The sequence below is a fragment of the Nelumbo lutea genome, chromosome 2 (assembly GCF_056320005.1).
Source record: "Nelumbo lutea isolate HS-2025 chromosome 2, American lotus-T2T, whole genome shotgun sequence".
In the NCBI taxonomy this organism is placed as follows: Eukaryota; Viridiplantae; Streptophyta; class Magnoliopsida; order Proteales; family Nelumbonaceae; genus Nelumbo; species Nelumbo lutea.
The window spans coordinates 26,435,663-26,507,751 of NC_142685.1; the positions used below are offsets into that span (position 1 = coordinate 26,435,663).

The 72,089-nt window shown below is 37.5% G+C and overlaps 3 protein-coding genes and 1 long non-coding RNA gene across 7 annotated transcripts; 2 read left to right on the top strand and 2 right to left on the bottom strand.

Annotated features, from left to right (window-relative positions):
• Positions 1-9,814: 9,814 nt before the first annotated feature.
• On the bottom strand, positions 9,815-15,193 carry LOC148869368 (uncharacterized). Of its 2 annotated transcripts, XR_016106960.1 has the most exons (5): positions 15,001-15,193; positions 13,976-14,058; positions 11,774-11,830; positions 10,416-10,478; positions 9,815-10,168 (listed from the first exon to the last, which is right to left on the bottom strand). It is a non-coding gene; the product is annotated as an uncharacterized LOC148869368 (long non-coding RNA). The 2 variants fall into 2 exon arrangements; XR_016106961.1 differs by lacking the exon at positions 11,774-11,830 and having other exon boundaries at positions 15,001-15,178.
• A 4,451-nt stretch (positions 15,194-19,644) lies between these two features.
• On the top strand, positions 19,645-31,097 carry LOC148869369 (RNA polymerase II transcription mediator). Of its 2 annotated transcripts, XM_088972468.1 has the most exons (9): positions 19,645-19,888; positions 19,990-20,179; positions 23,754-23,867; positions 24,313-24,398; positions 28,010-28,406; positions 28,489-28,959; positions 29,067-29,387; positions 30,063-30,258; positions 30,624-31,097. In XM_088972468.1, exons 1-9 carry the CDS (start codon positions 19,800-19,802, stop codon positions 30,641-30,643), a joined length of 1,884 nt encoding a protein of 627 aa, XP_088828594.1. In that variant the 5' UTR covers positions 19,645-19,799; the 3' UTR covers positions 30,644-31,097. The 2 variants fall into 2 exon arrangements, with proteins under 2 accessions (XP_088828594.1, XP_088828592.1); XM_088972466.1 differs by lacking the exon at positions 30,624-31,097 and having other exon boundaries at positions 30,063-30,530.
• Positions 31,098-37,101: 6,004 nt separating this feature from the next.
• On the top strand, positions 37,102-40,835 carry LOC148869370 (testis- and ovary-specific PAZ domain protein). Its single transcript, XM_088967858.1, has 4 exons — positions 37,102-38,307; positions 39,750-39,914; positions 40,109-40,160; positions 40,264-40,835. The coding sequence occupies exons 1-4, from the start codon at positions 38,051-38,053 to the stop codon at positions 40,351-40,353; spliced, it is 564 nt and encodes a 187-aa protein (XP_088823984.1). The 5' UTR covers positions 37,102-38,050; the 3' UTR covers positions 40,354-40,835.
• A 12,082-nt stretch (positions 40,836-52,917) lies between these two features.
• On the bottom strand, positions 52,918-60,334 carry LOC148869371 (putative ethanolamine kinase). Of its 2 annotated transcripts, XM_088967533.1 has the most exons (11): positions 59,650-60,334; positions 59,217-59,308; positions 58,656-58,759; positions 58,098-58,203; positions 57,383-57,505; positions 56,597-56,688; positions 55,246-55,330; positions 54,843-54,948; positions 54,686-54,752; positions 53,351-53,443; positions 52,918-53,264 (listed from the first exon to the last, which is right to left on the bottom strand). In XM_088967533.1, exons 1-11 carry the CDS (start codon positions 59,781-59,783, stop codon positions 53,136-53,138), a joined length of 1,131 nt encoding a protein of 376 aa, XP_088823659.1. In that variant the 5' UTR covers positions 59,784-60,334; the 3' UTR covers positions 52,918-53,135. The 2 variants fall into 2 exon arrangements, with proteins under 2 accessions (XP_088823659.1, XP_088823660.1); XM_088967534.1 differs by lacking the exon at positions 56,597-56,688 and having other exon boundaries at positions 57,447-57,505; positions 59,650-60,170.
• Positions 60,335-72,089: the final 11,755 nt, after the last annotated feature.

Below are 72,089 nucleotides of genomic sequence, written 5' to 3' on the forward strand. Positions count from 1 at the left end.
CCATCTAAGGCAGCAATAATCATATAAACTTATAAATTGGTCTACCTCCTTTTTTTTCGTCAAAAGAATTGTATTTCTACCTTACTTCCAAACAAATAGAAATCCAAGGGGGTAGCACTTATAGCGTGGGCCCTGGTGTATGCTATCTATGTGGTGAAACTCTTTAATTACTTAGGTTGTTAAGGAACCATCAAATAACTGGGACCTGAAAAGTTCGGTTACCGGTTCAACCATTCAATGTGGTCCAAAACTGACAACATTATTTTGAACCATAAACCATCATCCGTGCCATGGCACCAATAAGAAGTGATCTCCAAATTGAAAGGCCTAAAATGAGTTCGGATCTGCTGATCACAATACATTGTTAGTCAAGTTTCACCCAGTCATACCTTGGGAACATCTCTTGTACTTTACATCATTGATTTTCTTAATTTACGATTGGATGAATGTGACCAAAAATGTGTTATGGTTAGCAGATCCAAATTAGCCTAAAATAGATGGAGGAGGCCATAGAAAAAGGTATAGATAAAAATAATAAGATATATAGTTTAACAATGAAATCCATATACCTAACTCCACAGGGTTGAAAGGAATATTAATTAGACACCTATATTATATAAAATAGATACTTGCCTCTTGAATTTCATAAAAATCATAAAACTTAAATCTAAATACCATATATGATATATCATTACTGCTTATGCACGTACTCTTACACTAATATGGTAGAAGTGTAGTATAGAAGAATACTACCATTAGGAGTGTAGTGACTAGGGAATACTATCTTCAGACATAATGTCACCTCATGTGGATCCGATACAGACTGCAGCAATCAACACTGATGTATGAATTATATTTTGCAAGTCTCCACCCATGGCCCAACTTGGTTCAATTTGATGTGCATGTATGATAAAGATTTCCCCAACACCCCCTTAATATACTTCCCATTTAAGTCCCTACAAAATAATAAATAAATAAATAAAACACGACAAACTACAGGCTATTTCTGCTGATCCACTTTGAGTTCGGTTTTTAAGCTTGCACGCGCGACCACTATTCCTAATTGTGATTGGATACATCTAGGCTTTCCGGGTTTTCCTGAGTTTAATTTCTCTCTCTCACACACATCGGTGGCCTGGTACAGAAGTCTTCTTACAATGGATCCAGGCATTCAGAATCCGAAAACATCCAAAGTTGAATCCGTGGGCCTTGGACCATAGTTGATAATTGAATGTGGACTCGAAGATTGAGTGCTGTCCACTTCCAATGTGACATGCCAATTACCAAATCATTTTTTCACGTTTTTAAGGAAAAAAACTACCCACCGGCCCACCGCCTCTCCGGCCTCCTGGTCGTCAACAAGCATGAAACAAGAAAAGTTGAGTTCATTTTTTCCTCTTATTTGAAATTTGTATCCAATAAGAACAAGAAGTTGATAGCTATGCGCAGTGCAAATTAACTGAGTGTTAAATTTATTTACTTTGCTTCAAATTTGAATTTACCTTTATTTAACAATATGGTTGGTTTTGTTTCTGAAAACAAAAACAAAAAGCATGTTCTTATTACCAAAAGAATATGCATCCCCAACTTACATGAAAGAGAACCACTTTTTTTTTCTTTCTTTTTTAGGCCAAGGGAATGGAGAAAGAACTGAATGTAGGAGGAATGTGATACAAATTTTGTATTAGTTTTTGAGAAGCAATTTTTGAACTGTTATTAAGTGCAAATGAGACAAAAATTACAAATTTGTATTTAATAGGAGTAAAAATCATAATTACAAGTAAATAAAGGCAAAACTGGACTAAGTGCAAAATTTATTTCTGATTTAGATTTGCGCCACAAACAAAAACAGCCCAAAGGACAAATAGACCAGTAGAAAATTTAAATCATAGTCACTTGGCTCAACTCAACTGACAAAGCCTGTTCGGATTGAGGATTTGTTAAATTTTGAACAGGCCCAACTCTTGATGCTATATAAAATTTTCATTTATTTTAGTGCTTAAAAGTTCTTCAAATTGAGCATCCAAAGTTTCACTCCTAATCCTTTGTTAAATTAGGAAATCTAAAATCAACTTTTACTATTTTAAGCCATGTCATTGTTGGTTTGTCCCTGCAGGTTTTGGAATGGTCAAGATGCAACATATAAAAAGATCTGTTGGTCTATTTGGCTCACTGGAATAGGACTCTCCAACAGCCATTTGATTGAGCAGAATGCAATTCCGATTTTTATTCCTGGTGGAATGGCATTCTCCCATTTAAGGGAATGGCCATTTGGACCTCTCACCTTGGGAATGAAAAAAAAAAAAAAAAAAAAGCTTAACCCTCCCCCCCCCCCCACCCCAGTTATTTCTCTTTACCCGATGCCAATTCTTTTATAAACCAAAATATGGGGGAGTAGGCAGTTCCAACTTCCAAGGGATTTCAATTCCAATTCTAATTTAGATTTTGACCATATACCAAACAGACCTTAAATGAGATTTTGGACTTCGAATACTCAAGATGACTTTCCCATAATTTTTATGCGTCGTGATGCAAATGAAATGTTTGAATATCTAAATTCTGTAAGACCTAAAAATAGCTCATTTTACAAATTAACCTCTCAAAAGGAGATGGAACAATATGATATATATAAGAATTTAAGTGAAATATCAAGATTACCAATGTATACACCTCTGTCCTTAGCTATCCAAATGAAAATGTTGAAAAGAAAATATTTTTGAGGTTTGGGTAGGAAGATGAAACAATGGCATTTGTGTCAAAACGGAACTTATATAGAGTTAATTAAAAAAAAAAAAAAAAAAGGAAAAGTCTATGATGCTGAAAGAAATGGTACTGAAAGAGCTTTGATCAATCAAAACTCGGTCATGAACTTTGATAAATACCATTTCATTGATTAACACATTTTATGATACCAGTTGATTGATCACATTTTTTTCAGATATGATGTTTAGGTCGAACCCTTAAAAAAAAAGTTATGCAAAAAGGCTCTTAGTACACTTAGAAAGGATTGACCATCTAAGCCACTAAGAGGCAGTTTTGTAATTAAGCAGAGAGTCTTCTCAGAAGTTGCATCAAACAAATTGAGAACTCAAACTAGTCGTTTTCTCAGACTTCATAGATTTATTAAATGCAAACAAAATGCCACCTAAGACGCCTAGTATGTTGTACTACTTAGACAACACCAAGTCACCAACCTTGACAAACTACCACCATTGACATCATCTAAGATAATAACTAATTTAACATCTTTTTCAAACTGAATCAGTGAAAGAATCCTAAGGGGGCCGTGGGGGAGGGCAATTTGGTTTTTTCTAGCCATCTAATGATCTAATAGAAGTAGTGCAAATTGGGCAGGATGGATCGGGCCTTACCCAAGCTGAACCCTAAGACCTAAATTTCAGGCCTTGGCCCAACCCAAGGTCAAAGCTTGAATTGGCCAGCCTATTTCAAACCTAGGTCAAATTAGCACAATTCAGGCAGGGTTCAAGCTTGGGTTGTTTAGGAAGGTTGGTTGGGTTTCAGGGTTTATTGCTTATGTTTTTGCACTTCTACCTTTTATTTGGATTTTGAAACTCAATTAAAAGCAGAATAAAATAAAAATAAATCTAAAATGTGGATTGATTAGTTATAAGTCTTTTTAGTATCATGTCTTTCCAACATTATAGTCAAACCCAAACCACTTTTGCTAAAATGCTAAAAAATTAGGTCCATATCCAATTCATCCCTGCCAACACCACAGATAGCCAGGACAAGAAAGGTGCCAACAAGCAGGTTGGTAAGGTTTCTTGCTAGTCGTAGTGGAGATTTTGAACCGAATCCCACTTGCTTCTGAGTTGGGGGGTTATGGTTAGGGGATGGGCTACCCCCTGTTGTGTAGCCCTTCAAAAAGAAATAAAAAAGAAAAAAGATAGATGGGACCAATATTGGGTAATAGCATTTTAATATATGTATGTATATATGTGTATTTCATGCATGTTCATACATGAATATAAATAATTTTAAGCAAGTGTTTTTAGTATAATCTATTAGAAATATAAGCCTTCTCCCCCCCCCCCCCCCCAAATGACTCTAAAACTCCAAACCTCATTCTTAGAGTGTTAAATATGTAAACAATTTCAAGAAACAAGCATGAATCATTATTTTCTTTTTTTTTTAATACTTTTCAAATTTTGAAACAAAAAATGGCAAAAATAGGTAAGTTTTTTCAATTTTTATAATATCTGGTGATTTTTTTCTTGAATGTTTTCTCAATTTTTTTTGTACCCTTCCTACTGATTTAGCTTCTATTTGTTTTGGTGATTTTGTGGGGTGTGCTACCCCCCATCTTATGTAGCACCTTTTGTTTTGATCAAAAAATTCACTTTTTTTTTTTGTGTTATGAGTAGATCTACGAAAATTTCATGAAGATATTTGGGGAAAATATAAATTAATAAAAATTTTGAAAATGTAATTTTGTCTCTACCTATAAAGACTTAATATGTTTTAGATCTATGGGTTTATCTATCATATCTATAGAGCAATTGAAGTTTCTTCTTTATTTTTTTATTTTTTTATTTTTTGTATTTTTAGAATTAAAAATAATTAATAATTAATTATATTTTATAATTTGATCACAATGGTTGAATATATTACAATTCTATTGATGATCTATCATTTCCACAGAGCAATTAAAATTTCTTCTTTAATAATTATTTTTTTATTTTAAATTACAAATAAATAATAATTAATTATATTTTATCATTTGATCACAATGATTGAATTTATTATAATTCTATGAATGATCTGTCACATCCACAAAGCAATTGAAATTTATTCTTTAATAAATATTTTTTGAATATATTGTGTAATGTTTATTTATATTTTCTATAATTTTTTAAAATAAAAATAGATAATTATTAATTATATTTTCACTTAGAAGTTATGCCAATGCATGTTGTATGGTTGGGAAAGAGAGTTGGATTTTTTCCCATCCCATGAAACTTAAGAATTATAATTTATAAATAATAGTTAAGCATAGGTGTTTTTAATAAAATTATAATTAACTATAATGTATTTCTTCATAAAACCATTAAAATATATTAATTTAATGTATCATTGAGGTCTTATATTTAGTGTTATTGATGTATTTTTATTATTTATTAAAGTATTTATAGCGTTTCCATGCATATCTTAATCTTTCTCTGAAACGTATCTCAATCTCTTAAAATTGCCCCTCGAATACATTTGGTGTTTCTAATACTTTGAACCTTGCTTTCAAATTTTGACTAAAATAACATCAAATGCTTTATTGTTCAAATAAAGATACAAGCTCTTTGTGTTCATTGCTAGGGTGCAACTTGGATGGGACCAATCCAAGTTGGGACCGACCCAACATGTAATTTTACACTTGTTAGGCTTAAGTGAATAAATAATAAAAGGCTTTAATTGATTTGTCTTTTAAGGCTGAGCTTGGAAAGAGTAGAAATATAGAAACGTAAAATACAAATACATACAAAATAATATAACATACAAGGTTTTGTACTCTACATGTTTGTATTTGTACTCTTTCTAAACTGAACCTTAGGAGCATGTATTGCTAGGATCCACTTAGGAGCTATTCTCTATCTTAAGGCTTACTGCAATGGCTACACATTGATTAATTTAGCTGAAGCTTGGTGGCATGGGAAGGTGCAGCCCCCATGGTGCAGCCCCCATGGAACCTGGACAATATCATCAAAGAGTGCATTAATGCAACGACATAGATCAATGCAAGCATCCCATTCAAACATGTGTATCGCGAAGCAAATCAAGCTACAGACCGGCTTGCTAGGAATGCTCAATCTATCACTCCAATTAATGCTAATTGTATCCCGTATGATCTTAATGTAATTTGTTCTTCTAATTCTTGGGGAAGAGTTAACCCCCCGTCTTTGTAACTTATCTTTTGCCTATCAAAAAAAAAAGATAAATTAATTAAATGGTAAATTGCTGAAACCTCCCTTGAATTTTCTAATTGTTGCTAAAACCTCACCCTAAAGTTTGGTAACTGCAGCCACCTCCCTTTAACTTTTTGGCATAGTTGCAAACAGACTCCCTTTGTTAGAATTAATTAACAAGAGGCAAGAACAACATCCAAAATACCCATGAAATTATTATTGAAGCTGGTTTCTTCAAAAAAAAAAAAGCAATAACAATAAGAAGAAAGAGAGAATTTAAAGTTGCACCTTTATTTTTGAGCAATTGATATGAAGGGAAAATTTGGAAAATAAATCAATTTCAAAGAAGAGATTGGGAGGGTTTGGAACAGTGATTGACATGAAGAGATTTTGAAAAATAAACATTTTGGTGAAAAGTAATTGCATAGGTATATTAGACATTTTTAGTGTCTTTTTAGAGGATTTTAATAAAAAAAGGTCTACTTGTAACTATGTCACAAGGTTCAGGGTAGGTGATTATAATTATTAAATTTTAGGAGAGGTTTCAGCAATTTACCCTTAAATAATAAAACTTTCAAGAGTATAGACATGATTTACCAAACTTCAACTTCAGCCATTAAAGCTCCATTCATTTTTACTTATCTAGATAAGTATGTTTACTTGAGCAAGTGTTTCTTAGGTAAATTTTGTCTAGAAGTTGAGGATACAATGTTCTTGTGTGATACAAATTACCCGAGTAAAGAAAGAGGCGAAGCCACGGAAGGGAGAGTGTTATTGGCGTCCGAATAAAATGCTTATCCATCTTGTAGGAGGGTATTAATTACCATCATAACGGATACTCTCCGGTATCTTTAATTACGATGGGACCCAATATACTATAAGAAGAATGACTGACTGCCGCTAAAAGTCCTAAAAGTGCCGCTAAAAAGCTTTATCGACAGTCAGCAAAGTGCAGCTAAAGCAAGTGTCGCTAAAGGTTCTAGCGGCAGTTTTAGCGACTGCTGGTAAAATACAATAAACTGCCGCTATAAATGATTATTAGCAGAAATCGTGACTGCCGCTAAACGATAAGACCGACTGCCGCTATAAGTTTATAGTGGAACTCTCCCGAGATTGCCGTGCGGTATAAACGGGTCAAGTTGACCCATATACCCAAAATAACATAAAATACTAGAATATAGAGAAATTAATCAGAAAAATTGCAGAAAATTCACAAAAATGCAGAAAATTGCAAAAAAAAAAAGCAGAAAATAATAGAAAATTACAAAAAATTGAAGAAAATAGCAAAAAATTTTCAGAAAATAGCAAAGCATAGCAGAAATATGTAGAAAACTCGCAAAAATTGTAGAAAATGCGGGAAAATAGCAGAAATTTGTAGAAAAACAGCAGAAAATTATAGAAAATATCAGGAAATAACAGAAAATTGCAGAAAATATAAAAAAAAAAATCAGAAATTTCAGAAAAAAACAGAAAATTCCACAAATAGCATAAAATTGCAAAATTTACTGAAAATGCAGAAAATGCAAAAAAATATCAGAAAATTGTAGAAATTTGCAAAAAAATATAGCAGAAATTTCAGAAAATACTAGTAAATTGCAAAAATGCAGAAAATACAAGAAATTGCAGAAGAATACCAGAAAATTACAAAAAAAACCAAAAAAGTAATAAAAATACAGAAAAATGCAAAAAATACCGAAATTTTGCAGAAAAATACCAGAAAATTGTATACCAAACTGTTGTTACACATTATATTCTAGGGTTCTATTCGCAATATACTTTGTTCTGATAAATGGACTTCGCTGATTTCTTAGCTCAACATAGAAACATTAACCTCAAAAACTAATTTACAAAAACAAAAATGAACATCAATTTCAATTTCAGCTAGCAGAAACATATATTTAATGCTGTGCTTAATTTGATACAAATAAGAAAAACATATATTTAACCAAAAAAGTTCTTCACTGACTAAGATATGCCTAAACACGGCATTTAGTTATTTGGCTTCTAGTCTTCTCCTAAAGTTCAGCCTGTCACTTCAAACTCTTGTTGGTATCAGTCGGAATTTTGGTAGGCAAATAGTATCAAGCAGTTCAGGAATACCAGAAAAGAAACTTCAAATTTTTCTAAGTTGGAAGATACAAGTGGATCAGGAAGAACAACACCCGGATGCTTTGAACTGTTTAAATCCATTTACCAAGAAAGAAAAATGCACCCATCTAGTCACTAAACAGTCTTCAATGTTGAAGTACTACACTAGCTCTTTTCAAACAATATACTTTAAATGAGATTGAAAGGGGAAAGCCTGTTTCACAAACGAAGATATTCCAATGTTGGTCCCCTTGCAGACAATATACTTTTGTTCCACTCCTTGCAGAAATAGAAAATTTTCGCTATAAAAGGCCATTATTCAATGTTGGTCCCAGTGTTCTCATGTTTGTCAGAGATAAATTTCACTGTATTTCCGAAAAAAACTATGAACTATGATTGTAAGGTTATATATTAAGTGCTGTTGTACAAACCAGTAAGAAAACTATTGTCTAATGGGTAAAGCACTTCAGAGAAAATCTAGAATGCTGAAAGTGCCTTTTCTAAATGTTAAACCGTTTTTCTTCTCACAATATCAAAAAAAAAAACCCTTTTTCTTCTCACTTGATAACACTCAATTGAACTTCTCCTCGATAATGGTTAAAATAATGCATATTTAGGTAGCCCCTACAAATGGATTTCAACGCCCATGGCAAGACCATATTCTTTTTGTACTTGTAAGTTAGGTCCAAGGAAACCACATGCAGAAATATAGTGTGGTCAGGATCAAACAGTTCTGCTCTGCATTGGTGTACATATTGGCAATACATCCATCTACTTATTTTATCAACAATGATGTTTTTATTGTGAAGTAGGTGAGGGTGTATGTTTTGGTTGTACTTGTCCATGAAGCTGATCTTCTTAATTTTGACTAAAATATGGAGTATTTTGACTAAAACGAAGATATTCTTATTTTCAGGGGAAAGGACTAAAATGGAAAAGGGGGAGAAAAAGATTTCCTATTTGCATACACATTTCACATGTCTTGTTTTTCTAGAGCATAGAAGACAATGATATAGCCTTTGTCTTAGCTTTTTTTAAGCTTCACTAGTGAAAGCATATGAGTTCACATGTCTTGCTTCAATGGCGGAATTAACATGCTTCAATGTCAAGACTAGCAAAGCTTTAAAGAACTGCGAAAAAACTGATGGCGGAACTAACAGAGATTTACCTATCCAAAATCTCTTGTTGCTTCAATGGCAGAACTAACAGAGACTTGCGCTCCCCTTAGAACTGCGAAAAAATTGATGGCGGAACTAACAGAGATTTACCTATCCAAGATCTCTTGGTTGCTTCAATAGCGGATCTAACAGAGACTTGCGCTCCCCTTAGAACTGCGAAAATTTTGGATGGCGAGTGGCTTGAAACCCTAACAACTTTTGACCTTGCACTTGATCTGATGACTGGAACAAAGAAAACCTTAAATGGATCTTTGATGTTGGAAGTGCGTTCAACTGAGAACTGAGAAAAACCTAAGATGTTTGTTCGACAGCCGACTCTGCAACTCCTCTCTTGACCCTCTCCCCTTACCCTCTCCTCTTACTCTCTCTCTCTCTCTCGACCCTCTGCTCTTATTCTCTCTCAACCCTCTCTCGACCCTCTCCTTTGACCCAAGTGATCCTAACCCTTTTGACCCAATGGGTACCCTCGGCCCAACCCACCATAACCCTCCTTTCCTTGACCCTAATGGGTCATTTGACCCATATAACCCACTACTGAAATGGGTGAGTATGAGTGGGTTTTGAAGTGGGTGGGTTGGGTGGGTAAGAAGGGTCAGAGTCAAGATTGCCGCCCCTAGCTACAAATGTCAATTATTAAATAAACTTGTAATTTTATTCATCCAAATTAAAATTCAATACAAAATAACTTGTTTCCTTTCTTGACAACCATTGGAACTTTAATCATACAAGAAAGGAAAAAAAAAAAGAAAAATTATTCTGAGAGTCCATGTGCATAGTACACTACAGCCTTTAAACTCTCTTTCTCTTCTTGTCTTCTCATGTACACAGTAGTAAGTAGACAAAATCCTTGAGCTCTGGATAATTTCCTCTGAAATATTGAACCCGGGTCTCCTGTAAAATAACCCGTCTAGATTCTAAATCCTTATGGTCCTTCACCTTATCAGCAAACAACTGAAACACATCCTCTTTGGCACCTTACTTCTGCAACTAGAATATTATGAACAAATTAGTAAACTGTATTAACAAAGCAACCAAAATACTGCATTCAAAGAATTATTCTCAGTTCAGTCAGCCAAAACACATTTTTATTAAATACTCTCAACTCATATATAACAATCCTGAGAAAAGGTTATTCTCAGTCTAGCATTTTAGAACTTCCCCCGTATTTGAATCAAAAAAGAAACCCAACTTCCCCATATGCAGTAACCAACATTTTCTTTTACATTTTACGTACAGATGAATGAAGAAGATTAGAGCTGGTTTTCTAATACCCATCATGAAGAAGAGTGAAATATTCCTGCACGCAAAATATAAAAACAAAATGGGTGATTTTAGTCTTTGTGAAAGGTGATGAAACAAAATAGTAGTTTCAATTTTCAGACATACCCTGAAGAGAATAGAAAGACAAATACTTCACTCTTCAGAAACTCAACATGGAAAAATCAGAATAAGGATTTTGACTTCTATTTCTGGACTCAAAAAAGAAGAAACTCAATCTGTATGGAAATAAATTAACAATATAAGCCAATATCAGACCCATAATGCCCTTTGCTCCCAAGAGAAGGTCTGGATTTTACCTCCATAAAAACAACCCAAGACAGATTTCAATACAGAGATTGAGCTGGGACAATCCAGCCTTGAACCCAAATCTTTTCAGATATTACTGATAGGGAAGGGACCCCAAGACTATTCAGAATTATTTTTCTTCTCCTCCTACCTTTGTTCTCTCTCAATCTGCAACTACTCCATCCTAGGGGGTATACATTTCTTCCAAGGGGAACTATGGGGACAAAACCTCTAGAGGTGGTCCAAGGGTCAATGTTTCAGCCCTGCAATTCCTCAGAGACTGAATGGTGATGTCCAAACCTTGAGGGTAACTTGCTATCAGCCCATCCACTGATTTCCAAACCTATAACCATCACCTAGCTTAGTTTTTCCAAGGCCTGGGTCCTAAGATAGACAAAGGCAGCTGAAAGTTTGCTGAACAAATCTAGTGATAAGAACAAAACTAAGGTGAACTACCCCATGGTTTGAATCTGAACCCAAAACCTGGGCAACCCCAACCCGCAACCATTCAAGATTAAAACTAGTCTTAAGATTGCAAGACTTTTTTCTTTATTAAGCATCCAAATTGGGTTCAACACAATATCGTTTAGCCTGGGTAACAACTCTGAGATCTAGCAATCAGGAAAATGATTTTAGAAAGGCATTGGTCTAAACATGTATCAGAATGGAAAAGATATTAACGCACTTCTTGAAATACCAATGTCATAGCAGATTACAAGTGAAAACATACTTATGTAAACCCAAGAGTGCTGATATATATGAAAGATGAATCTGTCAAATTCTATTGCCTATCAAAAAAACAAAAAGATGAATCTGTCAAATTTTGGTGCAATCCAGTTAGAGGATTTGAATGGACCACATAGGGCCTGTTTTTTGGTTAGTTGATCTAACCATCTTCATTTATTTCTGCTTTCAGATATTTGTCCTAGTATTTATTATCCCTCTATATCATTTGAACAATATATGAGCAATAAAATGGTAACAGAAAATATAGAAAAAATTCATTCTTTTGGAGATAGAATATACTAGCAATTCCTTCAGAGCAAGAAGCTTTGCAGTCTCAATAGCTTCATCACTTGATACCTAGAAATTACACAAACATCATAATATAATAAATAGTAAATCAAATATTATGCAGAAGTAGAAACTACATTGATGAATTATAGGAAAAGGAAAATAAAATTAAACTACAGTTCAAGGGCCTTCATGGCAGCCAAGGACCATGACCAAGTTATTCTGTCCATGGACCCTAGGACAGTACAAGATTATAAGATGAGTGCTTTAACCCTATCCAACCTGAAGCTTACAATCTACTGATTACAAGCTCATGAGGACCATGTAACCCCACCAACTCATTAACAAAGGATTAATATCTCATGGGGGTTATTTAGCAATCAATCAACTTTGTCAATGTCTTTTGCTTAATTAGTGATGCTTCAGAAAATGTCTAATATGAAGATAAATTCACATGTTCACCGAAAAAGATCACCTAATCAAAGGTTTTAAAGGTTTACATGAAGAATATCAATACATTTTTCTAATGTTTTCAAATTTCAAAGTAGCCTTGGTCTTACTAATGTCAGTTACCATACCTAGCAGAAATGGGTAACCATCCTTGTGTAGCTCTTTTTCTGGTATGAACTATCTAATTATAACATAAATTATAAATAGCGAAAGACCCATTAACTACCTGCCAGCTAATTTAAGGCCTTGAACCCCAGTCAATCTTGTATTCCAACATGAAAATTCCTCACCAAAAAGTAGAAGCCTAAGCTAGTAGAGATGAGTTGAGATTTGCAGGGTTTTTCTTTTTGAGAAATTTCTCTGTCCTTGTTATTGTACCCCCAGTTTTGTTGCGGATGCGTTCATAGGGAGGACGTACAGCTGCCGACAGCAGCAGTGAGGAGGGGCCCACAAGGGGCCCACAAAGGCGGCAGCTTATCTTGGTTCATCTTATCTTATTCTTAGTAGTTTTCCTTATCTTCTAGAGTTTGATTTACCTATTAGAAGTAGGAGTCTGTTGATCCTAAAAGTGTGAATTATCCTTATCTGTGAGTATTTGAATTCTACTGGGAGTCTTCCCACACCTCTTGTAATCTCCTATTTAAGGAGCTGCAAATTGAGAATAAAGCATTCAGTTTTCAGTCAAGAATGAGTAGGAGAGTTAGGGCGATCTCTTGAACAAACCACCCTCAGTTCGCCACCATAGGGTCTGCACGCAAAGGGAGGGGCAAGGGAAGCTAGGAGTTCTCCCCGTGGACCGACCCGTGACAAGATCCTACGCTAGGGCCCATAACAAGTTTCTATTCCATAAACAAAAACATTAACCTTCCCAGTTGTGCCCTTCCAGGCCTCAGGTTCAGTGCCCTTCTAAATCTCAGGTCCAGTTCCCTTATCTAGCTAATATAGTCCCACTTCAATGAAGGTAAAGAAAACTTGATTTTTGAGAGATACATGTAAAAGAAGCAACTCCAAACCAGATTAACCACAGAAAGTTGACAATCATTGCCATGAAATGTGGTCAAGTTAGTCTGATCATGATTTGGCAGTGACAAAATTAGACAAATTGGAGCATCTCCCCACAATTCTGTAATGATCCAACATGAAAAGGTTGCACCAGATAAAATGATAGGGATCACCAGGGGCAATACCCTGGATAATGACATGAAGTGATAACAGACCATCAGTTTCATAAATGTAAAGATAAAATATTCAAAACATAGTATTGTAGGATGGTTGTGAAACATGGTTGGCAATACCCTGGCTAATGACATGAAGTGACAGACCATGAATTTCATATATGTAAAGATAAAATATTCAAAACAAAGTATTGTAGGATGGTTGTGAAACATGCATGGTTAGCAATGCCAAATATTGATGGAAGCACTTCTCTTCTAGAAGCATCTAACCTAACATGGAATCAACTCAATTTCCTTGGTGTAATGAGGCCTTTCTCCTCTGCATCTATAATCATATATACTATACCCAGTCCTGCACGTTGGAACATGATCAAGAGTAGGAAATGAAAAATGATAACAATAAGTAACTACAAGTCTTTGACTAAGGGACACAACATCAGCTGAACTCAATAGAAACTTAAGTACAAAGTACAAAGTAGAATGCTTGGTTTAAAATTTCAACGATTCTTCAACTTTGTTAGCTGATCCACATGAAGGGGCCTAGCTTTATTAGGAATAGACATTCATATAGAGATGTAAATAAGCCTACCTAGCATAGATACAACACTCCCAATGTCTCCCTCACACGTAGCAATATATGTACACCTTTCACTCTTAGAAGTCTGAATCAAACTGCAAATTTCACATAAAAGACAGGTATTACTCTTCAATAAAAAAAATAAATGAATGAACCTCTACTTAATTTGGAACTTGCATGCCTTACCCAACTGAGATAACCCACCAGAATGAGTATCAGATCGTAAAGAGAGCATAAGAACATAACACAGGGAACCAAGAACAAGGAAGGTATTGATAAGAAAATAATGGAATATGTTATTTGTATAATTTACTGATGATTTCTGGTAATTTTCTTTAATTTATGCAGATTTCTTATAATTTCTATGAATTTTCAAATAGTTACTGTTAATTTATGAGAAATTTGAATAGTTTCAATAATATTTGGAAATTTTTTATAATCCGACTTGGGGATAACTCACTGCGGGAAAGTGGAGACTAATCACTCATATTGAGATTAGATATGCATACACGGGCATGAACAACTGCTAGTGTTGAAACCTCCTAGCTACAATAACAGCTAAAGCCTAACAAGAAAAAGTGAGTTCACAATCTTCAATTGTTGGCAGTGGCTAGAAGAAGACAACTTAAAAATAGTGTGGACGACACTATGGAAGTGAAATATTAACAATAAATAGGACAAATGACGAATGATTGCATTCTTGTTGATAAAAACCTAAAAATAGAAAGCTAGGATTTGGTTCGTTGTCCTTTGTGCCTATCACTATCATCAATTGATTATCCACTTCACTAAATGAAAAAATAATACAGACGACCTCTGAACTTCGAGGATCCCCTGCTACTCGCAACCACTAGACAAAAGGAATTAAAAGGAAAGGTTAAACAATTGTTTCTTTCTTATTTTGTCAAAGTCGTATAATCAAAACTGCAATCCATTAACAAATTACAGATTTCTTATTCTTCAATAAATATTACCAGATCATAATCAATTTCAACCAGAGAGAGAGAGAGAGAGAGAGAGAGAGAGAGAGAGATTACCTAATACCAGCGTCATTGTTGGGTGTCGCCTGGGTGAGATTTCAAATGTGAGAGAGTATATGCGAGAGAGAAATAGGGCGGGAAGAGAGTGAGAAAGGGAAGAGAAGGAAGGGGAAGTAGCACCCTAATTCGCTCCCTACTTGCAGCGGCAGTCGGTCCTGTCTTAGAGCGGCAGTTTAAAACGACTGCCGCTATAGAATATTATTTTTAGCGGCAATCGCCAATTAGCCCATTTTAAAATTGCCGCTATTTAGCAATTAACGGGCCCTAATAGCCAATGAATCTCTAATTTACCATTTTATTCATAAGATTGTACGACACTACTACCAATTAACGCCATATATTACCTTAAATAAAAGGGAAAATTCCTAATTAGTAAACTATAATTTGGCCTAATGTCATTTTGGTTCCCTTAAGATAATCACTTCACTTAATCCTAATCAGAAAGACTAAAACCTTAATAATATTATTTTATGTTTTTTTGAAAATTTTATTCTTCATCTCTTCTATGTTGTTTGGCACTCAAGAAAGATCTATCATAAGCCATAAACTCATAATAAACTATAGTTATTTCTAAAACTTGATTTTTCTGAATTGTGTACTAAAAAAACAAAAAAGAAAAAAGAAAAAATAAACGTCAACAAACAAATACTAATGAAACACATGATTATGTAGTGGAAGTTGAGTTATGACCTAAAATTGAGAAATTTATGAGGTTTTAAGGGATGGGAAGAAGGTTGAGTTGGGCCCAAAATTTCGGGTTGGGTTAGGGTTGGCCTCAACCCGACCTAACCCGGCCCAACTTGCAGCCCTACTATTTGGAAAGGCTAAAGCGCAATGGCTTCTTGGCTTTCTCAGCCATTTTGAATAATCGTCTGCTTCAGCCTCTTTAAAGCAACTTAAGCTGAATCTTCAGTCTGCTCTCCCAAGCGGGCCCTAAGTTATAACACAGATGAAAACATGTTTTAGTCTTTCGTGACTTCTGGTGCCTGAAGTTCAAAACAAAATAGCCGGAATACCTATCATCCCATAAAATGGCGGTCTTCAGTCACTATGGCATCCGTTTTCTTGCAGGAAAACAATTTTTTTCGATTGATTATCAAACAGAGGTGTCTCAACGTCTCGTGGAAGCCTCACACAGTGGAGATCTGAAATCACCATTAGAATGCATCACCGATCCTCGGTCGACATTAACTTCATCAATGTTGTTTGGCTCAGGTAAAGACAAAGGTCCTACTAAGTGATGAATCTGCAAATGAAGTTCGGACCGAGTACGAAGAGGTTGATAAAGAAAATTAAAAGGGACAAAAAATTTGACAATTGGTTTTTATTCAAAAGGATGGTTGATAAAGAAAATTAGATGACATCCGAAAGACATTTGTGTCTTTTCATATGCCACTTAAAACAGTTGGTTAATGATAGGTACCAGATTGGTACGTTTTGAAAGTTTAGGTACTGGATTATTATATTTAAAAACTCGGGGACCAAAGTGTTACTGGGCCCAAAGTATAAGATACTAATTGAAAATTTAAAAAAAGGTAAATTACAAAGATCCCCCCGTATTATGGAGTTTGTGACAAAGACCCCTGCGCTTTTTTTTCAACAAATACCCCCTGAACTTTGGCCGTTAGGCAAAGACCCCATCAGCCATTAAGTCTACAACACAGGATGCGTTAAATTATCAAAATACCCAACTAAACTTTCTCTATTTTTATTTTTGCCAATTTCTCTTAGATAATAATTGACCCAAAAATACCTTTGATTAATGGCCGGAAAAGGAAAACTACTGAAGGTTGTGCAATCGAGAACTGTCTACTCTTTGATTCCTTCACACATAACATTTACAATAACAAAGCAATAAAAAAAATATGCATGATTTTCTAAACCTTGGCATCTGTATCCATACGCAGAGGCTTGTGTATAAACTCAGGAAGTCCATTTTCGACTCCTGAAGCATAGTGGCATCCTTAGCATCTTGCATGTTTACATCATTTTCTCCAGTACCAGTGGGGGGCTAGCTGCATCACTTGGGACCTAATCGGTATCCATCTTTGTAGCTTCCTTAACTGGCTCCTTTACAACTGGAACTTCGACTGCTTCTTCTTCCAGTAAATAAAATGGAGATTAAAAGGAGTCTATAAAACAACAAATATCGCAATTATGATAATAATGCATTACTTACAATTGCAGACTCAAACAGATACAACGCCATGAAGATTCAAGCGAATTTTCACCTTCAGCTTTGCATGTTCACCTTTTGCAGATTTGGGTGGACCAGTCTGTAAGGATACATTTGAAAATCAAAAAGGAAAAATTAGGAAGTTCAAAACAAAATGTCATACAAATACGAAGCCAAAGAAAAACAGTTACTGATCTTTGCAGAAACTTTTAATTCACTCATATCAGCATAATGGACATCATCCATGAATGTGCCTGACCTGTAAAATGTCAAAGCCTTTGACACTAGGAATTGGATTTCCTTTTGGGAAGACAATGGTGCTCTGTTGTTGATCCATTGCGCCATTCTGGGCATCTGGAGCCAAACCTTTCCAGGACAATGCAATTGGGAATGGGAAGCTCTCATTTACCTATTTGAGGGGCAAAAAGAAGATTATCAATAAATCAAGGTAGGTCTGTGAGTAAACAAGAAAAAAACAAAATGACATATAGCAATAAATGTCTGAACAAAATAACAAGTCTGAATGTAAAATAGCAGTTTACTTTGTCGTGAACGATCAATTGTTCCGTGAATTAACCGGAGAGTTTGCAAACCAGCAGTTGTAGCTGCATCCAAGACAGCTCTTCTTTGAACATCCGTGAAATAAACTGGGATCCCGATACAGCAATCCACAACTGCTGCACTCAGATTCTTCTCCGCTATTCTCTTCAGGTTTGAGAGCACCATTCCTAGAAGTTGTGCGGGGAGAAACAACAAAAACTAAAAAAAAAAGGAGAGTAAAGCATAAAGAGAAGTGATGATGTGCGATCTGTACTCTCCTAATCGGAAGGCATCTCGAATGGTGGACTGTCACATGGCCGGTCGAACTGCAAGACAAGTAGATCAGAGGACCTGGGGTGTTTTACCCGGTACGGGCACTTTGATGTTTAAGTTAGCAAAGAATTTGTAGTAGCAAGCTATTTGCTTGTAAGTGAGAGAATCTGAGAGCTAAACCACACATACCTCATGAGGCTAGGGGTGATGATCTTATATAGACGAGCTGTTGTAGGCCTTATGAAATATATCTGAGATCTTTGGCCCGCGTAACCAGGAGTCTGTTTTGCACCCGGGGATGGACTTCGTGTGAGCTAATAAGGCTTATCGAATTTGTCTGATCCGAACGGGATAAGGTTAAGGCTTGTTGACGTGTAGTATGATCCCAAAAAAATCGGAGACGACTAGCTAGCTTCTAGAAGAGGGCTATGTGGCACCTCGGCAGGTCATGACACAATAAGCTGCTCGCACCTCAGTCTTGGGCGAGGTGTTCGCATGCTAATGGGTCAAGCCAAATTACCCCTCATCAAGAAAACGAAGAAAGAGCATGACTATCACTGAAAGAAGAGAAACTTCTTCTTCTTCTTCTTCTATAACAACAATGCTCTATTTTCCATTATTGTACCAAAAACAAGAAAAAGAAAAAGAGATGCAAGCAATGAGAAGTTGACTTTTAATATGGAGAAATGCAAAGATGGCTACAAGCAGGGAAGAAGATGAGGGCCATTTCGAATTGTTGATAACATGCTTTTGGCATGAACTCTAAGGTGTATCAGGCGTATAGTATTGTACCTTTTGGGTCCTGATACACACCTGTTTAAAGATGTTTTGGGACCTCCTTTATTTTGACAAAAAACATGTCAATAAATTAAGTTTTGAAAAAACAAACAAAAAAAAAAAAAAACGCACATAGGTTTTAGTACCATACACCTATGCCAATACACAAAGGCATATTGAAATTTTGAACCTTAGGCTGTGAATTTCATTTGCATTTGTACAAATGTAAGGAAGTATAAATAAAAAAAAAAAATGCAAATTTTACTTATTCTGTTTCATGCCTTAATTTACTTCAATCAGACAAAACAGGTTAAAATTTTAAATAAAAAATAGGGTAAAATTTATACTCAAATCATTTGCACTGTCATAATTTTGGATAAGTACAAATTTATTTGTATTGCAACCAAACACAGCATTAAGTGTGGCTGATTGCCAATAAAAGACAATGAATAGAACAAATTGTAAAAAAAGTAAAATGATTTCAAAAATAAAAAGGGGATTTTATCGTTCAGTCCAACCCCTAGAAAACTAGTGCTCTACTCTAGGGATGCCGAATTCATGGGTAAGATGCGGTTTATAGGGGCTACTAATAGATTAGGAGGGGTTGCAATTCAGATTTCTTTCATATTTCTGAGTAGGATTACAGCTCAAAAATCCCAAATAAAAAAAGGTAATTTGAGTATTTAGAAAATTTTAAATAGTCAGATAAGAATCTTTCCAAAGTTAACTCACCAAATGCGGAGAGGATCTTTATCTAACGGCCTCAGGAGATATTAATCGCAAAAATTAAAAGTGCAGGTCTTTGTCACTGACCCATAATAGAGGGGGTATTTGTAATTTACTCAAAAAATAGCGCCGTATATTCAAAATTGAACGGGAGCAAATTGTCTTTTCGCGAAATTCAGACTCTGGAGTCTCGGTCACCTGACCATGAGCATTGAGCACTAGTCCAATAATCCAATTTAGGGGTTTTCGATCTGCTTCAGCTGGAAGCCCCATCTAAGGCTTCTCTCAGAGAGAAGACCGAACGATGGACGGAAACATGGAGATTTCGCTCGACAAGCTGCCAATCAAACGTCTGGATGCCACTGAGGAGAACGGAATCGAAAGATTTCCTCCGTACGTTCCTTTTCTTCGTCTTATTTTGGTCCCCTTGAACCAAAGGATTGGTTTGGTTTCTAATGTATTGCAATTGGTTTCTGTTATGTCTTTCGCACCAGTGACATTGGTCATGACGAGAAGCGGCTTTCCCTGATTCGGCGCATCGACTTTGCTTGGGCAGTGGAGAAAGACACGAAGAAGCAGAAAACCTCCAAGGAGACAACGACGCCATGGCCATGGCAGAGCTTGGTGGAGAATTTGCAATTGGCTCATCAAGAATTGTCTGTCATCATTGATCTCATTAACACGGTAAGCGATATTTCTCCATTAATTTCCATGAAATTTTAAGTTATTTTTTACATAATAATCTTAGAGAAACATAGCGAATTTAGCATTTAGGGTTGAAATTTTGTGTATCTTTTTTTCTTTCTCTTATCAGTATTGGTGTTTTTTTTTCTTTTGATAATTGAATTGTGATTTTATTAATCAAATGATAGACAATGCAGGCATCCTCTCCTTAAAAGAAAATTACAGAGAAAACAGTAGTGAAAACATTACAAAACAGCCCAGTACAAACTTTCCCTATTGACCCCTTGCTTGGCAAGACAATCAGCCAACGCATTTGCCGACCTTCCCACCCAGTGTAGGCTGATATTCATATTTCTAATTAACCACTTAGCTTTCTTTATCAAGTCCCTAAGAACCAAACCATTGAGTCTGAATCTGTCAGCCATGAGCCACCCCACAACAACTTTAGAATCTCCTTCAAGTATTAGGTTCTCCACCCCAAGTTGATGTGCACTTTGAATACCTTGTAAGGCTGCTAAAGTTCAGCCCTATTAGAGTCTCCCGAACCCACTGGGACAGAGAATAAGGCTAAGATGTTACCGTCCTTATCTCTTAAGACCCCTCCTATTCTAGAAGGTCCTGGGTTACCTTGACTACTTCCATCAAATTTCATCTTTGCACATCCTTCAGGAGGAGGAATCCAATCTGCAATTACTCTGTCTTTCCTGGAAGAGCAAGCTGCTACAACTGACCAGTTCCTTCCAAGGTTCATCGAAAGAAAAGGATTGGAAGGGATCCATAGTTCTCAACCAATGGATTGTTCTTGTCAGAATGCAATCATTGACATTTAGGAGGCAGGGGGCTTCTTTCATTTTCTTGAAAAATCCTTGCATTCCTCTCTTCCCAAACTGTCCAGAGAGCAGCTGCTCTAATGCATTTCCACATGCTCCACCCTCTTTTAGTGGGCCACACAAAGAAGGAAGGTTCAAAGTTCAAACAGTAAACAAACATCTGAGGTGAGTTCCACCTGCACCCAAACAAAGCAAAAATCCAATTCCAAATAGATGAAGCAAAAGAGCAAGATATTAGTAAATGAAAACAGTCCTCACCATCAGCTCTGCAAAGACTGCACCAGTTAGGCAACAAGCACATGGAAGGCCTTTTCTTTTGCAGACAGTCCAAATTATTGATTTTCCCAAGAAACACCTCCCAACAAAATGCCATAATTTTAGGGGGGAACTGGCCTGAACCAAACCTCCTTAACCAGAAAGAACCTCTAACTAGAAGGGGAACAAAGGGAGTTGAAGAAAGAAGCACAAGAGAAGGAACCTTTTGGATGAGGGAACCAAACTCTCCTGTTCGACTGAGAAGGGTCTAACCAGACATTGCCCAAAAGGCTTAAAAGATCCAAAATAGATACAAATTCATTGTCCCTTAAACCCCTACAAAACCCAAAATTTCAGCTTAGAGATAGAGGGGGGACAGGAGAAGGGAGGAACTGAGACACCACCTAATTTTCGAACAAAGAGATGGAGTAAAGAGAGGGGAAAAGGTCATTGAAAGCTGAATTATCCACCCAGATGTCTTCCCAAAATAAAACAGAATTACCAGAACAAGCATCATACCTGACAAAGTTGAGAAATAAAGAAAGGAAACCATGAATTGCTTTCCAAGGTGTGGATAAAGTAGCCCGGCGTGACACACCTGCATCCCACCTTATTAAATGATCATTTTTCTCTGCCCCTGGTTCCCAAAGAAAGTTTCTCATCAATCTCTCCAATTTCTTGGCCTCCCTAGCAGGAATCCTAAACACTAAGAGGTAATACACTAGCAAATTGGTGTTTTGTTTATTTAGCTTTTCCGAGTATCAGTCAGACTAGTGAATACCAATGAGAGTACAAGGAAAATTTTTATAAAAGGCTATGAGACTGGCAATGTTATATGGAACAGAGTTCTTGCAGTAAAAAAATTATGTTTGTTTAGGGTGTTTTTTTATGAATACCAATGAGTGTAGTTGAGATGAGGATGCTAGAATTGATGGGTGGTAAGACTACAAAGGATAGATTAGAAACAAAACGCATTAGTGAGGACTTAAGGTGTTTGATACAGTTTTGTTTACCTTAATCACATCAGCGTTTTTGCATAAAAAGACAAAGATTATGTTTATTTAGGCCTATTTATGTGGAAATGCCAATACAACAGTAGACTCTAGAGTTTAGTGCAGAGGGGGGAATTAGGGGGCGTTGTTACAGTGCCACTTATGATGTGGCGTATTGGACATAAAAAGGTAAACCACTTTTCTAAGCTATTCCATTTTAATGCACCAAGGATTTTAATACAAAGAAACCCCTTAATATGCCTAGTCAGTATATCTTTATCCAACACATTTGATGGAAAAAATACTTTGAAAAGTTGGGCATGCATTAGCATTAGATTGCTGATTATGCTTCAATGCCACGTAGATAAAAACCACCATGCCAAACACATCTTAGGAGTGGCCCCAGTTCGTGACATGATAAGGTAAAGTCAATTGAGGTGGATTTGTCATGTGCATGGATGACGAATGATTGTAAAAATGAGGAGTGACTTGGTGCAAGTAAATACTCTAAAAAAACAAGGGGAATGACTAAGGAAACATCAACTTAAGTGGTAATAAATGTCCTAAGGACTTTGAGTTTTGACAAAAAAACATGGTTCTTGATAGAGCACAATGAAGGGATAGGATTCACGTACCCAGTGCCAAATAGTTGGGATTATGGCTGAGTTAAGTTCAGCTTATCCAAGTGTCAATTTTGTGCCCATTCTTGGGGGTTCTCTGGTAATAAAAGCCCTCAAGCAGAAGCATACTTTGGGATTTTATTGTGTACATTGTTCTATGGGATCCATTTGGTAAAATGTGTTTTCAGAACATGCATTCATAGTAAAAAGTATGAATAAGTGCTTGGAGACAATAATATACTTGCATTGTTTGACATCAAACCGTACACATATCAACTTTTCAGTAATGCAATTTGGAAGTCTATAAAAGCCACATAGCTGCATCAAATATGTCACATGGCACACATGCAATATGACATTATTTTTATACTTTCAAAATGTCACATGTCATTCACAAGTTGCAACGTAGCATTTATAGGTATGCCACATGGCATGCACTATGCATTTTCTAATTTAGTTGATCTTTCTGTCATGTGTCATCCATTGAGACGGAGGAGTGTTGAAGACAAAAAAGTGGCATATAAGCCACAGTCCACACATGAGTTGTAAAATTAAAGTAAAAACGTGGACAAAATCATGTGACCAGGAGTTCGGGCTTCATGTTCTTATGCTTTACTGTACTACTTTTAGCAATTATACTTTTTGAAAACAGGCATATCCAAATGCCATACATGCTTTCAGATCATATTTTATTTTCAAAAACATCAAAGTACTTTAAAAAAGGTGGATAGTTTTGCTTCTGTGCTTTAACTTCATTTTGAACAATTCCTTGCTTTTACAAGTAAAACCTCATGCTTTATGATGGATTGTCTGGTATATCATAGAAATGAGTCTTTATATGGTTGACAGCTTTTTTCCTTTTCAAATTCTTTCATAGGTAGAAGCTAATGATGCAGTTACTGTGGCTGGTATGATCAGGCCAAAACAGTTACCCAATGAAATTCTCTCGGACCTTTCTGTATCTGCAGCAACTAAGCTGCAGTGTTTCCGGGTAATGTTTATATCTTATACTTTTATCTGTTTTGCGCAACGATAATCCCTTATGTACTTATGTACTGGTGCACTGCACTGTTTCCTGGTTTTTTGCTGTAAAATTTTATAGGCTAAAAGAACACTTGTAAAGACAGTTATATTATGTGCAGAAACTATTTCATAGAAATGGTAGTATGGATGCTAATCCAGAACTTTCTGTTAATCAAGTTCAGATCCTCTACAGCAAGAGCTATGGAGAAATCTCTATGCCATGCCAAAATACCCTTCTGGGGAGTGTTCCATGTCTCTTGATTGACTAACATAGTAATTTCTCAGTGAAATCAGCATATAGGATCTCAAATTCCTATATATTATATATCATGTAGCTTAAACTCTCTTTGAGACCCAAAGTTGGTGATTTCATTTCTTACTCTGATGTTGTTTTTATCATATATTCTCTTTAGAATCTGGGGAGATATTTTAAGCAGTCTGCTAAAGGTTTGGAACAGCAGGTTGCTCGGGAAGCAAGATTTTATGGTGCCCTAATCAGGTGAGTCTACTTTATATCTTAGTAAAGTTGTAGTGTCCCATTACTTCAAAAACCAGGTTTCACTCAATACTTTATCACAACCAATTTATCTTTGTCTGTTTATTTCTTGCCCCAAGACATTTTTGTATAACTCGATATATTTAAATTTACCTTGAACCATTTGTGTATATTTTTATTCATATGAAATGCCATGTACATTAATATACTGCATTGATGTTGAATGCACGTAAGAAGTTCCCCGAATATACCCAAGAGAAAGAATGGTATAATGGTTATCAAGGCATAAAGGCATAAAGGAACATTTCATTGGTATAATGGTTATCAAGGCATAAAGGCAAGCTTGGTGACAACACACAAAGGAACACCTTGTTATCTTGGTGATGAATTTTGATTAATAAGACCTATTACATACAGAACATGTTCCATATTGACATGCTGATATGTCCCGAAAATTTGACACGCAGTTCACAGACTTACAGCAGCGTTCACACACTCGAACATCAACAAAAGAGACTAGTATTCATTCAGCAGAAAACATTAACAGTTGGTCGATTCTTCGAGAGACCGCCGGCTCTCCCAAACACTCACAATATTCTTTACTCAAAGAAAAACATGCCACCCCTATCCCTCAAAGCCCCTTCTTATACTCTTCTGATGGCATAACTGACTCCCTCTATAAATGCCCAGCTGGCCTAGTTATAAATGCCCAAGAACTCTTCTTTTTTCATAACTGACATAGCTATAAATGCCCCAAGACTCTCATTATTCCCTCCAGCTATAATTGCCCTCATGTGATTAATTGTTCAATTATTTCCCCCCCTTAGCTGATTGTTGACCTTTCCTCTTCCTGGCATACGTAAGGTTAATTGGGGCCTATCATTACCCGCCGCCCAAAGTCTAACCTTCTCCTCAAGGTTAAAATGAGGAAACTGGTCTCGAAGTAAGTCAAAAGGCTCCCAAGAATCTTCAAAATCAGGCAGGTCCTGCCAATGAATAAGCACTTCTAACCAGTAACTCCAGGCATAGTAGATGGACGCACACTGCGCACGACAACAGGATAATGGAGCTTTGCAACTCTTCCAATCTCTGAATAAAATTCCTTCTTTCATTGAAAGCTAGACCTTTTCAATCTCTTGACTGCCACCCTTGTTCCATCAGGTAAAAGCCCACTATATGTGCCACCAGTCTTGGCATTTCCAACAAGACGGTTACCTTCACTGAAATTCTTTGTAATTGGCCTCAGTTCCTCATTGCTGAAGACTTTCCATGATGGGGTAACTGATGCAGATGTTGATGGATTAGATGCTTTGCGAGACCTTCTGCGCCTCTTGCTCCTCCTGTATGCAAGCAACCAAATTACAACAACCAAAGTTGTGCGAAGGATCATCCCACTAAATGTTTCAAGGATGATAAGATACTCCTTGTGGCGGCGTAGGTGGTAGCATTTGTTCTCTATATCAAGCATACAGATGAACTCATGAGAGTTGTTGCATCTCTCACCCACAAGGGTTGGCTGGCCATTAGTCACCGATGTACATGTATTGATTAGATTAATGCCTTTGCATGATGAATTGGAGCCATTGGAGTGAAATGGTGCCCCAGGGGAGATGGACTCATTCCAATGTGTTGCATTGTCAGACCACTTCCAACTAAAACCACCTGTAGAATTGAATCCTCTTCCTCCAACCCAACAGCCTCTTGCTGTATTAGTGCTGAGTTTTCCAGCAAAACTTAGTTCCTTGGCTGATGTCAGTGCTGCCAAGTGCCCAGTATAGTTCCTACATCGGGACTCTGATTCATCCCAATAACTGGAGTTTTCTATCAGCCCAAAACACTTGCTCTTATTCGGACTTATTACTGGCAGATCTCGTAGAGGAGTAGAGAGCATCTCGAATTGGCGACGGTATTCCTTAACAGTAGAAGACTGATGTAACGAGAAGAGCTGCTCCTGTAAATTACCCTCCTGAGTCGATCGAAAACGTTCAAGGAGGAGCTCTTTGAATTCTGTCCAACCACGAAAAGGTCGCCGACCATCTTCCCAGTAATACCACACCAATGCATCGCCCTCTAAACAAACAACTGCAGCACGCAGATGCTCTGTCGGAAGCAATCCATTAATCTCAAAATAACGTTCTGCACGAAAAAGCCAGCCGTCCGGATTTTCCCCATAAAAAATGGGTAACTCCAACTTCCTAGGAAGTGAATCAGGAGTATGTTCCGGCACCGACATCAAAGAAGACGTCGGAAATGCCACACTCTTCCCTTTGTCAACCGCACGACTCGATGTGACTAAAGGAGGAGCAATGTCAGTCGTGGACAAAGGAGCTGAATAGGCTTGTTGCTGAAGCAACAAGATCAAAACGTCTCACCAGATCTTGAACGCCTCCTTCCAGAGATTGTACCAACCTTTCCAGAGACGAGATCTTCGAAAGTCCAGATGCTACGTTTTTTGGATCGAGCCCCTGAATCTCATTGCGTAAGCCATCCATCTCCACACAAAATTCAGAATGCAGAGAAGTCAAGCGTTCTTCGAAACCCTCCACCTGCGATGTCACATCCTTAACTGTCACCATGGCCGAGGAAAGACGAGCTCTGATACCACTGATATGTCCCGAAAATTTGACACGCAGTTCACAGACTTATAGTAGCGTTCACACACTCAAACATCAATAAAAGAGACTAGTATTCATTCAGCAGAAAACATAAACAGTTGGTCGGTTCTTCGAGAGACCGCCGAATCTCCCAAACACTCACAATATTCTGTACTCAAAGAAAAACATGCCACCCCCTATCCCCCAAAGCCCCTTCTTATACTCTTCTGATAGCATAACTGACTCCCTCTATAAATGCCCAGCTGGCCTAGTTATAAATGCTCAAAAACTCTTCTTTTTTCATAACCGCCATAGCTATAAATGCCCCAAGACTCTCCTTATTCCCTCCAGCTATATTTGCCCTCATGTGATTAATTGTTCAATTATTTTCCCCCCCTAGCTGATTGTTGACCTTTCCTCTTCCTGGCATACGTAAGGTTAATTGGGGCCTATCACATGCCACATTTTTTCATGATCTTATTGTTTTTATATAGAAAATATAATAAAATGTGACCTAATGGAGCATAAACAATCCCAAGTTCATAAATCCTAACAAACAAATTAAGCAACATTATAAGAAACAATAATTGAACTCAATTGATCTTGCAGTAATAAATATCACACAAAAAATACCTGTTGAGCATCAATTTTCTAGAGGTATAGAACTTCAGAATACAAGCAAAAGTTGAGAGCCTGTTAAGAAGATTCCCTGTTTTTGAGCACAGAAACCAGAAGAAGGGGAACAATCAAGATGGCCGCAATGTTAATCTTCTTCCTTTCTTCCTTCTCCCTTCTCTTCCTTCTAAACCCTTAAGCAGTCAAATGGCTTAAACTCTTGTCCAGTTTGCTTTTTAGGACTTTACGATTTAGTGTATCACAATACACCTAAACTTTTGCTGAGCCCACTTTCTTGCATGTGATATGTGTGTATCACTCATCTTGCCCAAGTTAAGTCTAATCACCACATCTTTTTCTCTTTAGCAGCATACATATCAACCTTATTTTCTAACAATCTGATAGGTTGCAGCAGAACTGGAAGGTCAAACGACAACGTTTGCCAGTTCCAGCACCTGGCAGTGAAGGCTTCACAATTGATTTATTTGATAATTCATTATCTGATCCGGGAGCTATCTTTCGTCCACCTTCAATATCTACAGTTCGTGTTGACCATGACTCAGCAGGCATGTTGGCTGTACACTTACCTCAAAAGTCATGCCACTCTCTTCATTTTGGGTTTCTCGGTGGCCAATCTGGCCACAAACCTGGGAAATCCAGTAAAGTGAAAATTTATGCATCAGATGTGCATCAGTCAGAAGAAATAAAAAAAGAGACTATGAGTGAGCAAGATGTGGATCAATGTGTTAAAGAAACACATTCTGTCCTTCGTGAAGTTCATCGAGCAATCTTTGATGAGCAGGTAGGTTTGTTAATGATCTCCCTTATGCATTGCTCTTTCCACTTTCTTTTCTTTTTTCCTAATTAAAATTTTCTATTTCCAGGTGTTTGATTTGGTGAATCGTGAAGCATTTAATTCATCTTCTGGAGTTAATGTGATTGGATTAAGGGAAAATTATCTACAACTGAGGATAGGTCAAGGAGCCTCTGTGTATATATCACTTGTACCTTCTGGGCAAGATGCAGATCAAACAGTGGACAATGCAAGCAGTGATAATTTGGGAAATGCAGATTCATCTGTTGACATGTTTGAGGGGGTGAAGATGGCAGAAGAGAAGTATGTTACCCCTAAAAGGAAGTCCAGGTTTCCTAATCCAGTCAGTTGTGAAATTTATCTTCAACAAATTTTCCATGAAAATATGTTCGTTAGAGCAAAGGACAGACGCCGTTCTGTTCGTCGAATTCAAGCATCTGGTCAGCCTGTAACAGATGTGTTTGGTCTTCTGGGTCACTTCTGTATGACTTTGGCTCATAGAATCTTTGCAAACAAGGTTCTGGCAGAGCTGGAAATTCTGGTATTGGACCTGATTTATTGTTACATGTCAATAAGAAAATAAATAAATTCTTATTCATCTGTTCCTAAACTCTCCCCAATAATGATGAGATTATGAACTTCTTACAGGCCAGCAGGGTCTCATATCTTCATTTGTTATCTCATCCTACATGGCACTCTCGGACATCTTCCTGGTCACTTTCAATGAAAGTTCCACAATCCATTCTTCATGCTGGTCATCGAACAAGGCCTTCAGATATGCGCAGCACAAAGAGTGCTGTCAGGTCACAGTTCATTACCAAGGTCGTGGTAAATGATGATTGCATCAACATAGAGGGAGAGGGTGCACCTAATGTTGTTGGGCTGTTTAAGGGCAGTGCAGAGGATATCTGCTCTATGAACAGTTATGACTGTAATTTGCCAGATCTCCCTGTGATACTTCTGCAACAGGTATATCTTTATTCTTGTGATACTTGACAGTTTGTGCATCTGGATCTCTGTAACTGGTATTTCTTTCTGAATATATAAATAAGCACTAAAAAAGACAAAAAAAAGAAACCGCATCGTTGGTTGAAGACTGAAAGCATGAGCTCTCCTAGTCTCCTCCGCTTCTTATTAGACAGAATCCTGTGTCTAGACACCTTAGAGGACTAGAACTACATATTTGCTCTCCCCACTAGTTGTTTTCACTTTATGGCCAATTTATTTGCACATTTGACCCAGTCAAGTACAAAATGACAAATTTGTCACTTAATGTATTAATTAAAAAGACAAAAAAGGAAGAAAAAAACCACATACTTGGTTGAAGGCTGAAAACATGAGCTCTCCACTTATTATTAGACAGAATCCTGTGTCTAGACACCTTAGAGGACTACAACTACATATTTGCTCTCTCAACTAGTAGTTTTCACTTTATGGCCAATTTATTTACACATTTGAACCTTCTTGTCTTTTAACTATACTCCTCTAATTCCAGGATCCCAAGCAGTCATATAACAGCCATCCCACTATAAAATGGCCTAGGCCAAATGTTTAATTAATTATTGACACAATTATACATGTTTACATTAATCACAAATTATATATAATTAATAAAAATAAATAAATAATGACAATCTGCAACAGGTTGCAAGTCAAGTTGTTCGTTGGCTACATGAGGAAGCTCTTTTGGTAGGAATGAAGGCAAGCCGTGACTTCCTATGCTTGTCATTCGAGTTGGATCAGGGTGAAACGTTGGGTCTAGTTGCACATGTGGACCCTGAAGATATACAAGGCTGCATTTCATGGTGGTTGGTGATGGATGATGGGCTGATGGAGGAGGGTAAGCTTCACACAGACTTCTCCAGCGATGCTTCTGATACTAGGAGATTCCTAGGACACTTGTCTTTGGAAGCCTTATATTCAACATTGATGGATCTGGTCACCTTGTGCAATAGCAGCGGAAGCCATATGTTTGTCTGATCTCTCACCCCTATTCCCCCTCCGTTCAATCTGATAGCTTGTTAGAGTAATTATAATGAAATAACAATGTTTGTAGACCTATTGTGAAGTGTTGTAGTCTTGAAAGAAAATTTCTCTTCTTTTTCCCTTCAACCCACCTAACTGTATTTTCTTGACTGTCGATGAGATTGTTATAGGACCATTTACTTTTCATGTCCATAACGTGTAGCTATGTTTTTACCACAGCCATGAAGCAGGATCTCTGATGATCTTGTTTGAAACAAAGACGTCATGAGGTGGATTATCACTCAAGGAAAAGCAGATAAGGACGAGTCAAATGGAAGCAATAACGACCATGGATTGGCCTGAAGCCTTGCCCTGCCCATGCCTAGTGATGATTGATGAGGACAAATTGGGTGATGGTGACACAAATTACAAGACCAAGCATGCAATTGCAATGCAAGGTCAACCTCTGCAATTAAAGCCAATGGTTTGAGTAACAGTACTTCATGCTCATGAAGCATATGAATATAAAGCCTTTCCCCTTAATTAAATGAAGACGGTAATTGGCAACTACGGTTAGTAATTCATTTTTTTTTTAATAGTACAAAAAATAAGGGGTCTTTTGGCAAGATTCTTTTGAAAGATCTTTTAAAAGTTTTAAGAGTTAAAGATGATGTGAATTTTTGCATCAAGATTTTAACAGTTTGATTGTTTGAAGATCGTTTGATTAAGGTGCATTTATTTGTGTATTTTCGTGCAAACAATATCTGAAGAAAAGGCGAAAAGTTTCATTTAGAGTTTTTGGAAAATAATCCGAAAGCTTTTGGCGGTTAGATATTTTTCTAACAAAATGAAAAAAAAAAAGACTAAAACAAGGATGATTAGACAAAAAATCAATATCTGTATGAAAAGACACACCAAACTGGACTCAAATTGGTAAAGGATTACGCCCTATACCCTTGCGTGTACAACCAGTACACTTCGAACAACCCCAATGTTTCACACTTTCAGCTATTATAATGACTCGATATAAAAGTTTAACCAAGAAGGATTTGCATCTTTGATTTGACACATGGCATTGAATATCTTGGTGTTGTTTTCTTCTGGATCCACCATTTATCCACGTGGCCATCAGGTGTTGAATTAGGACCAATCGTCTTCCAACCGGTCAAGAGTCAAGATCAAGGAATGTCACGATTATGATTAAAAACCAAAAGAAGAAGAAAAGGAAAATAAGATATTTTTATTAATTCTTTCTTGGTTTTTATTGAAAAAGGAAAATAAGAATTCAGAGAGTTATCGTCAAGCATGCAGTTATGTAATCGAGAAAATTACCCTTAATTATAATATAGTGATAATATACTTATAAAGAATATAATAATGATATGAAAATCATAAAGTTTATGCATTATTAAATAATTGATTAATAGAATTTTAGTGATTTCCATGGAAGAAGGAATGTGAATCCAACAATCACCAACCACAACCCATTTGACCTCCTCTTATTTCGGGATAGATGGCTCGTGCTATTTTAAAGCCGAGTTTTTTTTTTATTATTTTTTTTATTATTTTTTATTTCTTTAGATATTGCCAAAAGTTAAAGACCGAATGGGACGTTTGATTACAGCTGAAATTGTTCAATATTGTTTTTATCATTTAATGCTTAAAATAATAAAATATTTAAAGGTATAGCAACCCACTCAACTTCAGCTTCAGCGAAGGAATTCCCAACTTCCTAATGTTTATTCACTAAAAGAAAACAATTAGTTTTTTCAATTCAGCCGATTCAACCTTTATCAAACTACCCTAAACTGAATATATTTGCTTCATCTTTTAATCTTAAAATAATTAAATAACAAAATATTTAAGGGTATAGTAACCCATCCAACTTCAGTTGTTATACGGAGCCCCTGACTTTAAAATCTCATTCACTAAACAACGAAGCAATTAGGTTTTTGTAGTACTCTAAAGCAACGAGATTTTCAGTTCAGCCACTTCGGCTGTTATCAAAACGTCTCCTAAAATCTATACAATGACTTTAAAAATATTTCTGAAATTTTCTAAGGATAATATTTATCATTTTATATTTAAATTTAATGATAAAAAATAAGGGCAAATGGGGTAATTGGTTCTTGATATTAAATGAGTTGAAAAGAGTTAATTTAAAGATATTCAATGCATTCAATCATCTCTCATTAAATCTAACATTTAAGTTATTAACCTGCATTCATGTTCATTGAATCATATATTTAAGTCATTTTTATTTCTTCTCATCATTAAGTTCTATTAATTAAATCCATACTTAATAAATTAATAATTTCAATAATATAAAAGCTTATAACTTTAAAATCTACCTAGCAAAAATAGTGTTTTCATCTAAGTGGTGGTAAGAAATTAAATCATTTTGGGTCAAATGGGTTAATCCGTGCTTTCATGATTAAATAATAAAATAAAAAAATAGATAAAATGAAAAAAAAATAGAAATTTAAAAAATGGAAACATTTTTAAGATACATATTAAACAATAATAAGTATGTTAAATAAGAAATGCTTTTATTAATGATGAAAATGGAATGTAAAATTTAAAACCAATTGAAAATAAAAATGTCTTCCCATTCTCTCTCATTAAGTCTTATATTTAAATTATATTTTTCTCATCATTAAATTCTTGTAGTTAAATTCACAATATTAATTTTAATAGTATAAAAATAAATATTTTGAAAAACAATTTGAAAACAAAACAGTTTTCTTCCCTTCCAGTGGTGGGCAAGCAATTTGACATTTGGAGTCAAATGGATTAATAAATAATGTCATAATTAGACAATAAAAATTAAAATAAATAACTATGAAATGTAAGAAGTATTTTTTTAATGATGAAAATGGAAATCCAACTTCAAAATCTACCTAGAAATTAAATGATGTCATAGTCAAATAATAAGATTTTTAATAATAAAAATACAAATAATCTCAAAATAAAAAAAAAAAGATAAGAGAAAATTTTGGGTACATATCTAATGTTATATATTTATAAAAAATAAAATATTGGGTACATCTCTAATATTGTACATTCATTATATTGAATAAAAATAAGTTTTATACATAAGAAATAATTTTATCAATAATGGAAATATAATACAAAATTTAATGTCAACCTAGAAATCAAACAATTTTTATTTTTAGATGGTGGGTTAGTGGTTTGAGTAATATGATACCATAGACAAACAAAATTTTAAGTGTGATAAGTAAAAATATATTTTATATAATGTAAATGAAATATATAATTTGAAAGAAAAATTATATTCAAAACTGGTTGTACATTTAAAATTAGGTTGTAGGTTGGTCCAGAAACCAACCAAACTTTGAAAACCGGCTCTACATTTCAAATTATAAAAATCCTCACCATGTCATTAGAGGCTTATGTGGTGAGACTCTTATTCCGTGTTGGACACAATAGAAAACCTATATCGAAAATAGGTTTTCAGTTTCTCTCCCACTCCCTCCCTTCTCTCTCGCTCTCATAGTCATCTCTCAATCTCCTGCTCCCTTTGCCTCTCCCACTTTCTCTGCTTTGGTCTGTGGCCAAATCAAAACCTCTCTCTCTCTCTCTATTGTTCTCCTTCAATCTTTTTCATTCTTCTCTCTCACTCTTCCTCTCGGTCAAAATCTCCTTCTCCCTCAATCTCTATCGTTCTCCAATTGGTGTAAATTTCATAGCCAAGAGTTTTTTATGAATTTTATCAAATTGGTGTAATACTTTTTGAACCATACCAAGTTGGTATGTTCTTTCATAAAATCTGATTAATACCATATATGATGTAACCGTTTCTAGTCACGTACCAATTTTTTTTTTTGCTATGTACCTCGTCATTTGACCTGCTCCCTGATGGTGAACTGCTTAGGGGAGAGCTATGCCGAGCTCCCTGATTGCAAACTGCTTGGGGAGAGCTATGCCGAGCTCCCTAATGGCGAACTGCCTGGGGGAGAGCTATGCCGAGCTCCCTGATAGCGAATTGCCTGGGGGAGAGCTATGCCGAGCTCCCTGATAGCGAATTGCCTGGGGGAGAGCTATGCCGAGCTCCCTGATAGCGAACTGCCTGGGGGAGAGCAATGCCGAGCTCCCTGTTGTGAGCTACCTTGGTGAACTCGTCATTTGCCCTGCTCTTAAGCGACCTGTGACTCAGAGAATGGTGGAGATCCCTGGTGTAGCGCAACCTGACTGCCCTCTGCATGAGGTGATCTTCTCTCCCTTGTAGGCGGCGAGAGCTGAGGGACCTGCGAGAACTCCATCTTTTCCTCCTCTTCGTAGGTGGTGGGAGCTGAGGGACATGCGAGAACTGAATCAGGGGACCCGGGGGTATTTACCCGACGGGGGCTCTCCAATGCTTAAGTTAGCACTCTGACTGTGGAGAGCTTGAAGATGATATTAGAGAAATGAGAGAGAGCTAGAGAGCAGGGATTATCTCCATTTTTTCTTCTTCTTTTGTCTTTGGGGGTCGGAGTCCTTATATAGCGGTGTCCTGTCAAATTAGGCATAACCGCCTCTGTCAAGTCAGGCATAACCGCCTCTGTTTCTCTATCGCAGCCGTTACTGACAGAGCTGAGGTGGCGGGTGCAGGTAGCTGTTGCAGAGTACGGCTCTGCCAGGCAAGGGTCAGCTCTCTGGGCTGGCAGGCATGACGCTACCTGTCGAGAGACGTGGGCGTAGGTCTCCGGATCTGTTAGATACGGTTGTCAGGCAGGAGATCTTCCTGCGATATGCCAAATTGCTCTTTCATGAGCTACCCTGTACCAAGCTACCCTACAAGTGGCGAGCTGCCTAGGGAGAACTATACAGAGCTGCTTGTGGTGAGATCTACCGAGCTGCTTGTGGTGAGCTATGCCGAGCTGCCTATGACGAGCTATGCCGAGCTGTTTATAAGTGGCAAGCTGCCTATGGCAAGCTCTGTCGAGCTACCTGTGGCGAGCTATGCTGAGTTGTTTGTAAGTGGCAAGATGCCTATGGCAAGCTCTGTCGAGTTGCCAAGTTGTCAAGAGGTTGCACTTGGTTGTCATGAGGTGCCAGGTGTCACAATTTCACTAGAGGGCCAAATCCGCCCTCATCAATATAAGTGTGTAAGAAAATAAGAAAATAAAAAAAATGAGAGAGTGAGAGGGAGAGAAAACTGAGGGAGAACGATAGAAATTAAGGGAGAAGGAGAGATCGATTGAGAAAGAGAATGAGAAAAATTGAGGGAGAACGATAGGTAGAGAGAGAGAACGAGAGAAATTGATATAGAGAACGTAAATATAAAAACCAAAAACCATTTTTATTTATTTTCAAACACATAGGGGATGTTTGGAACCATGGATGTTTTTCAAAAAATGGTGCCACGTCGGATCCACATAGGCATTTCAACAAATGCCCATGTATTTCATTATTCGGTGAACCGTTTCCCCCAACGGTTGATTGATGTGCATCCTATGTGATGCTTACCTGTCAACACATACATGAAAAACGATGATGAAAATCACCTTACCAAACAGCATAGTGTTGCTCATTGCCTACGTGGCATAAGCATTTTTTTTGTGAGAAACGGGTCTTGGAAGCATGGGCATTTTTTCTTGAAAATCGGTCCCACAAAGCACCCACGATTCCAAACACCATGATAGTCGTTGAGTAGATAAAGATGATTATGAGTGAAACAATGTAAGGGAGAGAGAGAGAGAGAGAGAGAGAGAGAGAGTAAAAACCCCTTTTATATTTTCCAATCACCCAACATTAAAGTGCAATTTCGGTATAAGCTTTTTATTATGTCCAATATGGATTAAGAGTCCCATGTTGGAAATAGCCACATAACCCTCGGATGACATGGCGAGGGATTTTATAACTTGAAATGTAGAGCAGTTTGTTAGAGTTTTGTTGGTTTATGGACCAACTTGTAACCAAATTTTAAATGTACAGTTGGCTCGACTATAACTTCACATAATTTAAAACTAATCCAAAAGCAATACTATTTCTACAATTCTTATCTAGATGGTGGGTCAATGGTCTAACTTTTCAAAAAAATGCATGATGTCATAATTGAATAATAAATATTTAAGTTTATTTTTAATCATATTGTTATTTTTTTTAATTTTTAATTTCTATCTTAACTATGGTATATCTAAAATTCAAGTAATTAATATGAAAAAAAATTTCTCACGTGCAATGGATGTACTTAATTACTAGTGATACTAAAATTGGGATTTTAGTAAAACAACTAGCAAATATTTATTTATTTTTTTCTAATATTATTTTTGGACTCAAGAATGGTACAAACTACAAACTCTTTGTTTTAAAAGCGTTCTTCCACATTACAACTCCAAAAACACACAAAAAAAGAGAAAAAAAAATCTTGTTTTTTTACTAGCTTACCCATGTGATGTAGGGAAAAATATCTGATATTTTCTCTCTTTTAATAAAATTTTTCTTTTTATCCCTAAAAAATTATCTGATATTAATAGAAGGGATTAAAAAATGTAAACATTATCATTGTTCCGAAAAAAGTATTTTTTTCTAATAAAAATAGTTAAAATAGATAATTGATTTTGATATTAGAAGAGTAAAAACTAAAAAGTCTGATTATTAAGTATTAATGTATTATTGCCTTTTTTCTCTTTTACTTGTTTAATTATTGAATTATTAATCCACCAAAATTCAAATTATTTTATATTAAAATCTTGTTTGAAGGGAAATAGTAAATTCATAAAATCTTCTTTCCGGACTCCGGATGTTCTAAAATCGTATCGAAGATTCCAATGTTCGGAACTCGAAACGAATCCCGCCCAGTTCTGCTCTGTAAATCTCGTCCCAAGATCCCTTTCTTCCCCTGCCAAGAAAACTGAAAACATACTCGCCAGTCGCCACCGCAGTATAGCCAGAGGTCCAGTATTAGAAACAAGACGTGTTGTTTTCAGCATTCCCTTTTTGTCTTTACATGACTTTTATTGATTGGATATTGATTTTGAGAGGTGGTCCGTTAATGGGTTTTTGGATTTGAAGAAACAGAGGAAACTTCGACGTGGATATCGAAGAGTCGTTCAATCCAAATGTGACTTGAGGCGGGCAGAAGCATTGGGTTGCAGAGGATTCACTGCTCACGAGATGTTTTGTTGAGAAATTTACGGTTTGGATCATCATCATCATCATTCATCGCTTACTTTCTTATCCTAACTATATGGGTTGGCTACATGGATCCTGTTTCGTCAATCCGTTCTATTTAATCTCATTTTCGAATTGATGGAGCCATGCATGATATGGGTTTTTTGAGAAGATTTATATTAGATGAGGGTTTTGGAGTTGCAGAGATTTTGTTATTCTTGAAATGATCTTTCCGCAGTGAGAAGATTTTACAGTTGGCGAGAAATTGAAGGTGGAGATTTGGGTTTTGTAATGCATGCAATTGATGGTCTTGGTATTCATTTTTCAGAGATTTGATTGGTTCTAAGATTTGTTTTCTGGTTGTCTTTTTTCCTGAGTTGAGTTATAGGCAATTCTTTGATTAGGGATTAGAGGTACCTGAGAATAAACCAATCGTGACAGAAGGTTCATACTTAGTAGAGAATTTAATTTGCAAAATGGGGTTTGGCACTGGACATACCTTTTTTTTATTAATCTGAGTGAGAAATTATTCTTTTAGTACTTGTCTGAATATGTCGGGCGGAACACCAGTTTCGGGTGGATTAATGAGACAGAGATACAGTCAGGGATATGCTTCCAGTGGGGATGACCTCGAGGATGACGCATGTTCAAGAACACCACCTACAACGCCTCTACTTCCAAGGGCTCGGACGTGGGTTAATGTCATGGAGAATGTTCTTTGGATCGCCTCTGCAACTTTCATTGTTTACTTTGGTGATCGGCAATCTAATCTCATATACTTGCTGTGGAGAGATGATCGAATCAGGAGGTATGAAAATTGTCAACAGTCTCAGTTCTCTCTCATATTAAGTTTATGAAATGCATAATTTTTGAGAAGACTATGGGTGGGCGTTGCTTAGCTAGCTTTACACTAATGGATTGTTGCTACCATATTGATGCTGTTTTGACTGTTTGAGAATTGGTGGGAACATATGGTTTATATTCTTTTTTGTAGTATTGATTCTGTTCCTCATGTATAAGGCATACTGTTTGTCCTTTCCTTCAAAGAAGCTTTAACTGATTAACTAGTACTCACTATTTTTGTTGAATTTAGAGCCTTGTTTGGTTTCCTGAACTGATTATATATGGGGCACCTTTGGTGCCTTATGTATAGTTGCTTTTGTTCATGAGATGGGTGTTGTATTAAATTTAGCATCCAATTAATGTAGTATTCGTTTTTGGTAAGGGGACACAGTCTTTATTGTTGAAAAAGGTTTTGTGCTGCTTTCTACCAAGATATGGAAGTGGAAGCATCACGATGATGAGATGCATTTTATTTTATATTCATATAGAGTTTCTGTATTTTATAGATTTAGAATTTTAACTGCACTTGAAACCATATTTCAACTTATTCAATTTTTAAGCTACATAACTAGAGCTCCTTTGTTAATGCCTACCAAAGTATCTACTTTTTTTGACAAGATTTGGAGCATGAGCTGTAGTGTTTATTCCAAAATCCTGAAAAGGTTCAAGTAACTGAACGATATTTTTGAAGACTAATAATGGTTCAGTTACTTGAATTTGGGGATATCATGTTTTTCTTGCATCATTATATAATTCAGATATAAAGCTTTATGATTGGTTCAGACTGTGTTCTCTTCTTATAAAGGATTTCACTCTTTTTTGATACTTTATAAATGTTCTATTGGCTTTATTTTGATGACTGGGACTGGTGAAATCCTAACGTCAGACTGAGCATCTCTAGCGCAAAGAATATGCACGTAAGACTGGAATTCCTAGTAAATATCTTTGAAGTTGTGAATCTGGGCTAGCTACATATCAGGCTTCTAACTGATTGAATGATCCAAAAGCTGAAGGACCTTTCATCTTTAGGATCATACTGCTCTGTTTTATCTGGTTAGGATTTAGATGAGTAAGATTTTCTATACATGCCAAACTTTGCTCCATTGCCAAATTTAGGACATGGAAGAATTTGGACAGTCTTGATAGCTGTATCCTATTTCTTAAAATGTATTGATGAGAATATTAATTTTATTGCATTTACATCTTAGATGAGAAAATTGTCAGTTTTCTCAACTGGTAACTTTCATGTTGGTTTTCTGCTAATCTGCCCTAGACCTAGGTTTAGTCCCCTCTTCAGCTGTGATGACTAACCACAATACTACTTGCCTACAAATGAAAATTTATAACAAAAATAAATAAAAATAAAAGAGTGATGAAAAGTTTTAAATTTTACTTTTCTTCTTGCAGGATGCCTTTGTACCTTGGGATGGCATGTTTTTTCTTGAATGTTGGGATTTTCTTTTATACAAGTTTTGTAGCATGGGGTATCAGGAAATCTGATGAGAAATGGGAAGTGGTAACGCCATCAGCTGCTCCAGCTGTTGCTTTACTTGGACTCTTCTCCTTTTGCTTGTAAGAGAAAGCAGTATTTTATTTATATTATTTTCTTTAGGTCATGCAATTGTTACATTGTGAAGGCAAATGCCTCTCCCAGCTCCCCTCCCTTTCTGCTAAAAAAATAATAAAGAAACAATTAAAAGGTAAATGCATTGGCTTCTTAATAGCCTGTTTTCCTTTTTTTTTTGGCTGAATTCCTTTTTTTGTAGGTTGTCTTTTGCTTTATGGCCAATTTGGAGTTTCTTGACCCTCCCTCTTTTGGTATGATCGCAATGCTTTTTGCTTGATTAGATGATTATACTCCCTGTGTGTGCAAAACTGAATATTTGTAGAACATAACCATTTATTCTGATGTTTGTTGCAGTTTACATTGTTTATGTCTTGCATAGTTGTATCACCCTACTTGACAATTGGGGCATTCAGGCAACAAACTGATGTGCTTCGTACAGATTAAGTTTCTTCAAGCATAAGTTCAGATCATCTGATGGTATCGAGGATGTTATATCAATTATATGGATAGGGTGGTGATAACATTCCATGGTGAAAGAATTATTCTCTATGTTGGTGCCTATCTTGCCAGTGATGATGGGAGCGACAAAGAAGTTGATTATCTTTTCAGTGGTTTGTTTAGATCTGAACTTTTCACCCAAACAGAACTGTGACAACATTGCTGCTAAATAGGTCTGAAGGTATGCCATCGGGTAGGTTCCATAAATGATATTCAAGAGTGATGAGGTGAAACCAACTTTTTTATGGGAATTGGGGAGATGGTCTAGTCATGTATGCATATGGTGGTTTTTTAAATGAATTCTTTTGCTCCATACCCCATCCTCATCATCTGGTGCAGTGTCCTCACCTTTGCTCAATTGTTGGATAAATCTTGAGGAACCCTATGGTTATGGAATGAATTGCATCTTTTGTCTGTTATGTAGTCAAGATCAGCATTATTGCTTTCTTCTTTCCTTTCTAGCTAAGTGGGACTGGAGCATGATATTGAGATATTGCTAACTTTGAGAAAAACCACTAAGAAGGACCCATCTCAAAGAGGACAGTAAGAGGTCTAATAGAAAAACATGTTTAAGATATATTAGCCAAAGTAAATCAGTTTTTTTTTTTTAATATGTGAAAGAACATGTTTGATGGCACATATTTTGGTGACCTAACTATTAAACCTTGGGAAAAGCAAACAGTTTTTACATAAAAAGGAAAAAAAAAACTTTTAATATGTTAAGTCTTCAAGTGAGGAAACATCAGCTCTCAAGTTGTAACTATTGCATCTTCTTTCGCTATAATTGATCTTGCAGAAAGAAAAAAGAATAAACCTGATGCGTAATATATAATGCATAGTCAGCACTTCAATGGCAAGACCAAGGATGGAGCTTAATAAAAATATTCTGCCAAACACCCATGCTTCTCCAGCCTCTTTTTTAGTTGTCCTAACTAACCTCTTTCTTGGGGTACCAGTAAGAAAAGCCCAAACTTCAAGAAACCCATGACTAGGGTTCTTGGTGGAAACTATATTGTGGAAATAAATGCTAAGGATCACCTAAAGGGGTTAAGGGGTTATCCCGTGGAAATAACTAAATAAGGATAATGATGTAATCATGTAAACTAATGTTGCATACAAAGTCAGGGTGTTCCTACACAAAGTTCTTATTGCTTATTAATGCATGGGAAAACTCATAGGGTTGACTTGGAGTACTAAATTATTAGATAAACTCCATATTATTTATATTATTTTGTAAGATGCTTTGTTAGCTTTTGGACTCCTGTTACTACCATTGTCCCATTGTCTTGCATGGTCTTTATGTATTACTTGCAAAATGTTCTTTTCAACCTCAGTTATTCAATCAGTAAAACAAGATTATGTAGACTTGAAAATTATAAATTACAATTGTTTTGGTAACTTAAGTTCATCAAATGGATCTCTATTTTGGCCTGGAGAAGCTTAATGCCTCGCATATCGAGATGTTCTAAAGGAATGGTGAAAATGGAAATCCTGAAACGCCCCATGTATGCCCATTTCTCAATGCTCTGTTCCATCTTCCTTTCAATTTTTTTTTTTTCCTGAATAGACATTGTTCTGTTAGCATACTATGACAGACATGCGGCATGTAGCCAACCATGATGGCATATTCCAAGGGCTGAAGCTGAACACGCCATAACAGGGTTGATATGCTCAATCTTCATGCCGACATGATTTTATTATGATGTATCACATATATTTTGCCATATAACAAGAGTCATGAATAGACAGTAGATGAGACAAGATCCACAGGACAAAAGACATCTCAAATGAATAAACAAGACCCATTTATATTACAATTTTGAATATCATCTTTTGGGTTTAGTGTGCCAGGATAGAATATATATATCTATCCTGGTAATTGGGCAACACATCGCAGGTGGAAAGCTGGTACATTTTGAATTCAGCCATTGAACAATTGTGTGAACCCCACTTTAATGGCTCAATTTTTTGTGGGTTTGAATGACAATTTGGGTGTCGTTGGTCTTATAGCAGGCCACATGGATTGCAGGAAGAGTTGGATTGCATGATTGAATATCGTTTTCATTGGGAAAAAACTTTTGCCACCCCACTTCAGTTCCCCACAGAAGATGACAATCATGACTTGAGCCCAAAGTTGAGTAAGGCATTTTTCATCCTCTCACCAAAGAGAAAAAGTACCCTAACCATGAATTCAGATTTCAGTCACCATACTATGAAAGAAAACTGAGTTTGAAAATTCCAGGCAAAGACACGAGAAAGAAACGACATCTCTCTTTCGCATATAAGTTTTAGGATGACATTAACATTTGAAAATATTAAAATGCCCTAATTCTTAATATTTATCGTTTCAAACATTCAATGATCCTTGATTCCAATAAACTTTGAACCATGAAGCCAGATGTGGGATTCGTAAGGATTCAAATCAAACTGAGCTGAAATTTAGCTATTCAACTTGGTTTTTGAAAAGAAAAAACATGAGGTTCAAGTTAGAGTTTGAGCTCAATTCGAACAATATGAGATGGAATTCAGCTTGACTTAAAAGCTCACGTTCGAATTTGACTTGGCTCGATCTTGACAGTGAGTCATGCTTCATATAAAAAACAAACAATTATATAAAATCTTTTATATGTATAATTTTTAGTTTTTTACTAGTGTAAGGCAATGTTTTAAAAACTTACCCAAAACCAGAACCGTTTTGGCCACCAGTTTTTGGGTTGACGGTTCAACTGTCCAGTTCGAATGGATGGTCTGTTTTGACAAAAAGTTAAAAAAATAAAAAATAATTAAAATAAAAAACGGCTAAGAACCATTGAATGAGTTGAACAGGTTTGCAATTTGATCGCTTGAGTCAACAGGTCATTGACCAATTCAATGATTTTTTGCCAGGGGCTGGGTTTGGGGTAAAACAGAATTGGCTGCCTGGATGGTTCTCGGTCTGAATGGTCTAACCATCCTGATCAACAACAGTTCAAAAACATTGGTTAAGAGTAGTCCTGTTCATGGGCCAGGCCAGGCCGGGCTCGGGCCGGGCTTTTACTCTTCACTAACAGAAATATGTTAGGCCCGAGCCCGACCCCGGCCCGACCAACGGGCCTACAACTTGGGCCTGAGCCCGGCCCTAATAAAAAGCCCGAAGCCCAACCTAATAAAAAAATAGAAAATTTCCCTATTCAATACTCAATATAAATCATAATTTATTTACATTAAAAAAATATATAAATTCAAAATTTATTTATATTAAAAAAATATAAAGAAGGGAAAGAGGATGTGGAGAAGAAGAGTTTGGTTGGAAAAAGAAGGGAAAGAGGTGAAAAAGAGAGGGGTATTCAACTAGGGTTTTTAGGTTTATTTATAGGTCGGGCCGAGCCGGGCTATTTTGGCAAATCCCGAGCCCGGCTCGAATTTATTGCGGGCCAGGCTTTTTGGCCCGAGGTTAAGCCTACAGGTCTATATACCTGTTCAAGCCTATCCGGGGACCTGGCCAGCCCGTCAGGCCACCCGGCCCATGAACAGGTCTAGTTAAGAGCACAAGGTAAAGATATAAAGAATTATATGTGTATATATAATTATTTCTTATTATACATATAAAAATAAAAAATATAATCTATACTATATTATAAAGGGATTAGGTCCCACGTCAGCATCCCTCTCCATAATATATAGAATATTATAAAATATATAATATAATATTAATAATGTATAATTAATAAAATATAAATATTTGTCTATATCGGGCTTCAAGCTTGGGCTCAAGATCTAGGCCTAATGGTTGGGTGGGGCTTAGGCTTAGGCCTAGTCATTTTATGCTTATAAAGAGGAAAAGCCTGACCCGGGGGTAGGGCTGTTTATAACAAGACCCAAACCGACCAAACTGACCAACCTGGTCCGATCCAATCTGAGTTGGCTGGTTTTTTTTCAGCACCGGTCGGTTTTGGGTTACAAAAAAACATAAACCGATGGTTCGGTAAATCGAATCGACTTAGATATATATTATATATATAATATATTTTAGATATTATATATATATATATATATATATATATATATATATATATATATCAGTTTTAATATATATTTCAGATATATATTTGTGGAAATATATATATCAGTTTTATTTCAGAAATATACATATTATATATAAAATTTCTGATATATAAAATATCTGTTATAATCCATCAAATCATTTTTAATTTTCAGGCATCCAACCTTTGCTTTCTTAGACTTGAATCCTTTACCATTCACACCGAGAGAACCATTCACAAAGTTGACCCAAACTGACCTAACTCGATTCAAACCGACTAGGTCGGTTTTACTTAGTACTGGGTCGGTTTCGGTTTCATTTCTAGGTAAATCGACCAGGTCGAGTTGGTTGGAAAAATGCCAATAAACCGACCCAACCCGACCTGTGAACAGCCCTACCTAGGGGTCTACCCAAAACCAACCAACCATCAGTAAAAAGTGGCCAACTCGAGTTGTATCAATTTAGTCAATCAAGTCAAAAGATTTAAACTTAAAAATAAATTTTAAATTTAAAAAATTATAGCAGTATTTTTAAAAATAAATAAATTAATTAAATTTATAATATAAAATATTTAGTCAGTTTATAAATGGGCGAACCGAAACTGACCTAACTTGGTCGGGTTGGGAAATTGCCAAACCAACACTGACAGGAATATACTAGAAAACCGACCAACTCAAGTCAAGTGGAATTGGTCGGTTTCATGATATCATTGGCTTCATCAATTTGGTATCATCCTAGCTGAAATTAATTATTATTATTTTTATATTAAAAAAAATTAAAATTATGTATTATATTGTTTAGGTTTCGCTTAACAAAACCCGCGTATTACAGATCCCCCCTATTATTACATAAGCTCAATTACGTTTGCAAGTTTTACAAGCTAAGTTTTACTACATCGAGCTCTTTCCGAAACTTCGTTTTAACAAAGCCAAATCGAGCTTTTCAAAAACCTAACTCCAATAACTTATGAAAATATCAATTTGCATCCAATGGTAGACCCACGTTAACAATGCTCTCAATTATGGTAGAATGATTACAAGCTCAGCGTGTTTTTTTAAGAATGATTAAAATACAGCTAGAAAATGATTAAAATACAGTTTGATACTTTGATTCTAAGAATGAAAAAAAAAAAGAACGATTAGTGTTCTCTTCAATGTGAACCAATTTTCCTTTTCTCAAACAAGTCTCACACATTACATTAACCAAAATTAACATTAGAGAGTTAAGAGTGAAATTGATTTTTGATTCAAAAGACATCAAAAATCAACTGAAAAACCGGTTTTTTTCTTTTTTTTTTCTGAATTTGAAAGCTCCTGATCTCAGATTATTGAAACTAAAAGCATACATGTAAGGAACACCCCATTAATCTCTTCTTATAGAATGTGATGACTGATGACTGACTAAAGGCAAACATTAAGGACCCAAATTCCAAATGTACCAACTGAATGGTGGCTTGGTTGGCACATAAACTGAGTAGTCCCAGAGGAGATGCGATTTTGAGCCTTGCCATTGGTTCTCACTATCTTAGAAAAGAGTTATTAATGTTGTTAATAGAAATGTTGTACTATGCTAAAGAGAATTGAATTACAGCAAAGACGAGTAATCAATATCAAAAACAATATCTTCCTAATGTTGCCAAAGATGTATTTTTTCACATGAATGTTAAATTGATCAAGGGCCAAACAAAAAAGTATCCAAACAAGTATGAATTTGATAACTTATTTATTAGAAACCAATCAGATATTGGCAGATCATAGAAGAGATCTCTAATGCTGTGTTATTAAGGTTTTAACTCCTAATTCCACCTCTCTAACTGTCATGGGTCAATTTGGTTTGTAGAAATAGGGGTCTAGAATCAGAATCGGAATGGTCCATTCTATTTCCAACTGTTTGAGTGGATGGAATCGAAATACCATTTTCATTCTTGGCAGAATGGCATTCCCCCTATTTGAGGGAATGGCCATTCCCTCCCCCTCCCCTGGGAATGAGAATCCATCCCAGCCAATTCTTATTGAAGTCTGAACCAAACAAGTGAGGGTAATGAAACATTCCGATTCAGATTCTAAGGGATTCCCATTCCAAATATAAACCAAACAAACCCTAAATCTTAAAAGGGGTGGAATCCAAATTCTTGAATGACTAAAATACTTTTATTTGGAGTGCACAAATAAAGTCAATTGAACCTGATGAATTAGAAGAAGGAAAAGAAATTAAACCAGAAGCTTTTGTAATTTGGTGTAGATGTAGGATCACTTAATGATATTGGCTAAAGCAGAATGGAATTTGGTTCATAATTAGGAAGCTTTATGGGTAAGAGTTTTGAAGAATATCTACTACCCTCAATCTTCTTTTCTCGATGCACCATTGGGATTTCGACCGTTTTCGGCTTGGAGACGCCTGCTAATGGGGAGAGATCTACTGAAAAAAAAAGGTGTGATTTGGAGAATAGGTGATGATGCGTCTATCAACGTTTGGGAAGACTCTTGGGTGTCGGAGCTACTAAACTTCAAAATACATTCACCTAAGCCAGAAAATTGCACAGTTCAAACAGTCTGATCTTATTCACCAAAGGTCATGATCTTGAAAAGTTGCAACCGTGAGATTTCTATATTTAGAAAAGGGAGTTAAGGCTATCTTGAAAATTCATGTAAGTTGGTCACTAATGAGAGATAAATTAGCTTGGGGCTGGAGAGAAAAGGAAATTTCACTATGAAATCAGCCTATTATCTATTTGTTCAAGGTCAAGATGCAAGTGCCACGGGTGCAAATCAGACTGAGGTAAGTATCTTTTGGAAGTAAATCTGGAAGCTAGAGGGTTGTCCAAAGATAAAAGTTTTTCATCTGGAAGGGATGCCATAATGCTCTTCCTTCCCTTCATAAGCTTCAAGAAAGACACGCAGTGATGCTGGATATTTGTCCTAGGTGCAATATATCAAGTGAGACTATTAGACACATCATCCTAGAGTGTCCTTAGGCTCATGCAATCTGGTTTGGTTTGGTTTTGGAATTCCCATTCTCCCTGTTGAAAATCAAGTTGGCTTTAAAGATTGGTTTGCTTCATGGCTTGGTCGTGAAAGAGAGCTGGCTGATTTGGAAAGCTCATAATGAGCTAGCTGGCTGATTTTCTTCTTTTATCTAGGTTAGCAGGACTACTAACCGCATAGCTCATTCAGTTGTTGCCTTCGGTCTTGGTAATCCTTGTTTCATGTACCAAAAAAGGGTCACTTAATGATATTTTTGTATCTTTGATTCTACTCTTTTTCTTCTTTTAATTTTTTGGGTAAATTGGAATTGAAATAAAAATAGTTTAAACTCCGAAAACTACTTTCCTACCTGAACTATGAAAAGTCTCAAATGCACCCCACACTTTTACAAGCGGTGTTAATTAACTGTGAGAAGAAAATGATTGTACTACCCCCATTGATTTGGCACATATAACATGTTTTTTTTTCTTTAATTTTATATTTTCATTTTAACAGGTCTTTATTCTTGATTTTCATGTCTGCATACTTGCCATATTAAAGCTATAAAAACTCATATCCACTGAACCAAAAGTTTCATCTCTATCCTTCCAAACCAATCAATTCCACCCAACTCGATTTGAGCTAGTCAGTTTTCAACTATTTTCAGTCAACATTAGTTCATGCATCATGCTAACATGAGAGGTTGGGTTGGTTTCAGTTTGGCCGTGGATAAATTGATATGTTAAATTAAAAATTTTTAATATGGGAAAGTGAAAATTTTTTCATATTTAATATTTTAAAAATATTTTTTTAATAATATTGTTACATTATTAATTAACTTTGTTGCATTCATTTTTATCCAATCAAATCATGTTTCCTAGTTTAACAAATTAGTTCTATGTTGTCTTTTGAATCAACCAATTAAATTGATAAATTGACCCAAACCGATATGACCCAGCAACAACCATCTGCATCTCAAACCACAAAACCAAAGGAAGCTTTATTCTTTTCCAAAAAACATCTGTCTTGATCTTTAACCAGCCTGAATCTAGAGGGCACCAAAAAGCAGTGGTCGTTTTCCTTACACTCTTTGAAGAGCTTTCCAATTTCTATAGCCAAGTTTGATATTTCTCCGTTATTGACTTGCGAATAGAATTCACAACCACAAGGGGGTTTTCATCATTATCTTCAAAATAGAAATGGTTTCTGTCCATCTAGATTTCCCAGATGACAGTAGCTAAGTTTGATAGAGCAGAAATGTTCTTCCCTAAAGATTAAAAGCATTTACAAAACCACTCTCCAAACCCAGAGTAGTCTCTTCCAAATTCAGGATTCACTCCCAAACCAGAGCCAAGCCACACCCACCTACCTTTATCATACAATAGAAGAGCATGGATAGGAGGTTCGGTTCTTTCTTTACACCTTTCACAAAAGTTTGACGAAGTGATGCCTCTCTTAAACAAATTATCCTTAACAGCCAAAGCATTAAACAAACACTTTTAGATGAAAACTTTGACTTTAGGTTCAATGGGCATTTTCTAAACCAGATTCCAAACCTTCCTATCTAGACTGATATAGTGGGAGGATTGCGGTAGATCCTCTTGGCTTTTGGAAGCCAGAAAGTAAGCTGATTTTACTGAAAAAAAGCCATTCTTATTCCCCACCCAAGTCACTTTATCATCCCATTGCATAAGGGATAGGTCAATATCAAATATTTTTTGGGCTATAGAGGAGGGAAAGGTCTCAAAAACTTTCCTTGTATCCCAGCATCTATGGTCTTGATCAATGAGGTCAGCAATGAGGAGATTCCTATCTCCTTTGCTTCTAGGACCCATGGGCTTGAAGCATTCAATATCTAGGATCCAAGGGTCATCCCAAATTCTCACCTTTCCCCCTTTGCTTGAAGGAAATGAGAATCTGGAAATTACTTTGCTTTTAGAGTTCTTACCCAAAGACTAGATGAATCTTGACATAATCTCTAGGCAAGTTTGGCCAGAAGAATGAGATTAAAGAGGTGAGGATCTTTAATCCCAAGGCCTCTGGATAATTTATTCTTACAGATTTGCTTCCATTGGACCCATCTTATTTTCTTTTTTCCATCTTAATCCCCCCACCAAAATTGTTTTTGATATTTGGAAATCAAATTACAGATTCCTTTTGGAAGTAGGAAATAAGACATACAATAGGCCGGCATAGCAGAGATAACTGATTCAAAGAGAACTTCTTTGCCTGCTTGATTTAGAAGAGACCTTCTCCAACTTTTTTACTTATTCTCAACCCTCTTAGAGAGAGTGTTAAAAACTTGGCTTTTCCTTCTACCAATTAAGGGGTGAGCACCTAGATATTAGGAAGGTTTTTCCACTTTTTTAATGTGAAGACAACAAGATAACATTTTTTTTAATCTAGGATTCATTTTTTGGCTAAAGAAAACTTCTGATTTGCAGTAATTCACCTGTTGGCCTGAGGCTTTTTCATAGAGGGAGATGTCTTCCCTTCTGTAAGATTAGCCTTTGAGAAAATGTAACTATCATCTGTACCCGCTATTACTGTGGCACCCATCGTATCCTTCCACTTACTTTAATTCATATTTTACATAGTGTATTTTCACGCTTAAATAAATGCAAAAGTTTGCCAAACTACATAATGGACAGCAAGTATTAGTTCCGTAAACCACCAACCCAAGGTGGGGCATATGACTGATTAGGCTGTAGGGGTTGAACGTATATATGGTCCCCTGTCGGATGAACGGTTTGTTCAGCCTAAAGATCCTACTACCACATAACAAAGCTTCCTGCTTGCCCAATAGAAGTCATTAATAGGCTTCAGGCTTGGATTAACAAATTCAGGCTTTATCTCAGGCCTAGGCTAAGCTCTTTTTCAGACGGGGGTACGGGCCTCTCTTGTTATCCAGCCTGGCTCGTACTAAAACCAGGTTGCCTGGACCAGTCTACACAGGCTGTTCTGGATGGACCCTACCTTGTATTCCTATGCTCAGTCTAGCTCCTTCAGACGCCATCTCTTGTCTTGTAGAAGAGAACTGAAAATGGGTGGTCCCTAAAAACAAGCCCGATGACAACCCAAATCCAAAACAGTAAGCATTACCACCAGATTGCAAAACAGCCCAGAAGCCTCTGTTAAGCAAAAGAAAACCCTTCCCTGGAAAATTAAAATTAATAGTTTGCAACATAAGTTGTCAGCATCTCTGTTAGAAAAAGCCATTAATGCATGGTAAGATAGAGCTGATAAGGATTTGCAGAAATGAACAGATGTCCCATTTAGACTGTCTCCTACCTGATGGCTTGCCCACATCATCTGTTCACATGGCTCTGAAATATGAGAGCCCCTACGAACAGTCTATTCAGGTGGTGTTGTACAATATGCAGGTTCTTGGTTTCTTCAATTTGTTTTTGTAATCACCACCAGCCAAAAAAAATTAAAAAAAATGAAAGGTGGTCTTGAATTGTCCTTTTTTTTTTTTTTTTTTGAGAGGTGGAATCAAGTTGGTTTTATTTCAAAAGATCATTCATGTTTTTGAAAGCATAAAAACTTTAATATTATCAGATATTATACGGTTTATGAAATATAATAACATATTATCAGATAAAAATAATGTTTTTCAAAATTCAAACTAGAAATTTAATAACACATTCTTTGTTTCAGTTTTGGAAATAAAAAATATAAATACAACCAAGAAGATGTTTTATGCGCTTTTGTTTTAAGAACTAATTTGTTTTGAAACCAAAACGAAAGTGGTGTATTCAGTGTAAAATCAGCCTATCATACTGCAAAGAAATTGATTTCAGAACAGACTGATTGCTATGATCCAGATTTCCCACTCACTTTCTCTACCTGCACCCTACCCACCTTACACTGCAACTGCACATCTCAAAATGCAAGATGGCGATGTATGACTGCAATTCATAGCGGGTAGAGAGTAGAGGGCAAGAAATCCGGTTTGGATTGCTATAGGGTGGGAGGGGTTGGATCAACACTTCAACCGTTCAAGTGCAATGATAAAAGAGCACTGGAAAGAGGTGGACTTTAAAAGTTCCCAAAATTAAGAACTTTGTTCAATACGTGATAAAGATGAAGAATCTATTTTACATGTTATTTATTGTGACATGCAAAAGCAACTTGGTTTGGAAGTGTGTTTCGCTGTAAAACTTCGTTGGCAAGGCAAATTCTTTTGATGCGTGGTTCAGTACTTGGATAGATTAGTGTAAGATTTTAAAGACAGAAAAAGATGATTTACTGCTCTATTCTGCTCTTCTTATTTGGTCTATTTGAAAAAAAAATATGAACAAGTTTATTTACCCAAACCCAAAGTGGACTATGGATTGTGTTTCCAGGATTATGATAGAGAGGAGCGTGACCTCCCTTCGAGAATTGCAGTCTTCTTCCCAACTGGAAAGTAATAGATCAACTGGTCCGTTTGGCAGCCTTCCTTGCCTGACTGTGTAAAGATTAACACAGATGGGAGCTTTTTGGAAGTTGGTAAAGCTGGTCTTGAACTAGTTGCTAGAGATCACAGGGGAAATGCTATTGCAGTCTAGTATTGGAAGCAGTGCGGTCTTGTACTCTTGTCATCCATCCAAGCAGAAGCAATAGCCATTTTGAAGGGCATAGAATTGAGTAGCAATCTTCATCCTGGGCAGATAACTATAGAAAGTCACTGTTTAAACTTAACTCAGGTGAAGAGGCAACTTATCAAATTGGCTAGGGACGCTCTCTTTTTGTGCTAAGATATTTTAGAAGCATCGAGATCTAGGAGCATCAGTTTCTGTTTTGTAAATAGGACTGTAAATGCAATAGCTCATGAGCTTTCTGTATGCCTGTTTTGCTCAAAACTGCCCGAAATGGATTGAGGATCTTGTTAGCCAAGACTTCAATAAACCTTGTTTTGAAACCAAAAGGTTTTGATTTACTTTTTGAACTCACAAGAAAAACAGCTCACATTAGAGAACACCAGTGTAATTGAAAGAATGCCACCATAATTAACCACGTGTTCTATTTTAGGAGCTTTAAAATTCCCAACCCACCACAGTAGCAGGTCTCATTTAAAAGATCAATTAGTGCGAAGATCAGAAATTATCATCAGAAATCAGCAAGTAAGATCATTATAAGTTGGAACTAGGTTTTAATTGTACTTGGGTCGGGTTGTCAGGTTCATGATAAAGAAAGTTTATTAAATCTCAAGAAAATTTCAGAAATAAAACAAACACATTGTATTCAATAATTACAGTCCATTTGATAATTGATGCTTTCTGGTGAAAGGAGCTTCTTTGACTGCATGAAACATGGAGCAGTTGTGTTATGGACCTTCAAACCCGTTTACAGGTTAGCCCAATAGAAAGGCACTACGTCACCAACAAAAGTGAAACAGGTTTCGGAATTATTATGAACAGTTTGTTAGTCCGAAAAAAGAAAACCATAACGAATGCCTAAACATGCTTGGTTGGAATTTAGTCCAGAGCCAAAGACCAAACCATGTATCATAGGTAGAACCAGACATCAGATTCACAAAAATGGAGAAGGCAGAAATTTTGAATAAAAAAGGCAGCTATTACAGATATGAAGACTAAATAATTTTAACGTCATGTTTCAGAATTACAACAAAGAAAATCATGGGCCCCAGACTACTTTATTCTAATTAATGGATACAAGAAAACCTAAAGGAGATATTCTAATGCTACAATAAGGATTATAATCTTCCATAAACAAATGATGGTGGTAATGTGGACAAGTCACCCAGTCTTGGATCCTGCAACATATGATCGTGCTAGCAAGAAATATTTATCTTTCTGAGTTTTGTATTCATTGTAGCGGAGAAAGAAGTAACTGAGATAATCAAAATCAATGGGGGACATCTTTGCCTACAGTCAATAGAAAGAATCAAATAAGAGTTGTCATCAGTCTACCTTCTTGGGCCTAGGTGGCAAGGAGTGAGACAAGACATTACCTGTATAAGTGCCCATAGAGCCCAGTACAAATGCGATGCTAGCATAAATGAATTGGTCTCGACATATAGAGCTTCAAGATCTTCAACAGATACCTGGTACAAAGAAGATATTTAGCTGTAGAAACCAGAGAGTTTCAAAGTTCAAATTAAATATATGCCTCCACTAACCAACAAAAAGTTAAGAGCCCACATTGTGAAGGCTACTTCCCAACAGAATAGTTAAATATAAAAACAATTTTGTATTGAACTTAAGCTTGAACAGAAATCAGAAGCAAGCAAGCAAACATGGCAGCAACAACAGCCAACAGAAAGCTAATATAAGTACTCTTCTAGTTTTCCTATGCATTATCACCACATAATCATCATCTAAGCCTTATTTCAACTATATGGGGTTGGCTACCTGAATCTTGTTTTGCCATTCCATTCTGCTTAGTGCCATATCCATTGCTAAATTATGCATTATCACCACAAATAGAACTAAAATTAGAATGCACTTCAGATACATTTACAATGAAAAAACATCTAATATTTAGTTCATTTACATATCCAGCAAGGTACTCTAGTGGCTGGTAGATGCCTAATCCAGGAAAATCTACAAGCCTAAGTATTGCAGAAGATTAACTGCATCCTGTAAATGCCCATTGGTACAGAATATAAGTCATACTTGCAAGATCTTATTATCCAAGAGAGAGAGAGAGAGAGAGAGAGAGAGGGAATGAAAAATCAAGAAAACAAAAAGCGATTGCTTGCATTTTATTACCACTGAATGTACGAGGACTACTGCACATAGTCTACTATGATCTGTCATCTTGGTTGATAACCAACATTAATTATGATGATGCTATGACTTAACTCTTTGTTTTTCTGTTGGGCTTTGATGTTGATTTGTTAGTAGGTCTTAGTAGGTTATGTTGTTAGGTCATTATTTGTGTCTTGCATGATGCTTTCTTTTCAGTGTTCTCTGAGTCCTTTAGTTTGTTTTGCTTGTCCATAGTTCTTTATCTTCTTTTAATGAATTTCTTTTAAAAAAACGTCTACTAAGATATGTAGTTTTTATCTCATTATAGTCATCAAAACAGCCCGAACTTCTGATGTCTATATGACTTCTTTGAAGGTCACCATTTTGTGCCATGTGAATTGTTAGCATATTTCTGGACCGCGTATCTTTACAAAACATTGATCTATGCTTCATTGATTTCCCCAAATACATATGCATTTAACTCAGATAAAAAAAAAATGATATCTCCTGGTTGAATGCAACACTATGAAGCCAGAATACATCTAGCAACATGCAAATATTAAATAATTTAAAGAATATTTGTTCAACTTGTCTACCTCCTGAGGTTTTTCAGGTTGTAAATAATGCCGAAAGAAATGATACTGTGCATCCTTGTCTGGGTACCTATATTGGAGCCACAAAGCCAACCTTGTTATATGATCAATGCATTTACTTGCAAGGTAAGGAAGGAAAAGAAAAGAGAAGAAAATGTACAAGCTATAATCACAATCGAAGCCTGCATATTCATTGAAGTGGTTCCCAATATCGTAGCCTCTATAGCTGTATGATCCGTACTCAAAATCAATGAAATAAAGTTTTTCTGGAAGTCCATAAACATTGAAGTCAGAAACAGAAGCTAAAATCAGCCTATCCATATCAGACAACCAAAAGTTGGATTATCATAGCATTGTTCAATTCACATTAAGCATTAACACATGCTTAAATTTCATTTTTCCATGTGATATCTCACGCTCAGAACCTCTGAGGTGTTAACACCTAAAGACTGCTTATATATATATATAAGCTACTTCAAATTTCAAAGAGAAAAATAGATTCTAACTTCTTGACTAGAGTCACCTAAAATATCATCCACTGGATAAAGGGGAATACTAGTTACCTTCATCGTCATTTAGCATCAAGTTCCCAGACAGCAAATCATTATGAGCAAATACCACAGGAGCATCAAGAAGATCTGTTAGATCCTGTTGAATAATCACACATCATTATCCCTCCTATAGGAAAGCTCTTAACATCCTATACCCAAAATTAAATTAGCATTAGATAATTGCTGTTACAATGATAATATATGTTTTGAGAATTTAAAATATTAATGCCAACTTGCAAGCATTTGATCATTACAGTTTTCCTTATATAGGAAATTAGGAATTCCTTTTTATTTAGGATCATGAACCAAGACACGGTATTTTAATTGCAACTTTAGTAACAATGAGCAGTTGGGAAGATCTTTTCCAAAAAATCAGAGATCATTGCTATGGACTTTGGGTATAGATGCGATTCTAGAATGTTATGTGACCAATGCCTACAGGCTACAGACCAAAATAAAATATAAACATAATGAGATGACATCAAGATTCCATGTGAGTATAGATATGTTTGTTTGAGAGAGAAAAAACATTCTACATGAATTTGGAGCAAGTGTAACCTCAACACCAAGGTCTGCAAATGGGTTGGCAAAACAAGGGGCTATAAGGGATAGTATGTACTGGGGTCAAGCGATGTAATTGTTTTTCTGTTTTCGGGTGGGTGTTAGCTTTAAAATCCTGATAAGTTTCTGTCAGCTATACATCAAGAAAAAAAATAATGATGGATCTTTTATGAATAGTATTACCTTACCTTTTTTCAAAAAAAAATGATGGATTTGTGGCTCTTTTATTTTCTAAAGCACTTAGTACTTTACAATCCTTGTTTATATGACGATTAATTCCTTCTAATATAAAGTATAGATCATTTTGCACATAGTTCTATACTTTTTCTCGTTTTAATTCATGCGTTTCTTGAGCAATCAAAAAAGTTCACGGTTCTCTTGAAAGAAAATGATGTCATCTCATGAGCTTAAACCCCATGCATTGAAATATCACAGTTCCTTATCACACCTCTGCCATTCAAAACATTGCACTGAAGAAGATAAAATTTCTCCATTCCATCTCCTGATGGATACTCTATCTGGATACAAGAGGGTAGAAAGGAACCTTTGCTTTCTTCTATTTCATGTGGAATATGTAAAGTGTGTTTTAGGACCCACCAATCAATCAATTTAACTAAAGAAATTTTCTAAGCGAGGATTGAACCTCTCACAGCCCATCTCCAAATGTCACACGCAAGCAGATAGAAGTATGGCATCTCATAATCCTAACCTAAGTATATTTCATTTTCAAATTTAATGACCAAAAAGTAGGTAATAAGAACAACAATTTACATGACAATAATCCTATCACAATCATGACCACCTTAAGCTCAAAAATTGCATCTTGGACTTCCTTGAATGAAATTGTTTCATATTTCCTCTGTTTCTCACTGTCATCAAATTCTAGAGCAGATGCTGCAAGATAAAGTAATAATAAGAACATGAGATACAAAATACTTGCACATGATGCGTATTTGTTTGCTTCTACATTTAAAGGGAGGAAAAAAAAAGGAGTAATTTTGTCAAGTATAGCTAAGTTAATAAAGTGAATGAATGTATCTTCCTGAATTTATTTTTCCCCTCCTACATATGTTGACTATAAGATCCATAAAAATGTATTTGCTTGTAAAGAAATATATTTTCCAAAGGTGGCATCTAGATGCCTCTGCTGCACATCACTCCCCCCCCCCACCCCCACCCCAACCCTGTCTCAGTGAATGATGTTTAAATTCAGATTTTAGGGGCACTTTTCATCAGATAAGCATCCTGTGGATTTGCCATCATTTAGTGCCCCAGACCATGTCAGATCTATATCCTATCAGTTTTTAGACTATTTCCTTAGCAATGACAGCTATTGGGGTTCAAAATTTTAATTAGAAATGTCCAAGAAAGAGATTTCTTTAGCCACACATGTGATTCTATTCTGCTGAAAGTTTACATGAGGAGAGGGTGGATCTCATATTGGAGCCCTTTTAGGCTGGCAAGGAAGTTTATTCAAGCAAGGTTTACAGGTCATGTAAGTGTGGCTGCCAAACCCATCCAAGTCTACATATATAAATGGAATTCCAGCATTCTAACTGAAATATGCTAGGACTAATAAAGAAAGGACCTTTCTCCAAGAATTTAAGGATGTCATTCCATAGTTGGGGTTCTCTAGAGCCAGGAATCTCCACCTTATGGAATTTACAAAGTTGCCTTGCAATTTCAGCAGCCAATTTTGGATTCCTCATATCTGCAAATAAAGAATAGAAAGAATCCATGTCAACAGACAAGTGCAGGTACCTATGACAGGATTTAAAAAATCCATATGATTAAGTTATTTGCTGGCTTGTTGCAAAATCTCCACCTTCTGTGTAGCATTTTATTTGGCTGACCAGTGAAGTCTACACCTTCAATTCATTAATTTGAGGGAAAAGGAGGAAGTTCCAATTTACAAAATGTTTTGATGCTCTCATATCACATTTGGAAATCACTCCTCACTGATACCAACACAGACCAAAATGTAATCGCTAACAAAAATCTGAAGTATATAAAAGGTTTAACGATTAACAGTTCAGCTATGTTAAACCTTACTTCCAAGACCCCAGAGAGATGGGACCAACATTGGGTAATGGCCCTTATTGGCATCAAAGATGAATAGAAATCATAAGAACAACCAATGGTTGGACTTTCAGAAGGGACCAAAACCAATATTGAGAGAAGCTTCTTCCAGTAAGATAGTGACAAACTCTAGGTGGTTTTCTACTAAGTTAACTTTCAACCCTTCAATTTAGAGAAACTTCATCATTTTTGTTATGCAAATGTAGAAAGTTTATGATGTTTACCTGATGGTGAAAGTGTACGAGCATTGATGAAGGATTGCACCATGCCATTTCCAAATATTCCAAGCAACTTGGCACCAAATCCTGCTGCTGAGAGATATCTAATGGCCTAAGCATAATATCTGATAAGTAACTCTTAAGGAGGAAAACTTAAAAAGAAAAGGATCATCCAGAAAATATCAGACAATTTAAGTTAAAATGACATAAATACCACTAAAAAGTGGGTTTTATTAGTGAAACAAATCCAATTAAAAAATGTAGAAAAAGGTAAAAAATTACATTGACTACACTGTGGAACATGAATTATGCAGTAAATGATGTTGATAACACATCTCACCACACATATTTCCTTGTGGTTTTGACTGAGTGAATAATGTTCAAAATAGTTCTTAGACTAGCTTGCAAATATAGGTTACTTATATGCTCCAAAAATATGAATAACAATGGGAACAAGATTACAGATTGTCAGCTTCAAATAGGTCTTGAAGCTCTGTAATATATTTTAATCTGGATAGATCAATACCCAAGAATTTAAGAACCATCGAGAACAAGGAGATATACCTTTAATTCCCGTTCACGATCAATCACATACTCAGTACTCGGACCATATAGTCGAACTGTCACAGTATCATCACCACTGTATTCCCTCACAGATACCTTCAGCACTGTATGGAATAATATAATGAGAAACTGCTCAAATTCTGCCTCAATTGAAAAGATAGTTCATAGTTTGACCATATTACACTGTATGGTGCTGCAATTTATTTAGAAAAATAACAGAAATAGCAAATGAGTAACAAGTAGAAGGGTCATCTATACTTATCCATCAAAAGACCAAAACAGCAGGATTTTTGGGCGGCAACTGTTGATTTTAACCAATACACACTAATGACTTGAAGTTGGAAACAAGGAGGTAACACTTGTTTAGAATAGGAAAATAAATAATGAAAATAGAAAAAAAATGTAATTTAGCACAGTATAGAGATCAAGTTCCGCTTAGCTGGCACTAAACAGACTATTCGTCCTGGAATTTAGAAAATCACCGTTACAAGTTACAAGACACAAACACACCAAAAAACATAAAAGAATAAAATAAAACAACAGAAATGCAAATTCACTTACGGAGATTAGTTATGCCACCAGAAACCGTTTCAATTGAGAAATGAGACTCATCCAACTGCGACCACTTCTTGAACATATCCTTACACAACTCTCTATTGAAAATAAACCAAAACAAAACCGTCAGAAACCTCCTTGCAAAGATTAAGCAAACAAAAGCAATGACTCCACAAGTAACAAACAATAATCGAATGTAGAGAAGTATATATATGAATAGCAGTACCAAAAAAAATAAAAAACCTTAGTTTTAGAAAAATATATACATCAAATACAATGCCATACAAACCCAAGTAACAGAAAATTAGAGGTTAAATACAAAAGCTCAAATAGAACAACAGATTCAATTCCAATTAGCTGCTAAGCTATTAACATCAAAACAACGGCTTAAAAGGAAATTTTCGAAACAGAGAACAAGTAGAAATTAATAGTAACGAACATGATTCGAGGTTTCATTTGAGGGAGAGGGAGAGATATGTCGACTGTGAGAGACGAAGACGAAATATCTGAATTACAACTTTCTCCGACTTCCTCTGCAACTTCGATAGCGTTCCAGATCTTCACTCCTCCCATTTCCTTCTTCTTCTCCTTCTCTGTCTACGGAATGAAATCAAGCAAAGAGAAAGCTTTAGGGAGAGACTCCGTTTCTCTATTTCTGACTCTCTCTCTCTCCGAAATCAAATTCAAGAAAGCCAAAGCTTTGGGAGGAGATTCCTTGATAGTTGATACGAAATAAGAGGGAGGACTTCTCATTACATTTAAAGGTCAAAATTGATGAATGTATGGACGACTATGCACCCAATGATTCCTCCAAATGACAAAATCCAATCCGACAGCGACAGAGAGAGGCCGGGGGGACTGGCCTCGGGACCCTCATCACCTGAGACGTGAGGCTGAGGTGGTCGGTTGCTTCCAAGTTCCAACGTGAAATACCGAACAAATATCAACTGAATTGTGTACAAAACTAGTAACAATTTTACACGGCAATTCGTGACGGTGGAATTGCGTCGGTTGCCTTCATCCAGTGGCGAGAAGTAATTGGTCTGTTACCTTCATTTTGTGGCATAATCGAGACCGGATTGGCGAGTAGTGCGTGCACAGCGCTTTACAAACACATACTATCATGCATTTGCAACATCTTCCATACTTACTAGTTATTGATTATCATTAGATTTCAAATCTACGCTCCACTTGCTCTCGCCTCACAAATGCCCCACACGCCCGTAGTGTGCCATCTGTCCTTTCACACGGCTTCCGCTTGTAGCGCGTGCGGGGCTAACGAAACGTCCATTAACCCCTCATGTTACCCCCAAAACTCTCAAAACATATCATTCGAAATCTCAAAACCCTATTCCCACCTCCTCCCTCTCGAGTTCGTGCAGCTGGTCCCTTGACCCCGAGTTCTCTTCTCCAGCTCGCCAAAGTTCTCGGGTCCGGCACCGGTGATCTGTAACGACAATCGGCGAGTGTTTTATAGCTCACCTTTTTCACACATTTTTTATTTTTTCTTTTTTTTCTAATATTTTCGTTTACCAGAAATCAGAGAAACGGACGACAAAGTTCTCTTCTCCTTCTCCGGCATTGGTTGGTACTCTCCAATTCGCCTTTTTCATACATTTCTTCTTTTTTCTCTTTTTCCTGGTATTTTCGTCTTCCAGAAATCAGAGAGCGGGTGGGCATCAACTAGGGTGGTTAATGATAAGATCAAACTGTGAAGCAGAAAAAGGTGGTTAATGATAAGATCGATATAGTTGAATAATTTAACGTGGAAGGTGGAAACTGATGCATCAACTAGGGACTCCCGGCCTGTAATATTGTTCACGGAGAACAAAGTAGATTTGATGGAAAAATCTGTGATTCCGGAAAGAGATGATATCGATTGATGGTTATAATTTTTTCCAGCATAATTGGTTTTAGTGGCATATGTACATTTGTTTGAAAAATTAGCTTTTATTTGTATTTTAATAGGAATTTATTTACACTATTTAGAAATAATAGAGGAGAGTATGGGGGTTTGATACCGCGTAACGCATGTGCACATGTGTGTGAGTATGTATGTGCGTAATGAGGCGCTTTAGAGGTGCATTTTGCTTGCACCCACATAACTCAAAGTTAGCTTTGGTTTTGGTGCGATATTGACCGTTGATCACCGTTGATGAGATCAACGGTCATCATTCGATCGAGTGTGATTAAGAGACACAATTCAAAGTTAATGGTCATTAACTGTTAACTAACTTTTAAATAATCATAATGTTTGAAATTTGGACTATTCAATGTGCATTTTTTGAACTAGCACCTACATTTTCTTCATACCTCTTCATAAACTATTTAAGGAGTATAAAACACACTTCAAAAACACACATTTTTGAAATCTACTTTCTCTCATTCTTTTAGTCCGATCTGTTACAGTCTCACAGAAGGTTTCTTCGGAGATTCTTCAACTTTGTTGATTGCAGATTCTCGCCCAAGGCTCTGTTGTATCATGAGAATGGATTTGCCTATAACTTAATAGCAAACTCAGTGAAACTGAGTGGGGGCAAATAATGTTCTAAAGACAGTGTCTTCAGACGTGCTTCAGAGCTTCTCTTCCAAAGTTACAATGACCCAATTTTTCATCAGAATTCTGATTGAAGAAGTGAAAAGTTGATTCTTACACTCCTGAGGAATCTGTTGAATCTCTACCATAGAAGAAAGTAACAAGATTTTGGATAGGAGATAATATGAGAAAACGTTCTCAGACAAGATTCTGGACAATGTTTCTAAAGGTTGTGTTACCACTACTACTGTGCCTTACCTGTTTGTTTTTCTACTCATGTCGTAGGCGGCCTTGGAAGATACTAGCTTTATCTATAATGGATTTCGAGGCGCCAAAGTTAGCTTGGATGGCGAAGCACAGATCATACCCAACGGTCTCTTGATGCTAACGAATCAATCTAAACGACAATTGGGCCATGCCTTCTATCCCTATCTGCTCCACTTCAAAAATCTACCGGACGGCAATGTTTTCACATTCTCCACTACTTTTGTATTTGGGATCCTCCCCAAGTTCCAAAAATTTTATGGTCATGGAATTGCTTTTGTGATCACACCTTCGAGAGTGCTACCCGGAGCTTGACCGACCCAGTATCTCAAAACCCTATTCCCACCTCCTCCTTCTCGAGTTCATGCAACTGGTCCCTTGACCCTGAGTTCTCTTCTCTAACTCGCTAGAGTTCTCGGGTCCAACACTAGTGATCTACAATGGCAGTCAGCGAGTATTCTCTAGCTCACCTTTTTCACACATTTTTTATTTTTTCTTTTTTTCTAATATTTTCGTTTTCCAAAAATCAGAGAAACCGGTGGCAAAGTTCTCTTCTCCTTCTCTAGCATCAGTTGGTGATGAGGGCAGATTTGGCCCTCCAGTGAAATTGTGACACCTGGCACCTCATGCAAGCCAAGTGCAGCCTCTTAATAACTGGGTAGCTCAGGCAGCTCAGTAGAGCTCGCCATAGGCAGTTTGGCAGAGCCTGCCATAGCTTGCCATAGGCAGCTCGGCAGAGCTCACCATAGCTTGCCACAGGCAGCTCGACATAGCTCAGGGAGCTCCGCATAGCTCCCCCCCAGGCAGCTCGCCACTTGCAGGGTAGTTCAGTACAGAAGAGCAGTTTGGCATATCTCAGGAAGATCTCCTGCCTGACAACTGTACCTGACAGATCCAGAGACCTGTGCCCACGTCTCTTTCTAGGCAGCGCCGCCCTGAGAGTTGTCCCTTGCCTGGCAAAGCCGTACTCTGCAACAGCTGCCTACACCCGCCATTTCAGCTTTGGCAGTAATGGCTGCAACAGAGAGACAAAGGCGGTTATGCCTGACTTGACAGAGGTTGTTACGTCTGATTTGACAGGACACCACTATATAAGGACTCTGACCCCCAAAGACAAGGGGATGGAAAAAAATGGAGGTAATCCCTGCTCTCTAGCTCTCTCATTTCTCCAATATCATCTTCAAGCTCTCTACAATCAGAGTGATAACTTAAGCGTCGGAGAGTTCTCGTCGAGTAAAGACCCTCGAGTCTTCTGATTCAGTTCTCACAGGTTCCTTAGCCCCCGTCGCCTACAAAGAGGAGGAAAAGATGGAGTTCTCGCAGGTTCCTCAGCTCCCGCTGCCTACAAAGAGGAGGAAAAGATGGAGTTCTCATAGGTTTCTCAGCTCCCGCCGCCTACAAAGAGGAGGAAAAGATGGAGTTCTCGTATGTCCCTCAGCTCCCACCACCCACAAAGGAGAGAAGATCACCTTATGCAGAGGGCAGCTGGGTTGTGCTACACCAGGGAACTCCACCATTCTCTTAGTCACAGGCTGCCTAGGAGCAGGGCAAATGACGAGTCCACCAAGGTAGCTCACCACTAGGAAGCTCCACTATTCTTTGAGTCACAGGTCGCCTAGGAGAAGGGCAAATGACGAGTCCACCAAGGTAGCTCACCACGAGGGAGCTCCACCATTCTCTGAGTCACAAGCCGCCTAGGAGCAGGGCAAATGACGAGCCCACCAAGGTAGCTCACCACCAGGGATCTCCACCATTGTCTAAGTCACTAGCCGCCTAGGAGCAGGGCAAATGACGAGTCCACCAAGGTAGCACACCACCAGGGAGCTCGACATAGCTCTCCCCCAGGCAGTTTGCCACCAGGGAGCTCGGCATAGCTCTCACCCAGGTAGCTCACCACAGGGAGCTCGGAATAGCTCTCCCCCCAGGCAGTTCGCCACTTAGGGGCAGCTCGGCATAGCTCTCCCCTAGGCAGTTTGCCACTTAGGGGCAGCTTGACATAGCTCTCCCCTAGGCAGTTCGCCATTAGGGGCAGCTCGACATAGCTCTCCCCTAGGCAGTTCGCCATTAGGGGCAACTCGACACAGCTCTCCCCGAGGCAGTTCGCCATCAGGGAGCTCGACGTAGCTCTCCCCCAAGCAGTTCTCCATTAGGGAGCTCGACATAACTCTCCCTCAGACAGTTTGCCATCAGGGAGCTTGGCATAGCTCTCCCCCCAGGCAATTCGCCATCAGGGAGCTCGACATAGCTCTCCCCAGGCAGTTCGCCATCAGGGAGCTCGGCATAGATCTCCCCCAGGCAGTTCGCCATCAGGGAGCTCGACATAGCTCTCCCCCCAAGCAGTTCGCCATCAGGGAGCTCGACATAGCTCTCCCCCCAAGCAGTTCGCCATCAGGGAGCTCAACATAACTCTCCTCCAGACAGTTCACCAGCAGGGAGCTCCACTATCCTCTCCTGGGAGCAAGTCAAATGATGGGGTACTTAGCAAAAAAGAAAAATTGGTACGTGACCAGAACTGGTTACATCAATTGGTACTCTCCAATTTGCCTTTTTCATACAATTCTTCTTTTTTCTCTTTTTCCTGGTATTTTCGTTTTCCAGAAATTAGAGAGTGGGTGGGCATCAACTAGGGTGGTTAATTATAAGATCAAATGGTGAAGCAGAAAAAGGTGGTTAATGATAAGATCGATATAGTTGAATAATTTAACATGGAAGGTAGAAATGGATGCATCAAGTAGGGACTCCCGACCTGTAATATTGTTTACGGAGTAGAAAGTAGATTTGATGGAAAAATCTATGATGCCAAAAAGAGATGATACCGATTGATTGGTTATAAGTTTTTCCGGCACAGTTGGGTTTTATGAGTAGGTGCTACTACATTGCTGAACGCTGATTGAGTGGATTTGTTGGATTTTAATCTCATAAGAGATTAAATCCAATGGGATTGATTGGTCAATTATATGAGGAATTGCACTTGTACACTTGTTTGAAAAATTAGCTTTTTTCTTACAAAATCGAGTTTTGAACTTGCCCCACATTGAAAAGTTATAAGCTTTGTTTTTAGTATTTTAATAGGAGCCGATTTACACTCCTTAGAAATAGTAGAGGAGAGTATGGGGGTTTGATACCGTGCAATGCGCGTGCACATGTGCGCGCGCGTGTGTACACGTAATGAAGCGCTTTAGAGATGCACTTTGCTCGCACCCGCATGGCTCACGAAAGGAAGCTTTGGTTTTGGTGCGACGTTGATCGTTGAGCACCGTTGATGAGATCAACAGTCACCATTCGATCAGGTGTGATCAAGAGGCACAATTCAAAGTTAACAGTCATTAACTGTTAATTACCTTTTAAATAGTCACAATGTTTGAAATTGTGACTATTCAATGTGCCTTTTCTGAACCAACACCTATCTTTTCTTCATACATCTTCATAAACTATTTAAGGAGTATAAATCACACTTCAAAAACACACATTTTTGAAATCCACTCTCTCTCTCTTCCTCTCTCTCTTAGTCCGGTCTACTACAGTCTCACAGAAGGTTTATTCGGAGATTCTTCAACTTTGTTGGTTGCAGATTCTCGCCCAAGGCTCTGTTGTATCTTGGGAACGGATTTGCCTGTAATCATATAGCAAACTCAGTAAAACTGAATGGGGGAAAATAATGTTCTAAAGACAATATCTTTAGACGTGCCTGAGAGCTTCTCTTCCAAAGTTACACTGACCCAATTTTCCATCAGGATTCTGATCAAAAAAGTGAATTATTGCACTTCTTACACTCCTGAGGAATCCATTGAATCTCTACCATAGAAGAAAGTAACAAGATTTTGGATAGGAGATAATACGAGAAAACGTTCTCAGACAAGATTCTGGATAATGTTTCTAAAGGTTGTGTTACCAATGCTACTGTGCCTTGCCTGTTTGTTTTTCTACTCATGTCGTAGGCGGCCTTGGAAGATACTAGCTATATCTATAATAGATTTCGACGCGCCAAAGTTAGCCTGGATGGCGAAGCACAGATCATACCCAACGGTTTCTTGATGCTAACGAATCAATCTAAACGACAGTTGGCCATGCCTTCTATCCCTATCCGCTCCACTGCAAGAATATACCGGACGGCAATGTTTTCACATTCTCTACCACTTTGGTATTTGGGATCCTCTCCAAGTTCCAAAATTTTTATGGTCATGGAATTGCTTTCGTGATCACACCTTCAAGAGCGCTACCCGGAGCTCGACCGACCCAGTATGTAGGCATCTCCAATGAATCCAACAACGGTAATCTGTCCAATCATGTTTTTGCAGTAGAGCAAGACACCATCAAGAACAGTGAATTCTCAGATATCAATGACAACCATATCGGTATCGATATTAACGGCTTGACGTCTGTTTCTTTTGCCCAAGTATCGTATGCTATCGATCAAAGTGATAACCGTAAGAATCTAAGCCTCGTAAGTGGGAAACCAATTCAAGTATGGATAGAATACAATGGCGTAGAAGGACAGATGAATGTAACGTTGGCTCCAATTGATGTTTCTAAACCCCATATCCCCCTTCTTTCCTATTCTCGCAATCTTTCTCCGTTCATGGAGGATTCCATGTACGTTGGCTTCTCTTCATCGACGGGCTCCTTTTCTACTTCCCATTACGTGTTGGGATGGAGCTTTAAGATGAATGGACCCGCTAAAGAGCTCACCATCTCCCAACTTCCTAAGCTACCTCGACTAGGACCGAAAAAGCAATCCAAATCAGAGAGCGGGTGGGCATTTGCTCCCATACCAAATAGGTACCTGCCGGTGCCGAAGAAGGAGAAGAAAACTTTGCCCCTGGTTTTTTTTATTTCTGGAAAACGAAAATATCCGGAAAAATAAAATAAAAGAACGGTTGCGGAGAAGGAGAAGAAAACTCTGGCGAGCTGAACTCGGGGTCAGGGGACCAGTTGCAGGAAATCGAGATAGGATTTTGAGATTTAGAATGATAAGAGTTTTGGGGGGTAATGGGAGGGGCCAACGGACGTCACGTTAGCCCTGAACGCGGGTGACGCGCAGATTTAAATTCATGTTCCGTGGATGTGCCTGTGACACGCCCATTTGTGAGGAAGTGTCATGACATAAATATGAATTGGGATTTGCTCTTTCACACAGGGCGCCTTACAATGACTTTACAGGCACATCCATCGTGCATTGAGAACATCTCCTGTAAATAATAACATTAGTATGAGAGATATTCCCAATGCACAGTGGGATATACGTGGTGTGAATAGCAGATCGGTCTAGATGAATACTATATCCATTCTATATACTTAAAAGGTTTCTATCCACGTCAGCTTATTCTCCCTCCTCATTTCCCTACCCCTTAAAATGGGCGGATTCAATTCTCACACAATTATTACGGCCATTTGCAGTTATGCATGGAATAGGATCTAGACTATCTTTTTAATGATAGAAAGATATTCTTAATGCACAGCTGAAAAAAATACCGGGATGAGCATAATTTTGTGAGCATCAAATCCTATTTTCGTAAAATTTGGACGTATCACCAAATACCATCAAAATATAAAAACATTTAAAAAATTACGGTTACTTTAGAATATAATCAAAGTCATCTATTAATTAGTTAATAAGTTTCTGCTCATAAAAATGTTCTTTCTTTAGTTCTTACGGATTTTCACTAGCGTTTTGTCAAGACCGTATTTAACTATTTACACTACTCTTTTTTTTTCTTCTAATGAGCTGTAAAATTAGGTTTGGGTGATGTAAGTTGTGATCTTCATGAGACTGGATCTGCTCCTCACTGGGGGGCGCTTTATATGCACATTCACTGTGCATTAGGAACATCTCCCATAGAATAATAATTCATAAATACGGATTCCCAATGCATGGTAAATGTGCATGTGAGGCGCCCCCGTGTGAGAAGTAGATCCCGTTTTGCTGTAAATGTCCCACTTATCAAATCTACTCTTCACAGGGTTCGCATCCTACCGGAAGCGTGGTCCCTCCAATAAGAGGCACACTTCACCATTTCGGTATTAATAACAAACTAACGGGTTTTGTCGTTAACATTCATTTGGTTGGTTGAACCGGTCACTATCAGACAAAAAAGCCAAAATCCCTTACATTCGGATGGTTGAAGCTTCCAAGACACAATTTTGAATTTTCCCTTCCCTCTCACATTCGGATTCACCTCCCATGGTCCCACCCTCTCTCATCTGAATCTTATCCCATTACTAGATCACCGGTGGCTGACATCAATCGACATCCGATGGCAAGAAATCAACCGGCGATTGACAGTAAATTGCTCCTCCTCTTCTTCTTCTTCTTTTGTTCTCATTATTATTTTTTATTTTTATGTTCTCTCGATAATAACCACATGGATTATCTCGCCCTCAAAATTAGTGGAGAATTTGAGTTGTATCCTCTTCAATCTTTCCTTACGATTTCTCTTTATTCCCCATCGGGCTTTAAGCCAGCTTTAGCTCAATGTTCTTCACTTGAAGTATTATGACCATTAACCTTAATTGTAGCTGATGAGTGTTTCACAGGGGTTTGTTCTTGAGCAGAGGTTTGCATTCTATTCTTTGCAAGGAAGGGTTTACCCTGGTTTGTAAGTTTAATGGAAAGACTGAAGTCATGCATGGACACAAATAGTCCTACCTCCCCAAAGTCTGTTCTAGATGACTAGATGTAGGGAGGAGTTGAAACTGTGAAAAAGAAGATACAAGATTGATCTACCCTGATTAATTAAACAAAGGGATGATTTAAAGGTTCCAAAATTTCTTCAAGGAAGTTTGTGTTGATGACCGCATTTGCAAGTTTGCAACATAACACTGAATTCTGGGCTGTTTCTGTTGTGTGCAGTCTCATCTAGTAATTCACAAAGAAAAACAAGTTTAGAGAAAATCTAGCAGAATGGGAAGTCGGGATCTTATTCCTGAGCCTTCGACTTATAAAGTAAAAATGCACAGAATACTGTGATAAAATAGGATAAAAGAACATTGTAACATTACTCCTAATGCCCATGTTTGTTTATCAGTCATAAATTTAGAATTATCAAAACGCATCCACCAGACCACCACAAAGACAATATAGGAATTGTTCAACTACTCTTGTGCTCAATTCTAAAATATAAATAATAAAACCAAGGCACAAGTCTAAACTCTAAAGCATTAATTATATTATAGCGAAAGAATGTCAGGAAATTTGAATGAACTCGATCCATATAATACAAGACTGATCATCTCCAAAACACCTTACTAGTCTAACTCTAACATAAATAAAGGCAATACATGTCTTGTGCCAAACTGGGATCGAACAAGATGCAAACTGTAAGAGATAGCATTTCCCCATTTTAAATACAAACTAGTAACATATAAGAGAAGAAAGGTTTTTGTATTTCACTTAAAATAACAACCCACAAGGCAAAAAAAATTAAAATCTTATTTTTCTCTTTGAAAGAATTTCCACTCTTTTAACATTCACTACATTTTGATACTTGTAACAACTAAACTTGCTCTTACTAGTATCTTAATGATGATGATGGCAATAACAATTGCAAGTCATTCATTATAATGATGATGATGGCAATAACAAATTGAATAGCCCCATCTTTTTATTATCTCTTTGCCTCTTTCCCTCTTCTTTTTCTAGCTGAACCCTTCTTCTCCAAACTCCACATCCTCCACACTCCACAGTGAGGCGGCGAATGTTCACCGACGCAATAACTCCGGCAGCGGCAGTGAGTTTTCTCTCTCTATCTCTCTCTCTCTCTCTCTGATGCGAAGTTGTGAACTGATGAGGGATCTCTGTCAAAGTGCGATGGTGAGTTTTCTCTCTCTCTCTCTCTGCGAAATTTATTAGGTCGGGCTCGGGCTTCAGGCTTTTTATCAGGCCCATAGGTCGGGCCGGGCTCAAACTCGGGCCTAGCATATTTTCATTAATGGGGGCTAAAAGCCCGGCCCATGAACAGGTCTAGCTGGGATGCTTTTGATCAAAATTCTCTGCAAGGGTCCGTTGAGGGAGCTGAGGATGAGGCCAAAGTTGCTGTTGATGTTGCTGGTTCTGCCACCGAGGACTAATCGGTAGCCTCATATGTTCATTATTCCTATTGTTTTGGTGTTGTTTTTTTTGTTTGACCCGGTATGTTGGGCCTTAAACGATTGTAATAGATCGTCTTAAGTTGAATATCAACTCTTCTTCATATTAATTATATATATGCCTATTGTCGTTGTTGCTATACTTGTGCATGTGATTTTTTTTTAGCCGAAGCATGCACAGTCGGGCTATTATGCGTGCCGAGCCAAGCTACGCCGCGGCCTCTTGTTACTTGTACCATTTTTCTATCGCTGGCCCAAGTGAGGCCAACTGGGCTACTGTGTGGGCTGGATCGGGCTATGCCTTGGGCATCCTCTTCGTACTTCACGATTCTAGTTCGTTAACCGAGGTATGGCTGGCCGAGGCATGACCGGCACTACTAAGGCCCAATGTCCCCCATCTTGCACTGAATGAGGTTACCATGGGCCGAGGTGTAGCCAGCCGGGCTATGCCATGGCGTCCTCAGTCTTGTGCTGACCAAGGTTGTCATTGGCCAAGGTGTAGCCGGCAGGGCTATGCCTTGGCATCCCCAGTCCTATGCTGACCAATGTGTCGTTAGCCGAGGTGTGGCCCGGCCGGGCTATGCCTCGGTGTCCTCAGTCTTATGCTGACCGAGGTGTCATTGTCCGAGATCTTTCAATTTCTGAGCTCTCAACCATGAGATGCTCAGTTTCTGATCTCGGGAGCCTTTGGGGCCCTTCTAGAGCTAGCTGATATCAGCTAGCTCAACCGTTAAGTTGGCGATAGAGTGTAGTTCCTCGACTGCCCTCAGGCCTTAGTGGGTGGGGGTGTTCTTCCCCCACATTTAGGCATAGCCCTTGGTAACTAAGTCGGGTAGCTTTCTTGGCAATGTGTTGCCGAGCTGGGAGTAATGGGCTCAACCTTTTTTGGGATCGACAGAGTTAACTCAATTGGTAGTGTAACTTATCATGTGTGTGTAGTGTACGAGGTGGCCATGGACGCACCTCTGGGTCAAAGAAGTAGCTTAAAAGAAGACTTTTATTGCTTGTGGGTCTACTGGTAGTACATCCCGAGGTTTCCCGAGTTCCAACTCATCGGAATCGACCTTCAAGGTCTACTGGGTCTACTGGTAGTACATCCCGAGGTTTCCTAGCATGGGTACAATGAAGTTGCATAGAACAAAGTCGCCTGTCTTGAATTTGTGTCTTCTTACCTTAGAATCGTAATGTTGTGCCATCTTCTGTTGTTGTGCAACTATCTTCACATGTGCTCGGCCCCGAGCTTCTTCTACTAAGTCCAACTCTATGCGTAGATCTTCGTCATTCTGTCCCTTGTCAAAGAGCTCGGTCCAAAGGGTCGGGGAACCTATCTCCACGGGGATGATGGCTTCGGCCTCGTAGGCAAAACTGAAAGGGGTCTCTCTAGTGGCAGTTCGCGAGGTTGTCTTGTAAGCCCAGAGAATGCTCGACAGCTCTTCAACCCATATTCCCTTGGCCTGATCCAGGCATATTTTCAAGCCATGTAGTAGGATGTGGTTGGTTACCTCGGTCTGCCCATTGCTCTGAGGTCGGTGTACCGTAGTAGTCCGGTGATCGATCCTTAGGTCGGCACATAGGGCCTTGAACATCTTGTTGGTGAACTGAGTTTCATTGTTTGTGATGAGCACGCGTGGGATATCGAAGTGGTAGATGATTTCCTGCCAAAGGAAGTTACGGGCATTGTGGGCGGTCATGCGTGCCAGGGCTTCGGCTTCCACCCACTTCATGAAGTAGTCCACTGCTACGAGAAGGAACTTCTTCTGCGCAACCACGGTGGGGAAGGGGCCGAGGATGTCCATTCCCCATCAGGCAAACGGCCATGGGCTAGCGATCAGTCGTACCTCCGAACTAGCTGGGCGGCATCCTGCTTCATCATCAACCAGAAATACCCTGGCCGGAGCGCCTTATGGGCTAGTGTGCACGCACTAGGGTGATCTTCGCAAATGCCCTCATGTATTTCCCTAAGGACGTAGTCTGCCTCAAATGGGGGGAGGCAA

Excerpts from the sequence above, each read along its gene's own strand:
- LOC148869369 (XM_088972466.1), top strand. The coding sequence starts at position 19,800 with ATGGACGGAAACATGGAGATTTCGCTCGACAAGCTGCCAATCAAACGT. Across the intron at positions 23,868-24,312 it reads CTAAGCTGCAGTGTTTCCGG|AATCTGGGGAGATATTTTAA; the intron begins GTAATGTTTATA and ends TATTCTCTTTAG. Across the intron at positions 28,960-29,066 it reads TGGCAGAGCTGGAAATTCTG|GCCAGCAGGGTCTCATATCT; the intron begins GTATTGGACCTG and ends AACTTCTTACAG.
- LOC148869370 (XM_088967858.1), top strand. The coding sequence starts at position 38,051 with ATGTCGGGCGGAACACCAGTTTCGGGTGGATTAATGAGACAGAGATAC. Across the intron at positions 38,308-39,749 it reads AGAGATGATCGAATCAGGAG|GATGCCTTTGTACCTTGGGA; the intron begins GTATGAAAATTG and ends TTCTTCTTGCAG. Across the intron at positions 39,915-40,108 it reads GGACTCTTCTCCTTTTGCTT|GTTGTCTTTTGCTTTATGGC; the intron begins GTAAGAGAAAGC and ends CTTTTTTTGTAG.
- LOC148869371 (XM_088967533.1), bottom strand. The coding sequence starts at position 59,783 with ATGGGAGGAGTGAAGATCTGGAACGCTATCGAAGTTGCAGAGGAAGTC. Across the intron at positions 57,506-58,097 it reads TCGTACACTTTCACCATCAG|ATATGAGGAATCCAAAATTG; the intron begins GTAAACATCATA and ends CTTTATTTGCAG. Across the intron at positions 54,753-54,842 it reads TTCGATTGTGATTATAGCTT|GTACCCAGACAAGGATGCAC; the intron begins GTACATTTTCTT and ends GCTCCAATATAG.